Source organism: Loxodonta africana, chromosome 17 (genome assembly GCF_030014295.1).
Source record: "Loxodonta africana isolate mLoxAfr1 chromosome 17, mLoxAfr1.hap2, whole genome shotgun sequence".
Taxonomy (NCBI): Eukaryota; Metazoa; Chordata; class Mammalia; order Proboscidea; family Elephantidae; genus Loxodonta; species Loxodonta africana.
In genome coordinates, this window is record NC_087358.1 from 61061942 (window position 1) to 61134030 (window position 72089).

Here is a 72089-nt window from a genome sequence, read left to right on the forward strand (position 1 = left end):
CATTTTTATACTTATTGTACATTCTGCTGCTCAGGCTTAATTTATGAGCAATGAAACAGAGATGTTGCCCTTTTAGGTGTTTAAAAGGAATTTGAGTGAAAGAATAGCAAAAGGAAGACACTGTTGAGCAATGCGTTTTAACTGCTTTTTTGAGGTTATGGGCCCCAAACCTTGGAGATCTAAATAAAACTCTAACTCCTCTCCCCGGGTGAGAATGCACCTATGCCTATGAGTGCACAATTTTGAGTATAATTTCAGGATTTGAGTGGGGGAATGCTCCTTCTAGAATCCCTACTTTAGAGAATTAATTTATCTCCCCTACTCTGCTAGGGAAATTACAATTTCTCCAGACTCATGCTTACCGTTATTATTTTTTAACTATCTCAGGCAATTTTCCAATTGTCATTGAATTGATTCCAACTTATGGTGACCTCATTTGTGTCTGAGTAAAACTGTGCTCCCTAGGGTTTTCAGTGGCTGTTTTTTCTTGGCAGTAGATCACCAGGCCTTTCTTCCTAGTCTATCTTGGTCTAGGAGCTTCACTGAAACTTGTTCAGCATCATAAAACAAACAAACAAACAAACCAGTTTCAGTCCAGTTGACCCCAATTCATGGTGACCTCATGTGTCTCAGAGTAGTACTGTGCTCCATAGGGTTTTCAAGGCTGTGATCTTTCAGAAGCAGATCACCAGCCCTTGCTTCCATGGCATCTTTGTGTGGCTTTGAACTATCAACGTTTCAGTTAGTAGCCAAGCACTAAACCATTTGCATCCCAGGGAGTCATGTTCACAGCAACACACAAACCTCAACTGACAGATGAGTGGTGGCTGCACTTGAGGGGCACTGGCCAGGAATTGAACCCAGGTCTCCCACATGGAGGGCAAGAATTCTACCACTGCCCTCTTTCAGGCAATAAAAACCCAACACCCCCTACTGGAAATAATCACTAAATAAGCAAACCAGGTGGGGCATGATGGAAACTAGCCAGAGGGTGAGCAACCACACCTTTCTGTCCGTTTATATTTGGCTTTTATGGAAATCTTTTGGGGTGTGGAAGTTCAGTGTTTGTAACTGTCAAATTTCTCATCCTTTGAACCTTGTTATATGTACAGGAGCTGTTGAAAGAGGTGAAGGCCGTGGATAGGGACTTAATCATCCATGCAAATTATATTCCCTGTATATTTTACCAATGCATTTCAGATGTATTTCAAACAAGTAGCTGCCTGCTTGAGATGGCTGGTGAATGTGAGAGTGAACAATGAACCTTCAGGAACCGTGATTCCCATACTATCTGCAAGACTTGAGAAGACCCATGGTGCCATTGACAATCACTGCTCAGAAGTGGTCTGAAAGGGCTATGGTTGGGAAAAGATTTTTTTTCTTAATTCTGTCACCACTGAGAAACTTGTAGTATTAGGTAAATAGCTCATCTAATTGCGCTAGTTAATTTTTTCTCTGGAGAAACTGGTCACCCATACCGTAATGAACACAATAGACTATTTTCCCCATCCATTTATGCATACTAAATTAACAAGCCTTATAATATTGCACTATTTTTTTTTTTTAACAAATGAGAGAGACTAGTTGGTTGTCCATGATCAGAACTTCTAGTTCTTCTTTTCCCCTTTTCTTGCCTGTCCTTAGGGAATAGTACTTTTAGTCAGTGATTTCACTAGAGGGTGAGCTGGAGGCTGGCAGAGAATAAATTTCAATTAATCAGCTTTACTCTTGGCTGGAAACCCTGGTGGTGTAGTGGTTAAATGCTAAGGCTGCTGACCAAAAGGTTGGCAGTTTGAATCCACCAGGCACTCCTTGGAAACCGTATGGGGCAGTTCTACTCTGCCCTATAGGGTTGCTATAAGACACAATCGACTTGACGGCAACAGGTTTTGTTTTGTTTTCTTTTACACTTGGTTAAGAAAATGTGATGGCAGTACTTTGAAAAGGAGACATTTCTTCATCATAGTTGTTGTGGTCATCACCACTACCACCACCACCACCATCATCATCTCCGTCATCATCATCACCATTATCATCACCACCACCACCAACCACCACTACCACCATCATCTCCATCATCACCACCACCACCAACCACCACTACCACCATCATCTCCATCATCACCACCACCATCATCAACACTATTATCACCATCACCATCACCAATCACCACCATCACCAAACACCACTATCACCATCATCTTCACCATCAACATCACCACCACCATCATCACCATTATTACCACCTCCATCATCATCATCACCACCACCACCATCATAATTGCTGACATTTTTAACTATTTGCCATGTGCCAGGAACTGCGCTGGGTGTTTTCTTTGTGCTATTTCAATCAACCTCCTCTTTCATATGAGATAGGGTCTTTACACATGCTAGTTCCTTTGCTTGGGATACTCTTCCCCACCCTTCTTCGGGTAACGCTGACCCGTCTTTCAGACAGCGCCTCAGATGTCACTGTGCAGTAAAGATCCCACTTACTGTGTGACTAAGATGTGCTCCCTTGCCTTCCTCCATCCCTGAACTGCAAGCTCTAGGAGGGCAGGGACCACGTCACTTTTTGCTCACTAGGGTATCAACACTACGTAGCACACTGCCTAGTACATGAGATCTCGTAATTGTTGAGTACGTGTTGCACAGTTGGGGAAACTGAGACCGTGGCCATATAACTAGGAAGTGGCACGGTCAGAATTCCATTCCAATACTTTTCTAGTGCTAGAGAGTTAACCACTGTTGCTCCATTTTCTCCCTTTTCCTCCTCCTCCTCAGCCATCTTGCTCCTGTTCGTCGTCATCACAACAGCATAGTGTAGTGTTAAGAGCGGTGGCTTCAAATTTAGGCTATCTGGGTTTGAATCATTTAGATATTTGTGTACATGTTACAAAATAGAGAAAAATCAACATATCCTAGAAATTGGTGCTATAATTGCGGGTTTAATTTTACCAGTGGTTACATTTCTCATAGTTTCCTGTGTTGGAGTTTATGGCAAGGGAATGAATGACCACAGAATTAGCAAATTATCCCATAATTTAAAAAAATGTGGTCAAATTTGTTTCTGTTAGCATTAAGTTTTCCACTTGCATAAAAACTTACTACACAAAGGAGTTGGGGGAAATGGATCTCTCTTACGTTCTCTAGTGTTAGAAGCTAGTGAAGATAATGATATCATTAAACTCAATATCCTTACCAAAAAGAGAAAAGAGATGGCTGATTTGTATCCCTAAATAGCTACATTAATTAAACCCCACTCTCTCAGAGCACTGAGATTTAGGGAAAATGCAACCTGCTTCTTTATTGAATTTTATTTTTGCAAAATAAAACTCATTAAGATTATGCTAGCCATTCTATTTATTTACAACCCAAAAACCAGAACCAATCCTGTTGCCATGGAGTCCATTCTGACTCATGGTGTCCCCATGTGTTACAGAGTAGAACTGCTCTATAGGGTTTTCTTGGCTGTAATCTTTACAGAAGTAGATCTCCAGGCTTTTCTTTCACAGTACTGCTTGGTGGGTTCAAACTGCCAACCTTTGGGCTAGTAGTCCAGTTCAAGATGTTGGGTGGCTTGAAATAAAAAAAAGTGGATGTCCCCTAGATACATGAGTCTAGCCAACAGTAAGCTTACCTTCCCATATTTATTATGTAAATCTCCTCTCAATTCTAATTCCTCAAGGAAGGAAATCCCAGTCATTTCTTTGTACTTTCCCCTCTGCCAGGTGCAGAGTAGGTACCCCGTTAGAATTTGTTGATGAGGATGAATATATCTAAAAAAAAGAATATATCTACGAGTGTTGAAATTCACCTTCTGGAATACTTTGTGGCTAACTACCTGGGGAGAAATGTAGCTAAGAAGACCTGGATTCACTATCACACAAAACATCCACCCTGCCATTTTGTCTTTCCTGTGTGCCCTGACTTCCTTAAGCAAATGAAGGTGGCAGTGCGGTGTGCTGAAAAACCGGAATATTGAGTGGTTTTCTAGCACTTGATGACATAATCTCTCTGGATCCAGGGCTCCTCATCTAGAGCATGTTGGTCTATGGTACCGTTCAGTGATGGTGTGTGGGTGGTGGTGATCTCTCCCTTTAAGAGAACTCTCGAGGGTGGGCAGTATTTGGATGGAGCAGCTGGGTGCAGGTCTGTGTCTTCTCCCTGCCAGCGTAGGCCAGGAAGAAGAAGGAGAACAAAGGCTTTGAGGAGGGGCAGATCATCCCCATCCAGGGGAGTTTGAGAAGCCAACTAGCTTGAAAGGCAAGAAGCCTGGATTAGAAGTTCGCTTGCTTTAGTGACAAAGGAAGTAGAGACGCTTCACTTCTTTCATTTGTGAACAGGAGGCTCAACCCCTAAAAGTACTGACTTGACCATTATAACCAGTTGGCCTGCTGCAGGGTTACAGAACACAACTAGGTCTTCAAGTTCTGGGGTAATTGACTTGTTTAAACTTGAAAACAATAAAAATAATACACGTGAAGGATGTGCTTCTTAGTTCAATCAAAGATACAAGACCAAATGGGCAGCTCCTGTCCAAAAGCAGGACGAGAAGGCAGGAAGGGACAGGAACTAGTCGAATGGACACAGGAAACCCAGGGCGGAAAGCGGAGAGTGTGCTGTCACATTATGGGGGTTGCAACCAATGTCACAAAACAATATGTGTATAAATTTTTGAATGAGAAATTAACTTGAGCTGTAAACTTTCACCTAAAGCACAATTAATAAAAGCTCCCCCCCAAAAAAGAATAACTCTTTTTTTCCCTGATTGTAAAAGTAATGTATTGTTGTTGCTATTAGTTGCCATCCAGTCCATTCTGACTCCTGTCTACCCTACGTGTGCGCCATAGGATTTTCAAGGATGTGACCTTTTGAAAACAGATTGCCAGGCCTTTCTTCCAAGGTGCATCTGGGTGTGTTTGAACTACAAACCTTTGGGCTAGTAGTCAAGTGTCTAACTGTTTGCACCACCTAGGGACTCCAGAAGGTAATGTATAGTGATCATAAACATTTTGGAGACTACAGAAAAATATAAAGAAGATAAAGATCACTTTGAATCATCCAGAAATAACATACCTAAAACTTTTGGAATATTCCTTTTTTAAAAAATAAATAAATCAATAAATACCTAAAAACAAATGGGATCATAATGTCCGTCCTGTTTATAACCTAATCTCCCCCATCTTAATATATTATGATCACTGCTGCATCTCCTTACGAGACTTTGATATAATTTCATTACTGCTATATAGTTATATTTATCTAAACTATTTTTTGACCATTTAGATAGTTCATAGTTTTGGGTATTATAGTAAAACCTGTGAACACTGGAACCTGTGTAAGGCAGAAACCTGTCAGAGAAGGAAAACTCAAATATTTTCCACTAAAATGAGCAATAGAAAAGTGGAGACGGCACTCCGTCAAAGGTAGAAAACTTGAGAGACCTGGAAAAACAAGGCAGTCTTGTCGAGATCTGGCTCTCATAGCTTTCATTGTGCAAATAATGCAGTGATGGACCTCCTTGGCAACAAAGCTGTATGCACCTTTCTGAATATTGCCTTATGAGACACTTTCTACTGTAATCATGTTTTATATTTATAATCAGACAAAAACGCCCTTTCAAAAACTTTAAAAGAATTTTTTAATGTCATTGACTACACACAGACAGACAGACACACAATAGGAAAGATTCAAGAAATTTCAGAACACTTTAGGACTATTTCAGAAAGTTGAGCGTCAGAATCGTCTACTCTTAACTTCCCTGTATAGTCACCAATGAGTTGTGACTAGATGAGTTAGGAAGAACACTTCATTAAAAAAAAGCATCACCTTGAGGGAGGTTACCCTGGAGAACGGTGAATTCGTGATGTAGTGAGAATAATGGAATAAAGTCCGATTTGATAAAACCTGTTCCTTACTCCACATTCTTTGGCCTTAGGGGAAGAAGGGAGAAGAACAATTTCCAGGCCTGGTTTACTGAGATTTTCCACAGGCCAGTATTATGCTCATTTTCCCACCTACAAGCACTTCTGTCTTTAAATTGGAGCCTTCATTTTTGTTTTCTTGGCCCCTGCCTTTCACTCAGGAGGGAAAAAAAGATCTCAAAATTTGTCCCATGTATCACTTCTACAACGGTTTTGCAAAGATAAGCAAAGAGTTCAGGCAACTGCCAGGTATTAAAACCCACCTACGCCATTACTCCCACCGCCAGCCTGTCAGTTTGTGGCACTGTGATGGCTTGCATGTTGCTATGATGCTGGAAGCAATGCTGCCAGTGTTTCAAATACCAGCAGGGTCACTCATGGTGGACAGGTTCCAGCACAGCTTCTGGAAGCATCTGGAAGGCTAGGAAGAAGGGCCTGGCGATCTACTTCTGAAAAAAATTGGCCAGTGAAAACCTTATGAATAGCGGTAGAACATTGCCTGATACAGTGCTGGAAGATGAGCCCCTCAGCTTGGAAGGCACTCAAAACACACAGTAGCTGCAACAATGGGCTCAAGCTTAACAACAATGGTGAAGATGGTGCAGTGTTTCGTTCTATTGCACATAGGGTGGCTATGAGTCTGAACTGACTCGATGACACCTAACTACAACAACAGCATGCCATTACTCACTTTGCAGCATCGACCAGCCTTTAAAGCTATGAGTAAGGAAACAGATTTTATTTCAGCAACCAGTAAGCCTGCCATGTGCCTTGACCAAACCGCATGGGGAGAGGCTGCCTCATGGGGCTGCTTCCCAAGCCATCCTGTTGTGGCCATGCTGGGGAAGCATGGGGACCTCGCATGATGGCAAGAGGGAGAGGTGGAACAGAAAACAGAAAGCATGAAAGCTCCAAAAGAGTCTCAGTTCTGGGCTAGAATAGTGAGCCCTTAGCCCATCCAGGCTCTGCTAATATCAGCTCTTTACATAAGGCTAAGGAATCCCTGGATGGTGTGAACAATGAACACACTGGTTAATACACTCGTTGGCTAACCAAAAGGTTGAAGGTCCACCCAGAGGCACCTTGGAAGACAGACCTGGTGAACTACTTCCAAAAATTCAGTCATCGAAAACCCTACGGAGCACAGTTCTACTGAGATACACGTGGAGTTGCCAAGTCAGAGTCAACCCCTCAGCAACTGGTTTAGTTTTTTGGCTTAAATAAGGCCAATGTGGGGTGCATCCAAGATGGTGGTGTGTTGGTTGATGTTGAACCTGCTTCTTCCACTTGTTCTGTCCCTTTATTCTACTTTGGTAGCTTAATTTTTTTCACATGTGCACTGTTTTTATATTTCTGCATTAGGAAAATTTGCTCTCCAAAAGGAATCTGATAGGTTTATTCCCCCCACACACTTTAGCAGAAGCCAGAGATTGGTAAGCTGGTGGAGGAGGTGAGGATGGCATGTCTACTTGCCCCTGGAATTTGACCAATCACTGGGGGCTTTTCCTGCAGTAGGGATGACTTTATCTACTGTCACCATCCACGGAGAATGGGTGCTAGTGGGTGAAAATGGGATGGAGGTGTTGCTGTTGTTGGGTGCCATCAAATCCATTCTGACTCAAAGCAACCCCATGTGACAGAGTAGAACTGCTCCACAGGGTTTTCTAGGCTGGGGTCCAGGTGGTGCAGTGGCTAAGCACTTGACTGCTAACCGAAAGGTTGGCAGTTTGAACCCACCAACCGCTCTTGCTCTTTGGAAGAAAGATGTGTCAGTCTGCTTCTGTAAAGATTATAGTCTTGGAAGCCCTATGGGGCAGTTCTACTCTGCCCTATAGGGTTATTATGAGTTGGATTCGACCTGATGGCAACGTTTTTTGTTTTGTTTTTAATCTTTACAGGAGCAGATCACCAGATATTTCTCCACAGAGCCACTGGATGGGTTCGAACTGCCCACCTTTCCGTTACCAGTTGAGCACTTAACCACTGAGACAGTATTTCAAGTCATAAATCATGATACTTAGAAAAATAAAATTCTTGTGCCACATAAAGATCTTCTGTGTACATCTTTTGAAGCCAAGAAGAGGGGTGATATGATAACAATGATTCGAACTGATCGTCAGATACAAATTTTCTCTTCTCTGGTTCTCTTCTTCAGGATGTCCTTGAACTCTGATTCTTTGAGCAGTGATTGTTCATCAGGATTGGCATAAAGACCCACTTTGGAACTCACATTTAACTGTTGCTGTTTGTTTCTTTGATTTTCCAACCTGCTCCTATTTAAGTTATTCCAAGTTATCACTAGAGTGATTCTATAATGTTCAGCATGCACTCTCCATAAGTTAAAAAGCAATGTCCTTGAAACATACATTAACTCACAGGTAATAGAACTATATGTTCAAATTTTTCTAATAGGTTTCACTAGAGTTGGTGAACAGCAGCCAAATAAGCAAGGGGGCTAATAAATCATAACTGATAGGGAAAACTTATTTATTAAATCCCTTAAACCCTGAAATTCTAGATTGGTTGCAAGGATGCTGGGAAGAGAAGCTCAGGAAGAGGAATAAGCTAAAAGTTCAGCGTGTAGCATTGGCAGGTGTCAGGCCCTGGATGCTGGTGGGCACCTGCTTGATCTGTGCAGGTGTGTTCTGTACCCAGGTGGGGGGAGGATACTGGAGTGTGTCCCCTGAAGATGGAGGATGGCCAGATTGGAGACTGGAGGTGAAAATCCCAATGGGTTGGCCTTTCCGATAGGCTTTAATATCATGTCCCAGGAGAATTAGATTTTCATAAACTTATTTCCTAATATTCAAGGTTTTAGATAGTTTCTCTCCACAGCTATGAGAAAAAAGAAAAGAACAAAGAATTAACTGTGAGATGGTGACTCTGTCAGTCTTCCAAGTACTGACATTGAATTTTATGGTCATGTGAGAGGCATTTGTTTCTCCCAGGTCTCTTATGGTCTGCTGTCAGCTGGATGTGGTTTACCTCTGAGTTTGTATTACTCTTGGCAAAGTGTGCGCTGCCTGTTGGGATATTGAATCCCAGCCTGAAGTTCATCTCTATTGATCACCGCATGTTGTTGTTAGCTGCTGTCAAGTTGGCCCTGACTCATAGTGACCGCATGCACAATGGAAGGAAATATGCTGCCTCCTGCACCATCTCCATGATCAATTGTGGATCAGACCATTGTGATCCAGAGGCTTTGCACTGGTTGATTTTCAGAAGTAGATCTCTAGGCCTTTCTTCCTGGTCCGTTTTAGTCTGGAAGCTCTGCTGAAACCTGTTCAGCATCATAGCAACGTGCAAGCTTCCACTGACAAATGGGTAGTGAATGGGCCAAGAATCGAACCCCAATCTCCTGCATTGGAAGGTGAGAATTCTCTCACTGAATCACCACAGCCTCGATCATCTTATACCCCGTTGCCGTTGAGTCAATTCTGACTCACAGCGACCCTATAGGACAGAGTAGAACTGCCCTATAGAGTTTCCAAGGAGCTCCTGGTGGATTTGAACTGCTGACCTTTTGGTTAGCAGCCATTGCACTTAACCACTCCACCACCAGCGTTTCCTCACGTTTTCTCGATCATCTTATAGTGAAGTTAATGATTTCTGAGACTCTAAAGTCAGAATTTCTTGTGAATTCAACTGGGTTCCTTTTAGAATTGTTGAAGAATGGGAGAGTTACTTTTTTTCTGTAGACCACATCCTGACTTCCAAATGCTCTTTAGCAGTATAATCCCTCTGGCCAAACACAATTTTATGCAGAACCCCAATAAAGAAAATAGATAAAAGAGGATGTTTTCTGGTATCCCTGATGTGCAACCATGGAGCTTTACTCCAAGACACGGCCTGTAACCTCCTCAGGGAGAGATACGCTAACTGAAATGGAAAATTCCTTTCCAGATTTGTATGTGAGCAGAACCTGCTTGTGCTAAGTGGTAGCACATGGAAAGAACCTGGCAACATTGAGGGATATGATAGGAAGCAACCCTACGAAACTTATTTTTGTGTCTACAGCAGGGATGTTGTTAAGGATGTGGTTGATGACATCCACAGTGTTTCCTTTATGAAGATCTGCCGAAGACATTCTTCTCTTCCCTCAGGATGAAGGTTAACCACATTTCTCCTGAGCAACTGGGCAGTTTACAGCATGTAGGTACTGTAAATGGTTGCCTATCCCTATACATACCTATAAGGCAGTGTTCTCCAGCCTGGCTTCACACTGGCATCAGATGGGGGAGTTTTGAAAATGCAAATGCCCAGGCCACCCCCAGACTAATTGCATCAGAATCTCTGGGAGGGACCTCAGAACTTTTTCATTTCTCCGGGGAATTCCAATGTACGGTCAAGGTTGAGAACCACTGCTATGGGGCTTTATAGTGGGCATTTTCTCTCTCTATCTAATGGCCCAACTTGTTTAGTCTTTATATGTCTTTGTTAGCCTTGTAAACCTTTTTTTCTGAACGTGAGCAGGTGTGCATACGTACACATTAATTTATGATGATTAAATAAATAAATTAGTAATACTGACTTTCTTTTAGAATAAAACATTTTTTTTTGTCTTAAAACTTTCTCCTGTAGTACATGTGCTGGTCTGGATCATTAGAAGGGCACGTGCCAAGAAGGTGTTAGATGTGTGAGAGATTTACCAGGTCAGCCTGTGGGGATATGGAGAGGGACCTGGGAACCGCCAGGAGAGCTCTCAGGCTAGATGCTGGTTTGACCTTTGTGACGGAGAGAGGGAAGAAATGAAAGGTGAATGATAGAATCTCAGCTTGCTGCACAGTTCTGGACAAGCTTGATAAAAATGATGAGGAGCTCTTGAGCCAAAGATGTCCATCAGACGAGCCTGGAGGCTCCCAAGGACAGCCAGCCATAGATCCTGCTGGGCTCGGTCACCGGCTGGGAGCAGCCCAAGGGAAGGGTGCCCTTGGTGCTAACATGATGGATGTCAACCACAGCAATGATGCAGCTGGAGGTCTGAGAGGACATTGTCATGGCAACCAGAGTAAAACCAAAACCAGTTGCAGTTCAGTCGATTCCAACTCATGGTGGCCCTATGTGTGTCAGAGTAGAACTGTGCTCCGTAGGATTGTCAGTGGGTGACTTTTCAGAAGCAGATCACCAGGCTTTTCTTCTGAGTCACCTCTGAGTGGACTCAAACCTCCAATCTTTCAGTTAGCAGCTGAGTGTGTTAAACGTTTGCATCATCCAGGGACTCTGGCTGCCATAGGACATTGCCTGAATTTCTTTCCCACTCAGATTCTTCCCATTATTTGTGTTTGGAAATAGCAAAGGACTGTGAGGGATGAGAATGTACGAAGGATGAAAGAATGCAGCAAAGCTCAGACAGTGGCCTCTCGGGACATGTGAAGGTGGCTGCAGGGGACTTGACATTAAATAGAGCAGGAGCCCTGCTTCAGCAACAGATCAAAGAGCAAAACGCGAGGTGGGGTCAGGACCAACCACCAGAGGATGGGCGATACTTCCTGGGGGAAAATTTGGACAAGGAGTGGCTAGACTTTGACAGAATTATGGGTGTCATTTGCACATAAGAAATGGGGGCATATTTCAATGTGGGGTGGATCCCTCACACCCATTACTCTAGCAAGGCACATCTTGAGCTTTAATATTAAGAAACAAGCTGTATTTTTTTTAGCATAGTGGTTTTCTACCCTGGGTTCATGTTAGAATCACCCGGGGAGGCTTAAATATACCAATACCTGGTTTCCTCTCTCAGAATAATTAAATCAGAATTTCTGAGGGCAAGTATGAGATCCAAGTAATTTTAAAAAGCACTTCAGGTGATGCTGATGTACGCCAGGGTTTAGCAGGATTAGCAAATGGACCCAGGCTATTAACAGAGCATGTGAAAGATTCATGAAAAAAATGGCCATTTTATTCACTTCAACATCTGAGGATAATTTGGGGGTATGACCATGGCCTGAGGTGCTTCCGAATGCTAAGGTTTCACATTTAAATAATCCATGAAAATTGGATTTTCAACCTGACTCCCTGTGTTTGCATCACACACCATAGTAAAAAACGTTATCTGCTCTGTCACACCAACATTATGGAAAGAACTACTTTCTACTCTCTTCTGGCATTGTTCTTCTGGAGGCAGGAGGAACATGGGGGTTCCATTTCTTAACAAGTCAAAGCAGACATGAAGCAAGGGTGTGTGGCTCCACTGCACAGATGGCAGAACCCAGGGCCTTTTGGAGGATTAATTTCAACAGCTCTAGCATGCATGTCGAAACTCTGGTGGTGTAGTGGTTAAGTGCTACAGCTACTAGACAAAAGGTCAGCAGTTCAGATCTACCAGGTGCTCCTTGGAAACTCCACGGGGCAGTTCTACTCTGTCCTATAGAGTTGCCATCAGTTGGAATTAACTCGACGGCAACAGGTTAGCATGCATGTAAAGTAGTATCAGAATCTCAGACCCACATCCCTGTGAGGAGTCCCTGGGTGGCACAAATGGTTTGCTCTCACCTGCTGACTGAAACGTTGGCGTTTTGAATCCACTGAGTGGCACCACAGAAGAAAGACCTGGTGATATATTTCTAAAAAGTCACAGCCATGAAACCTCTGTGGAGCACAGTTCTACTCGAACACACATACGGGGTCGCTGTGAGTCAAAATTAACTTGACAGCAGCAGGCAATGGGTATCCCTGTGAGGAGGAGTCCCTGGAAGACGCAAACTGTTAAGTGCTTGCCTACTAACCATGAGGCTGGAGGCTCAAACCTACCCAGAGGCACCTCAGAAGAGAGGCCTAGTGATCTCCCTCTGAAAAGTCACAGCCATGAAAACTCTATGGAGCAGTTTTGCTCTGAAACCCATGGAGTTGCCATGAGTCAGAGTGGACGTGATGTCAATGTTTTTTTTTTTATTTCTGTGAGAGACATATTTACCGATTATAGTGCTTGTGTGCAGGGTTTTTTTTTTTTCTTCTTTTTTTGGTATTTAGCCTTACAATATCCAGCCCTAACACTGTTTTCCAAAGTTAGTTAGGTCAGCTGATTTCTTCCCCACTGATTAATTTTTTAACCTTCATTTTTACAACTTTTCTATTACTTCAAAATAAAAGATTATTTGCAATTCTTTGCCATTCAAGTTTCCAACATGAAAACATCACTTTTGAGCAGGAATAGTGCTTTTGATTGTGCACCAACTTTGTCTCAGAGACTAGAATTGGAAACCTGGGGCTCTAACGCTTTGACACTCAAGCGCTTTAGTCCTGGGGAAGCCGTTGACTATTTAAAGTCGTTAAATACATCGTTGTACAGCACTCATCAGTCTTGAATAGCTCTGATAATTCCTGCTGCAGTTGTCTACTCGCAGCCTCCTAAGGTTGCTTGCTGTGTATACATCTCACTCTTCTGCTGGATTACAAACCTCCTGAGGACCCTGAAGGCATTAATTTTTTGCATTCTTTTAGCAGATCACTGTGGCCATAACCAATGCTGAAATAATTTCTCCATCTTTATGATGTATCAAAGTGAGAGGTTATAGACATCGTGTGTGATGGGTTTTGTGCTACTAAAAAACAGGCAATTCCCTTTTCCACCTGGAACACTCTGTCTTGCATGTCCTCCTATTCCCTTCTTGCTTAGTTAACACTTCTGGAAGGTCTAGTCTCACCCGAGGCGCGTATGGTTAAGGGCTACACTACTGAACAAAAGGTTGGAGGATCAAACCCACCCAGAGGTATCTAGGAAGTACGTCCTGGTGATCTATTTCCAAAAGGCCACAGCCTTGAAAATCTTATGGAGCAGTTCTACTCTTCAGTTCGACTTGACAGCAACTAACAACAACAGCAGCAGGCTCACTGGAAGCGCTCTTGCACTTCCTTCTCCCCCTATTGTGGGTAGGGGTCTCAGACTTTCTTCTTTCAATCATTGTGCGCAGACCCTACGGATAAAACAGAGAATGCTGTGGTGTCATTGTTGGTTTTCTTGCCCATCTGCCTCACGAGGTAGTTTTTTGAGTGCAGGGACTGGGTCTTCTTTATCTTAGTATCCCCAAACACATGGTCTGGTAGATAGTACGTGTTCAACAGGTGTTCAATGAACAAGAGGATAAAATTAGTGGCATGAGAAGTAATATTGTAGGTGCCATAATATATGGAGTCTGATGGTTAAGACTGTGTGTCATCTTGGCTGGGCCGTGATTCTCAGTGTTTATATGTTATCGCTCCCATGATGGAATCTGCTGTGAGTAGTCAGTTGAAGGCGAGTTTCCTTGGGGGTGTAAACTGCATCCCAATATAAGCAGATGTTCTGGCTTTTTTGCTCACTCTGGATCCTGCAGCTGCCTTCTGCTCATCTGACCCCTGGGTCTCGGGACTTGAGCTGTCAGTTTGTCTGCCAGTCTTGGGATTTGTGGATCTTCACAGCCTGTGAGCAGGAGCCCTGCTCTCTGACCTCCCGATCTTGGGTTTGCCAGCCCCTGTGGCAAGTGATTTGAGAGAAGCCTCTATTCTGATCCATGGACTTGGGACATTTCAGCCTCTACAATTGCTTGAACTGTTTCCTTGATATAAATCTCTCTGTATATATATTTATACACTTTACTGGTTTTGCTTCTCTAGAGAACCCAGCCTAAGACATGGAGTCACTTGGTCTTGGGAATAGGACAATCTGACCCACAAGGCCAAGTGGGCACTTGAACAAAAACCAAGTGTGAGATTTTCTAACTTGTAGGTGCAGGATTCATTGCAACTGAAAATGATTGGAAAGAGAAATAACATTTATCAAGCACCTATTATGTGCCAGAAAAAGCCCTAGTGGTGCAGTGGTTAAGCACTCAGCTGCTAACTGAAAGGTTGGCGGTTTGGATCCGCCGACCTCTCAACTGGAGGAAGCTGTGGCAGTCTGTTTCCGTAAGGACTGCAGCTTTGGGAACCCTATGGGGCAGTTCCACTCTGTCCTGTAGGGCTGTTATGAGTCAGAATCGACTTGACGGCAACAGGGTTTTGGTATCACATGCCAAAAATTCCCAGATGCTTTACATATGTTAAAACAAAAATCATATTATGCCAATAATAGAAATTGATTGAAGTTTGTTTAATACGCAATTTGCAAATCATGATAACACTTTGAATAGGAGTCAAAAATGTCCTAATGATGGGATAACCTCTAAAGACCCCTACCCCATCTTATTGGTGTTGCCATGGAAAAGGGCCCAAATGGAACTGATAAAAATTGAGGTCCAGAAGGATTTCATACAACGTTGTCTTGAAGAACAATTAAAATAATTACTGATTTATCCTAAAACATAGCTCTAGTCTGATCTTTGGAGCCCTAGTGGTGCAGTGGTTAAGAACCGGGCTACTAACCAGAAGATTGGCAGTTCAAATCCACCAGCCACTCCTTGGAAACCCTGTGGAGCAGTTCTACTCCACCCTTTAGGGTCGCTATGAGTTAGAATCGAATCAACAACAACACGTCAGTCTGTTCTTTGGAGACTCTGTTTCTTGAAACTGACCACACACAGATGATTCTTCACAAGGCCATGGGAAAACATTTTTTTTTTATAAATTAAGCTAGGCTATTGTTGGACTTAAAGGTGACTTTAGTAATCCAGTTTCCTCAAGGCTCAAGGTCCAAAAAGACATCTATAGGTAAACAGCCTGGGTGGGTCGCCCCAACTCCACAAACCCCAGAAGTCTGAATTCCAGGAGAGTTAAAACTACATCTCACACGGGTTGTTGTTCTTGCTGTTGGGTGCCATTGAGTCCATTCCAACTCATAGTGACCCTATGTGACAGAGTAGAGTTTTTTTGGCTGTAATTTTTATGGGAGCAGATTCCTAGGTCTTCCTCCCACAGAGCTGCTTGGTGGATATGAACTGCCAACCAACCTTTCAGTTAGCAGTGGAGTGCTTAATTGTTGCACCACCAGGGCTCCTTTTACATATATCATTTTATGTGGAGGCATTCAACTGTGTGGATCTTAACAAATTATGAATAACATTTTGAAGAATGGGAATTCCAGAACACTTAATTGTGCTTGTGAGGAACCTGTACATAGACCAAGAAGCAGTCCTTCAAACAGAACAAGGGGATATTGCATGGTTTAAGGTCAGGAAAGGTATGAGTCAGGGTTGTATCCTTTCACCATACTTATTCAATTTGTATGCTGAGCAAGTAATCCAAGAAGCTGGACTATATGAAAAAGAACAGGGCATCAGGATTGAAGGAAGACTCATTAACAACCTGCATTCTGCAAATGATACAACCTTGCTTTCTGAAAGTGAAGAGGACTTGAAGCACTTATTGATGAAGACCAAAGACTACAGCGTTCAGTATGGATTACACCTCAACATAAAGAAAACAAAAATCCTCATACAACTGGACCAATAAGCAACATCATGATAAATGGAGACAAGATTGATGTTTTCAAGGATTTCATTTTACTTGGATCCACAATCAACACCTGTGGTAGCAGCGGTCAAGAAATCCACAAACACATTGCATTGGGCTAATCTGCTGCAAAAGACCTCTTTAAAGGGTTAAAAGGCAAAGGTGTCCCTTTGAGGACTAAAGTGCACCTGACCCAAGCCATGGTGTTTTCAATTGCCTTATGTGCACACAAAAGCTGGACAATGGATGATACCTTTGATTTATGGTTTGGTGAAGAATTCTGAATATACCACGGACTACCGAAAGAACAAACAAATCTGTCTTGGAAGAAGTACAGCCAGAATGCTCCTTAGAAGCGAGGATGATGAGACTTCATCTCACATAATTTGGACATGTTGTCAGGAGGGATCAGTCCCTGGAGAAGGACATTATGCTTGGTAAAGTAGAGGGTAAGCGAAAAGGAGGAAGACTCTCAATGAGCTGGATTGAAACAGTGGCTGCCACAGTGGGCTCAAGCATAACAACGATTGTGAGAATGGCACAGGACTGGGCAGTGTTTTGTTCTTTTGTATATAGGGTTGCTACGAGCCAGAACCAACTCGACAGCACCTGATGACAACAACATATCATTTCATCTTTCAGTGATTCAAGTCAGGGGACTTTTTGTCATTGTGTAGAAGAGAAGAATCTAGTGCTGGAGGTGGGTGAGTGATTAGGGTGGTTAATAACTTGTCTGAATTCTCCCAGCTCTTTTGATGATACCACATTTCAATCTACCTCCCTCCTCCTCCAAAGTCAATATGCTTCCTCCTATACTGTGCTCCTCAGAGAGAGAGAAATGCACTGAAGTACTTTGTTAAATTACTATCAATTTAAATCAAAGAGCTCCATTTGTAAAAACATTAAAATTGAATAAAAAGACTTAAAGCCTTGAGGTCAAGTTGCATTTCATTGGAATCCCTGGGCGATGCAAACAGTTAATGCCTCAGCTGCTAACCAAAAAGTCGAGGGTTCAGTCCATCCAGAGGTGTCTCAGAAGAAAGGCCTGCTGATCTATTTCTAAAAATCAGCCACTGAAAACCCCAGGGAGCACAGTTCACTGTCACACACCATGACTTGGAGTCCACTGGGTAGCATTTTTCTTTTTTTTGCATTTCATTAGCAAAATGGTCGGAGGCAAAATTTACCATTATTGTCATTCATACCTTGACAAGTTCCCTACATGGTCACTGAGATCCTTGAACAATTCTGTTCACTTCTAATACAGACTTACAGGATAAAGTTTGAAGATTAAACTTAACAGACATTTGATATCTAATATAACTCAAACCAAACCCTCTGCTGTCGAGTTGATTCTGACCCACAGTGACCCTATAGGACAGAGTAGAACTGCCCTATAGGGTTTCCAAGGATGTGCTGATGGATTCAAACTGCCAGTTAGCAGCCGAGGTCTTAACCACTGTGCTACCAGGACTCTCACATCCAAAACACCCATCAGGAATTGTTTTGTCTAGAATTTTTGACCTAGAATATTCAAGCAACCAAAAGGTTGTGATATCATTGATTTCAGTACAAGAATCCAGCTGGGGAAAGACTTCCCTTTGATTTCCATGGCCTTACTCATTGAACTGGAACAGCTGGATATCAACTGATTAGAATGTTGTACAACTTTTATTGGGTCTAAGCTTGGCTCCCTGAGACTTGGCAGGGAGTGATATGCAGTTATTTTCGGTGCACAACTTTTTTTCAAATAGCTTCTTCTGAGACCACAGTTTTCATTCTGCAAATTGTGGTGATTAGGATGGGGAAATTTGTGCCAGTTCAAGAATTTCTCTAAATATTGTGTTGCAACTAGTTTTGCTTTCCAGCCAATTTTATGTGCTTGGCAAGCAAGTTATCAGCTAGACCATCTTCAAATGAAACACTAATTTTCACTTCCCCATGAGTGACCAGTCTTGCACTTTCGAAGATGCTCATTGCCCTATGAGTTAGACATTCGAGAGGTCAAGCCAATACTTCCCATACAAGATATCCCATCCAATAATGCATCACTCCACTTTTTAGCCTAGCTGATTAAAATGTTTTATTGCATCCTTGTGGCAGACAACTTTCCTACTCACTCAGAGCAAAGAATAATTGGTCTTGAATGAGGAAGTAGCAAATGATTTAATGTATTTACTGAGTGAGGGATGTAAACAGGTTAAAAAAAAGTTAGAAAAACGGGTAGCAGTTATTTTTAAGCCTTTGCTGCAGCCAGTCTACCTAAAGAACCTATGTCTGACCTGATAAATTCAACAATTTTTCTTTAATGAGTTAAAAATAAAACAAAACAAAACCTTCACCTTCCTTTCTACTTTTCTCATGCTTATACAGAAGCATTTTGGATGATTGACTAAATGAAAGACAGGCTAAAAACCTATAGTAATCTAAATGCAGAAGAAAATGATGGAGCTACCTTTTTGTACAAGGAGCCCTGGTGGTGCAGTGGTTAACTGCTCAGGGGCTAACCAAAAGGTTGATGGTTAGAATCCACTAGTTTCTCCCCAGGAAAGTGATGTGGCAGTCTGCTTCCGTAAAGATTACAACCTTGGAAATCCTATGGGGCAGTTCTACTGTGTCTTATAGGGTCACCGTGAGTCAGCATGGACTCGATGACAATGAGGTGAAATTTTTGTACAAGATATGCATGTGAGAAATAAAAAATCCACCCTTTGAGAAGTAATTTTAATAGTTTGTTGAAACTAAAGCCTTACAGCTGTGCTTGGTAAGCTTTTTTTTTTTTTTCCTCATGCAAATAAAACCAAGAAAAACATACAGCCATGCAAACCCCACCTCAGCCGAGTCTGAGAATATACGATTTCTCAGGACTCAGTTGGATTTATGGTCTATCTAGCGCGGACTCTGCTCTTCGAAGATAAATATAAGAAATCATTTCAAAATAATGTCACTTTTGCTTAACGCAAACACAGCTTCCTGGCTCTCCCTTTCTCTTGCCCCGTTCCTAGCCCTAGACTGTGCTATCCTCATTCCTGATTCTTTTTATGTGCTTCAGCTCTAGGCCCTAAGAGGATGCTGGGTACAAGATATGGACTCTAAATTTTATGGCACGAGTATGTATGTGTTCCAGGGGGAATAACAGTCTCCGTGTTGCATATAGGAAACCCTGGTGGCGTAGTGGTTAAGAGCTCTGGCTGCTAGCTGAAAGGTTGGCAGTTTGATTCCACTAGGCAGGTGCTCCTTGGAAACTGTATGGGGGCAGTTCTGCTCTGTCCTATAGGGTCGCTATGAGTGGGAATCGACTCGATGGCAATGAGTTTTGTTGCACACAGGTAAAAGCTGCTTCACCACTGCTCAGCTTTTCTCCTGGCCTGAGCCAGGCCTCTATTGTCAGACATGAACTCTATTCTAGTCAGCCGTGTGTCACTTAAACACTGGAGCAATAATGTACCTACTGTGATGGGCACACTAGAGCCAAATCAGATGCCAGCATGAGAAACTGAGAGCCACCCTCCATTCTCTCCTTAGGAGAGAGCGGGACAGGACACTGGAGGGCTTACCCTTGAACTAGAAAAAAGAATTGCATGGAACACCTTTTCCCCAAGTCTTCTTTCTGTACTCCAGTACAGACACACACGTACAAGTGCGTGGATATCAGTTGTTCACACACATGCTCTGATGGGTGTCCGCCATCTTGGTGTGATCAGTCTTCTTTGCCCATCTTCTGATATTAGAACTTTATGGGTCTTTTAGGAATCGCCTCTCTCTCACTCTCAGATCATGCTGCTTTTGTGTGGCTGACTACACTCTCCAGCCAGGAAAGCGCTAATCACCACCATCCTCACTGTAATAATAATTAGAGTATCTAATTTATGAGTGTGGAGTATGTACCAGATAGTGTTCTAGGCACTTCACATATATTAATTTTTTGATTATTATAATACTAGTACACCAGTTGCCGCAGAGCCAACTCTGACTCATGGCAACACCATGTGTGTCAGAGTAGAACTGTGCTCCACAGGGTTTTTAACGGTAATTTCTCAGAAGTAGATTGCCAGACCTTTCTTCTGAGGTGCCTCTGAGTGGGCTCAGACTTTCAACCTTTCAGTTAGCAGTCGAGTATGTTAACTGTTTTTACCACTCAGGGAATTCCATAGTATTACTTTGTTGTTGTTTTTGTGCATCGTCGAGTTGATTCTGATTCATAGCGACTCTATAGGATAGAGTAGAACTGCCCTACAGGGTTTCCTAGGGTGTAATCTTCATGGGAGCAGATTGCCAGGTCTTTTGCCAGGCTTCAGGTGGAGCCACTGGGTGGGTTCAGATTGCTGACTAAGTGCTTAATGATAGCACCACCAGGGCTCCCTAATAATACTCCTATAATCATTTTCTTGGAAACCCTGGTTGCCTAATGGTTAAGTGCTATAGCTGCTAACCAATGGGTCGGCAGTTTGAATCCAGCAAGGGCTCCTTGGAAACTCTATGGGGTGGTTCTACTCTGTCCTATAGGGTGACTATGAGTCGGAATCAACTCTATGGCACTGGGTTTGGTTTGGTTTTTGGAATCATTTTCTTAAAGATGAAGAAAATGATTCACAGAAAGGGTAACTAACTTCTGGAGGCCTCATGAATAGAGGAGCTGAGATTTGAATCTTGGCCATCTAAATTAAGAGCTCCATGATCTTAATCATATGCTAAAATACTCTGGGCCAGGCCAGTCACTTACTCCTGGCCATGATGATTGGTTAACATGTGGGCATGTGACCCAAGATTGACCAATGAGAGCCTTCCCTAGGAGTTAGGCTGGAGCTATCACAAAAAAGATACATTCTTTTTCTACATTTGCTCAGCTGCTAGGATGTGGGCCTGGAGTTGCTTGTGGCTAACTTACCTCTTATGGAAGTGAGTGTGCCTGTTAATGAAGCCACCACAGATGAAACAAGAGCTTAAAGTTGGAGAGAAAGGCATTACTAAGGGTCTCATTTGAGCATCTGGCTCTATGTATATTTGAAGTTAGACATTGCTTATTTTGCTTAAGCTGGTAGGAATTAGTTTTAATTGATGCACACTAGAGTCTGACCTAATGTATGCTTACATTCTCTCTTTCCCCATGGTGGTCAAGATATTTTCTAAAACTTTTTGCAGTTCTAGTAGTCTACCGGTCAACCATTATTGGGAAGTGCTTTGTTAAATGGAATTCTGTTTCACCGTAAAAGGCACCTGGTTATCCTCTTTCTTCCCCAGGTGCATCTCTAAATAACCCCCAAAATTTTCTAGAGCCAGATAGCAGTTTGGTTAGCATTGGTTGCATCTTTGTCTAAATCACAGAAAATTCAGGTTCTGCCTACTTTTAGTATGATCGGTAACAGGTGGAGCCATCATGGCTCAAACTGGAGATACCACGTAGCAGCCTTAAGTTTGCCTTGGTGGACAGTGTCACAGGGCTTCAGTGGAGTTGTTTGATAGGCAGCGATCGACCCAGGCAGAACCACTGGTTGGGCCAACAGGATCAGACAGACCATAGGTGGCACAGAAACAAGAGTCAAGACCAGATAAGAGGGTGAGGCACATCAGGAAGACAGAAACAAGAGTGGCAAAAACCAAGACCTGGTTGTAAAACAGGCAATGGTATTTGTTCTTGAACACAGGACCCTAAGGGCTATGAAGGCAAAAGGGAATGGCTGAAGTCCAGAAGGGCACTCTGGGGTCAACTTCTGCTGTTTTCACCACCCAGCATCCATTCTTCCCTCTTGTGATTACAGTGCTTCCATTCTATTAAGAGACCCGCTCCTCCCTCACTCTTTGTACATGTGGTTCCAGAGAAGCTGACTCCTCCCTGGGATTCAGGGTGGAGCTTGTACACCAGGCTAAGCCAATCAGTGCATTTGATCCCTCAGCCATTAGGACTGGTTCAGGGATGGGCACAGGGCCCAAATTAAGCCAATCAGGGCCAATGACACTAAATCCTGGAATGATTGTTTGATGAGTTGGGAAAATGGACTCAATCTTTCTGGTTGGACCTGCAACCCAAAAAGGTATAAGGGCTGATTCTGCTGCCATCATCTTATTGCCATGTGTACCCACAGCCTAAAGTCAACACTGAGGAAGGGAGAGTTGTGAATAGAGGGAGAGAGGAAAACCAAATCCTAATGACATTGTTTGGACCCTGAATCCAGCTGAACCTGAAGCCATCAAGCTCAATCCTTAGACTTTTCAGTTATGTGAGTCAGTATACTTTATTTTTATTTAAGTCAATTTGGGTTGACATTTTTTTTTTTATCACTTGCAACCTCGTGTGTTATTTGCTGATGCACAATTGCACATAGTCTCTCTCATTACTGAGACCAAATTTTCTATCCAAGTAGAGCTCTTCTGCCAGGGTGGCTCACTCTCCCTAAAAATGCCTTAGTTGTAATTATGGATTGAATTGTGTCTCCCCAAAAATGTGTCAACTTGGCTAGGCCATGATTCCCAGTATTGTGTGATTGCCCACCATTTTGTCATCTGATGTGATTTTCCTACGTGTTGTAAATCCTACCTCTATGATGTTTATGAGGCAGGACTCGGTCTAAAAGATTAGTTGTATCTTGAGTCAACCTCTTTTGAGATATAAAAGAGAGAAGCAAGCAGAGAAACAGAGGAGCCTCATTACCACCAAGCAAGAAGAGCCGGGAGCATGTGTCCTCTGGACTTGGGGTCTCTGTGCTGAGAAGCTCCTAGACCAGGGGAAGATTGAGGACAAGGACCTTTCTCCAGAACTGACAGAAGAAACGCTTTCCCCTGGAGCTGGCACCATAAGTTCAGACTTCTAGCCTCCTAGACTGTGAGAGAATAAACTTATCTTTGTTAAAGCCATCTACTCGTGGTATTTCTGTTATAGCAGCACTAGATAACTAAGGCAGTCGTATATTTTTTCCTCAAATAAGTACTTAAAAGTCATGCTGTCTGGATGAGAGCACAGGGAGAAGATATAGGTGAAACCAGGAGTAGATGGATGACATGATCAGAAGGACAATACGGGAAGCTTTCAAAAAGCCAAATGCCCTCTACTAATCACGCTTCCTGGGTAGAGAACTATCATGGATAGTTTTCATGTAGGTGGGCCCTGTAGTTCTGCAGGATAGCTCAGCATTCAAAACTCAAGGTAAGACCATGGGCTATCTAAGCAATGACGTGGTTCTTGGATACAAAATCCAAAGGATTATGAAAGCAAAAGGGGCTGGTTGAAGCCTAGAAGGGCCTGTCAAGTAATTCATGAAAACATTGGTTTCCAATGATCGCTGGAAGCTTCTGAGACTCCTGCTTTCCAAGTATCATTATATTCTTTGGCAGTACCACCATGTGGGCTTTTATTGCCCAGATGTGTGCATAGTTTGTGAGCTATACATCAGTGAAATCCTCTGGACGTCCAGGTTTTCTCATAGCCTGGACCTTAGTATTTCCTGATCTGGTTTTTGCTGCTATTGCTGGTTCAGAGCACGTGAAGGATGTGGGCCATTGGCACCCCTGCCCCGTTAGCTGACTAATATGAAAGTTCACCCTGCCTGGGGAAGAAGGCTGCCTTGTCCACAGCTCCTTGAACATGTCAGCTTGGACTAGAAGTAAGCCAAGCTTTGCTGTGTCCCATCACACTTGACTCAGGAACTGGTAGAAAGGAAGCAGGGGTGGGACCCTGCAGCCTCAGTGGGAGGCTCCTGAAAGCTCTATCCATGGGGTATGGGTGGTGACCCTGGTTTGTGTCCATGTCTTCTGCCCTGTTTCACAGACAGCATGGGAACTGCTATCCCGCCATGGAGGACTGGGACAAGGGCACTGTTTTAGCTGTAGTGTCAGTGGGCTGAATCACAGAGCACTGGAAATGAGATAATGCAGGTTGTTGGTATGTCCCTAAACAAGAATCAGGAAGGCAGGAGTAAGGGGGAGGAGATTCACTGGTGGAACTGGAGTGACAAGCTTCATGTCAGATGGAGGCTCCTGACAGGTATGTAGGCTGGGCTCTATACACAAAAATCAAGGTCAGACTGGAACCATTCCCAAAGCCAATCTTCAGACAGGGATTGGACTGGACTATAAGATAGAAAATGATACTGGTGAGGAGTGTGCTTCTTGGCACAAGTAGACACATGAGACTATGTGGGCAGCTCCTCTCTGGAGGGGAGATGAGAAGGCAGAGGGGGACAGAAGTTGGCTGAATGGACACAGAAATACAGGGTGGAGAGAAGGAGTGTGCTGTCTTATTAGGGGGAGAGTAACTAGGAGTATATAGCAAGGTGTATATAAATTTTGGTATGAGAGACTGATTTGATTTGTAAACTATCACTTAAAGCACAATAAAAATTAAAAAAAGAAAAAATGAGAAAAAAAATCAAGGTCAGAGAATTGATAGCATGGACAGACTTGGTCAACAAGGAGAAATCAGGGCTGGAGAAGCAGTAGCAACAGGACCATGACTGGAGACAGAGTCAGGGACCATTCCCAATGACTGACACTTGTCACTTTGCAGGGGCACTGCAGGCAACTGTAAACTTTTATCTTCCCTTAGCCTCCTCCTAGCCTTTCTGTCACTGGGTGGTACAAGTGGATTGTACTTGACTATTATGGTTAAGAGCTGTGGCTGCTAACGAAAAGGTCAGCAGTACAAACTTAACAGCTGCTCCTTGGAAACTTGGTGGGGCAGTTCCACTCTGTCTTATGGGGTTGCTGTGAGTTGGAATTGACTCAACAGCAACAGGTTTTTTTTTTTTTTTTTAATTGACTAATAGTTTGGCGGTTAGAACCACCCACCGGAACCATGGAAGAAAGGCCTGGCTATCTGATTCCATAAAGATTACAGTCAAGAAAACCCTATGGAGCAGTTCTACTCTGTAAAATGTGGGGTCACCATGAGTCAGAATCAACTCAACGGCAATTTTTTTTTTCTTTTTTTTAAAGCATGGTTCCAGGCCTTAAAGTTCCAAGGCCACACTGCTTCCTCTATCCTTTTTCCTCTAGAGCCTTGTGTGCTGTTACGTCTTCTCTAGTGGGCCCCTGGAGGCTCGTGTGGGAAGGTTGGCTTTACTTTGGGAGGCTGGAGTGGGGATGCAGGGCTGGTTCTTCTGAAGCCTGGGATTTCCAGTAGATTAGTCCTCTCTATACCCACTTATCCTTGGAATCTTGGTGTGCATTCAAGCCTCACTGGTCCTGTAAAAGAATCACATTTAGAGTTTTGTTTTTTTGGGATTAGATGTCTTCAAAACCATGAAATTTCTCCATCTCCATTGCTATTATGTCTGTTTTAAGCAACAATATAAGTGTAAAATGCCATAAATTTGTTTAGGATTTATATCGTTCCTACTTACAAATAGGGCTTGGGGTAACTTAAAAAACAAGAATATATACACTGAGGGCTAGTGAAATTGAAAAAGAAAATTAAAATCTACATAGGAAGAAACAAAACCGGTTACATTATCTGATACATCTAAATCAACCCGTTCCTTGGGAGATACTATCTTTTTCCTGGTATTAAAAAGAACATATTGTATATGTTTAAGTCCTAACACAGGGAACATGGACTCACTTCATGGACAGTATCTTCAGCAGCAGTTCCAGAGACAATGGAATAGCGCTCGTGAGTACAAGCTGTAATGGCAGGTTGTGTAGATCTCAATCCCAGCTCTCCCGATTTCTAGCTGTGTGACCCTGGGCTAGTTGCTTACCTTCCTCAGGTCTCAGTTTTCCTATTTGTAAAATGGGGACAAAAATAGAATTCCTTTCATTTCGGTATTGGGGAGATGAGGTGAGTTAATATATAAATAAATTAGGATAGTGACTGGAACATGGTGAATGATCAATAAATGTTACTATTAATATTCTCAAAATTTTTTTTTTTATTCTACTTTAGATGAAGGTTTACAGAGCAAACTAGCTTCTTATTAAACAATTACTACATGTATTGTTTTGTGACATTGGCTGCCAACCCCACGACATGTCAACATTCCCCTTCTTGACCTTGGGTTCCCCATTACCAGCTTTCCTGTCCTTCTCGTCCTTGCCCCTGGGCTTGTGTGCCCATTTAATCTCATTTTATTTTATGCACCTGTCTAATCTTTGGCTGAAGGGTGAACCTCAGGAGTGACTTCACTGTATTCTTGCTATTTTTTATACGAATGCAAAAGAGACTAAGGTCCAAAAAAGCACTAGAGTGGTCCAAGGACTTCTAAAGATGAGCTTAGGCCTGACTCTGGGTCAGTTCTGTCTTAGACTCTTTGCATACTTGTCCTTATCTTCTAACTTTTGTAGGAACTTCCTTTCCAATCTCTGGCATTCTCTTTCTAACAGCCAAGCTCCCAGGCTTTCCTGGCTTTGGCCTCCCAATGGCAGTGTTGGAATCCCTGAGTAATGCAAATGGTTAAGCACTTGGTTAGTGATCAAAAGGTTGATGGTTCAAGTCCACCCTGGCACAAGGCACCTTGGACAAAAGGCCTGGCAATCTACCTCCAAAAATCATCCTTTGAAAACCCTGTGGATCATAGTTCTACTCTGACACACATAGGGTCGCCATGAGCCAGAATCGACCCCACAGCAAACCGGTTTTTGGCAGTATTTGACTTATGCCTCCTGTTGTCAGGTATTCCTGTCTTCTTCTTTTCTTCCTTCTTCTCTGTTGTGCCTAGTCAAAATTAGCCTTTCCCACGTACTGACCCCTCAGGAAACTGACAAATAACTGTGGTAATCTAATTCAAGCCAGGTCTTAGCTTCCTCAGTTCACATCCGAACTTTATCAAGGGCTCATCTCTAAAAAATGAGTAATGTGGGCATTTCCCAATACCATTCAAGAGCCAGTGAGGGTAGAGGGGTACTTCCTAGTGACTCTGAGATCATTTCACAGAGGCAGCAACCTGTTCATAAGTGGGCCCTGAGCTAGCCTATATTTGGATTTATTTCCTCCTCACCTAATGCTCTGCCTCAGACATGTAGAAATGACTTTAGGCCTTGGCACATACCACACGCATTTCTTGTAGTCTGGGTTAACACTTGGAAATCATCTATAAATAAGAACAGTCTTCCTGTAGCTCTGTGCCTCTGCTGTGAGTGTCAGTGTGATATGCTTATTTATAATCATCATAACAGCAAGGTAAACATGAATCATTGTTTCCTTAAGAGTCTGGAAGGAAACAAAATCAAAATTTTCTCTGAAACTTCCTGGAGGAAAGTCAATCTTCTTACCTATTACATTAGGGCAGAAAAATCAATCAGTCTAAAATCAAAGTCTTTTTCTTCTTTAGCTTTTCATGTAGGAGAGTGTCATCAAAAAATTCTCCAGTGTCATAATTGTTCTTACAAGGGTCATACTGTATTCTTTCAGAAATGCTAGAACAATGGTAATGTGTAGGCAAAGTGGACTTTGGAAAAAAAATGAACTCCACCTGGGATATGATTTTGGGTTTTGTAATGCAGACTGTTATTATGGAGATGGTGTTTTCTCTGCATGAAAAAAAAAAAAATTCATTGATAGAACATAGTTAGTATATTTCTTTTTTATTCTTGGTGTTTGATGATCACTTATTCTCATCCATTCTTGTGCACTCACTGGCTCTTCTCTCCAATTTTTGGTCTGACTTGTGATATCATGGATCTCATATGCTGCAAGGAACCAGAGGTTGTGATTCCATACCTTGAAAGAGAAACAGGTGAGGCAGGCAACACTCTCGGTGAGATGGAGGAAGGAAGCCTACAACAGCAGAACAACAGGCAGAGAATTCTACGAAGAGTTCACTGTCTGAGACCATGACACAACTTTTGGGAGAAGGCATAATTGACCTTCTGTGAGTGCTGGTTGAGAGGAACTTTTCTGGGAGCATTTGGGAGGAAGTGAGTGTTGGTTGATGGGGAGGTGAAGGAGGAGCCAAAAGAAAAAGGTATAAAAAGACCAGTGCCTTCAGCCTAATTCTAACAGCACTGTAAGATATTGCCGAGTACCATGGATCCATCACAGAAAGGTGAACTGTTTTATTGGAAATAATATGCTGGAACAATTATAATCGATTGCCCTCAAGTTGATTCCAATTCACGGCGACCCCATGTGTGTCAGAGTAGAACTGTGCTCCATAGAGTTTTCAATGACTGATTTTTCAGATGATTACCAGGCCTTTCTTCCAAGGCACCTCTGGGTGGATTTGACCCTCCAAACTTTTGGTTAGCAGTCGAGTGCATTAAACGTTTGTACCATCCTGGGACCCCAAACCACTTACCATTGTGTCGACTCCTACTCCTGGCAATGCCAAGTGTGTCAGGGTAGAACTGTGCTCCATAGGGTTTTCAATGGCTGATTTTCAGAAGTAGATCACCAGAACTTTTATTTGAGGCAGAGCGCTAATTAGTAAATTTCTTCCTTACCTCTGCACTCAGTAAATCTCCTCACTTGTACCCTGAAGTCCTCCCCTTCCCCAAGCCTGAAAATACATTATTCATTAGCCACCCACTGTGGTAGCAGAAACAAAGGTTACAAACACTGACCTGGTCCTGTGCACCAACAAGCATTTGGATGCAGACAGCCAGGGCAACATTTCCAGCACTCATAGACTTTGTGACAGATGCATGGGGTGAGGAAGGGGAGGGAGGAGGTGCAGAATGCCCTCACCTGTAGCAAGAAGCTTCATTTGCAGGAGCTAGAAGCTCAGTGGCCACTCAGTGACCTTCTTGCTGCTCTCCTGTGTCTAATGCCTCATTCCAGACTCAGTTACTCATAATGTCCTTAGAATGAAGGTGGCCTTCATTCAGGGGGACTGTGATGGGACAAGGTGGGTCTAGACCAGGGTTTCTCAACATCAGCACTATTGACATTTTTGGCTGGATAATTCTTTGCTGTGGGGGGGCCGTCCTGTGCATTGTAGGATGTTTAGCAGCATCTCTGGCTTCTATCCAGTAGATACCACTAGTACCCTTCCCCCAGTTGCAATAACCAAAATGTCTCCAGACATTGTCAAATGTCCCCTGGGTGGCAAAGTTGCCCCTGGTTGACAACCACGTCTAGACTGAACCAGTTTGAACTCCCGCTGACAAGAGAGCACTGAAGACTTTGGTCTATTACAGTAATTATATAGAGATAGAGATATACAGATATATAAACAAAACAAAATAAACCCATTGCTGTCAAGTCAATTCTGACTTATAGCGACCCTATAAGACAGAGTAGAACTGCCCTATAGGGTTTCCAAGGAGCATCTGGTGGATTTGAACTGCTGACTTTTGGTTAGCAGCTGTAGCTCTTAACCACTACACTACCATGTAGATATATAGATACCCATAATCTTCTAACTACACCTCCATTCTGCTCTCTCTTCTCCATCTCCAAAGCTGCAGCCTAAGGGATGATCATTTCTAGCCTGGACAACGGCTGTAGCCCCCTACCTGATCTCCTGTATCTTCTCTTACCCTCCGAAAATCTGTTTTCCATGCTCGTCTTCGTCTGAGGTTCTCTAGAGAAGCAACACCAGTAAAGCATACACAGTGAAACCTCTGGGAGCTGTAACTCGATGAGACTGCCTTATTTTTCCAGGTCTCGCAAGTTTTCTGCCTTTGACAGGGTGCAATCATACAGCTTTTCTATCGCTCTCGATTAGTGGAAAATATTTGACTTTTCCTTCTCTGGCAGGCTTCTGCCTTACATAGGTTCTGGCTTTTGCAGATTTTACTGGATATAGATATAGAGAGAAATTTACTTCAAAGAAATGGCTCACACAATTTTGAGGAAATGGCTCACAGAATTGTGGGGGCTGGCAAGTCCCAAATTTGGGGGTCTGGTGGCAGGCTGGAGACCTCCGCTGGCTCATGGGGCTGTGGGGCCGGTGAATCCAAAATTTGCAGGCCAGGCAGCAAGCAGGAGACTTCTGTAGGCTTAGGTCCCAAGAACCAGAGGTGACGTGACGAGAAGAGTACAGGGTCAAGAGAAAGAGCCCACTTTGCCAGGACATGCATTTAAATATTGGAGCCAGGCCACACCCCCAAGGAAACCCCACCCCTTTCAACTGATTGACTGCTCACATTAGATTACATCATAGAAAGTAATTACATTATATTACATTTTGGAAGCGCACCCAGTGTCTGCCAAACCACTGAGAATCGTAGTAGCTAAGTTGACATATAACGTTAACCATCACAATGCTGAAGCCACAGTGATCTTTTAAAAGTTTCTTGTTCCGCACTTAAAACCCTTCGAGTCTTCTCATTTTCTTCTTCTTTTCTTCAGATGGGCTGTGAGCCACCCCGCCACAGGGCCTTTCACACACTCGGCTCCTTTCTCCCACACATTTTCCTGGTTAAAGCTTAGTTGTTTATCATCTATCAGCTCAAGCATCACTTTCTCAAGGAAGCCTTCTCTGACCTCTCAGAAAGGATCAGCCCCACCTCCCACCCCTGCAAAATGCTCTGGTAACACTATGGAGCGCTCCTTGTAGCCCTCGCCCCAGCTATCCTTTTACACTGTCTGAGTCATTAGGCAACTTATACCTATCTCTTTCTCTAGGTTGTAAAAAGCAAGAGGTCGTCCTGACTGAATTTCCCTCTCCCTCCCTTCTCCCTTCTTTCTTTCCTTTCTTCCTCCTTTTCATGGACACCAGCAGTCAGCTGAGCCCTATCTGTGGCCCCCAGGAGTTCTCTCAAATACTACATGCTTCCTTTCAGTGATTTATCTTTCAGCTAGCCTCCCTTTCTAGCAACCCGCCATTAGCCCTTTCTGTGGGCCAAGAGTCTTTCGAAGGAATGCTGAGTTTCTGGAAGGATGCCATCCAAAGCTCTCTTTTTTGGGACCCCTCCAAGGTGAGGAAAAAGCCCCAGGCTTTTGTTCAATCCAGTAGAGGTCCCGGGTCTTACCAATCACATCTCAGCCACGGCAGTGCTGCCCGGGGCTCTGGCCAGCATTACTGAAGATTTTTAAACATTTTTTCAGACAAACTCTACTTTAGCGAGGCTTTTGGTGGTGGGCAAGAAAAAGTATAGTTAATGGCAATGGCTGATAGCGGTGTTGCTGATGGGTCGTGAACTTCTCTGGCTAATCTGTTTCTGGTTTTTGGTTCTATCCCAAGCCTGTGATGACATATAAAATAATAGACCATTTGTCCTGGTCCTTCCTCCTCATGACAGATTGCATTCCTCTAGACAAGACACGGACTTTACGGGATGTAAACGTGTCAGTACAATTGTGCAGCAATCAATAGATTGCTACTGATTCAAGACCTCACATCTTATTTTTAAATTAAGCCTACTTCCTCTGCACCGTTTCCCTTTAAACATGTGGTGCCCGTTTCCATTTTGTCTTTCTTCCATCTCAGTCCTGTTAGGCTGTTGAAACTCACTTATTAATTTCTAAATGAAATCTTCAAAAAGTGTTCTATACCGAGAAACAGTGAAGCCACGAACTTCCATTGTCTTGACAAGACAGTGCTGAGGATACAAAGTTAATAAGTCATAATGAGAATGAGTCTTTGTGATGGACGTCTACAGGTTAGAAGGCACTTTTCAGATCCACTATTGCATCTCAATGACACTGGTAGGAAGCTAGAGAAAATCCCAGGCCCCAGGCAAAGAAGTAAAAGATGTTCTTCTCCATTGAAAATTCTGTTTCACTAGAGATTTCTATGCTAAGCACCTGGGGCCACATTTCTTGTTTGCTGTATAAACTCAAGGAGAAATGCCCACTAAGAAAATTCACAGTAGAGCTTGATGGGGCGGGGCGGGGGGAACATGTAGCGGCTGTCCCAGTAACTGGTTTAAGCTCCATGGTTGTAGGGACTGTGTCTGTTTTGTTCAATACCATATTCTTAGAGCCTAGCAGAGACTTTGACATCAAATGTTCTCAGTAAGTATTTGCTGATCTTCTATTTGTGTAGCAAGTAGCACAATACAGAAATAGGTGGGAAGCTTCTTGTGTAGATAGGAAGCAAAACAGACAAACAAAAAAGAGTCGCTGACCCCAACTCACGGCAACATGTGTGACAGAGGAGAACTGGGTTTCGCAGGGTTTTCGATGGCTGATTTTTTGGCATTAGATGCCCAGGACATTCTTCCAGAAGGTTCTGGGTGGACTGTAACCGCCCATTTTCTGGCTAGCAGCTGAGCACATTAACCACTTGCAAAACCTAGGAGGCAAGGAAGAGAAAATGGTGCAAAAGTGGCAATAAATAAATAAAAATGAACATATTATTTTAAAATATTTTTTCTTCATTTTATCTTTCTTTGACTGTCTTCATTGATAGATGCTAAGAGCGCCATTAGTTGAATCTATTAGATTCTTTATCTTTTTTAAAAATGTGCTTGCTTCCTTTTTCATCTATCTTAATAAACAAAGTATACCTTAAATAGACTTGTGTCTGTCTAACATTGTTTATCCACAGGACAAAAACTCTGCTACTGAAAACATTAGTGTCTAGTCTAGTGTAATATAGTGTTACTTCAATAGAGAGATTTAAGAAGGGTCAAGAGTCACTCCCTTAAAGGAAGCAGTTGAACCTACCAGAGTGAGCAGTTCTCAGCTTGTGTGTGAACAATTAAAAAACTTTCCATCTGACCTTTCTTGATACTGGAGGCCTTAGTTCTGCTGGAAGAAGTTTCCTGAAGCTTTGGGATGAAAGCTTATCTTTTTTTCCCCTTCTCCAGCAGTGTATGGTAGACACCATGGTAGGAATATGTTATAAAGGCTTCTTTAGAAAGGAGTGTTCATTAAGCACTAATTGGATACCCAGCTATAAAGAATATAAAAAAATTGAACATACACGGTACCTTTCATGGAGCTGAAATCTGGTTGTGAGGCTAAAAATCTACTGTTGTTATTGCCTTCGAGTTGGCTCTGACTCATGGCGATCCTACGTACAGCATAACAAAATGTTGCGCAGTCCTGTGCCATCTTTACCATCATTGGTGTTCTCCAGTCCATTGTTGTGGTCACTGTGTATTTTGAGTGCCTTTCAACCTAGGGGCTTATCTTTCAGTGCTGTATTGGACAGTATTCTGTTGTGACCCATAGGGTTTTCATTTGCTGGTTTTCGGAAGCAGATCTCCAGGTCTTTTTCTTTGTCTATCTTAGTCTGGAAGCTCTGCTGAAACATATCCATCATGAGTGGCCCTGCTGGTATTTGCAATACTGGTGGCATAGCTTCCAGCATCACAGCAACACCTAAGCCACTACAGTAAAACAAGCTGACAGAAGAGTGATAGAAAAATCGAGTTAGGGACAGTATGCTTGCACAATAAAAAGGCTGGAATCTGACTCTCCTTGAAACAGAGGGCCTAAACATCTGCCCCTGCTTCCCACGCTTCTCACGTCTATCACTGCCTGCTTGTATTGCTTCAGCTTCCTTCTCTTTTCCAATTCCTGGGAATTCCATCATGATGCTAAAGGCACAAGCTTATATTCACACAATACACACACACACACACACAAGCATGCCCATGGTCCCTCTTTTTAAATCTCAGCTTCTTCTTTGCATGACCTAATAGTGCCTTTTCACTCTTTGGGGGCCTGGGTTACACTTGCATTGCTAATCTGTAGTGTGGTATCTGTTAGACACAAATCTCTCTGTGTCCATTCTCATTTACAATTTGAGGATGCCCTTGCTTAAGCTACAATATAGGTCTGTTGTTGTTGGGTGCCATCCAATTGATTTCAACTCATAGTGACTCCATGTGACAGAGTAAAACTGTCCATAGGGTTTTCTTGGCTGTAATCTTTATAGGAGCAGATTGCCAGGTCTTTCTCCTGCAGAGCAGCTGGGTGAGTTTGAACTGCCAACCTTTTGGTTAGCAGTCAAGCACTTAACTGTTGTGCCACCAGGGCTCTTTCCAATATAGGTATAGAAGGAGAAACGTAGGAAGATACAAGGAGGACGAAGCAAGTCATGTTTCTAAAATACGCTGTTTTCCCAAAACAAACTCAAATAAATGTACTGTTGCTACCATATTTCATTAAATCAATGTCACCATCGATTGCTAGCTGCAGAAGTATTTTATGCACCACGAGGAAAGAAAAAAAATGCTGCCAATTGAACTATGACATGACGCTTTCTTATCACATCAATTTTAAGATAAATACCTATTTCCAAACCCAAAACCCACTTCCACTGAGCCGATTCCGACTCATAGCAACCCCAGAGGGTTTCCAAGGCTGTAAATCTCCGTGGGAACAGACTGCTACATCTTTCTCCCGCAGAGCCACCGGTGGTCTCAAACTGCCGACCTTTTGCTTAGCAATCAATCACTTTAACCACTCTACCACCAGGGCTCCTAATACCTGTTTCAGAGATGTTAAAATGTGAAAAAAAGAAAAAAACAATTGAAAAAGTGTGCACATTCTACCTATCCTTAGAGAGCTAGTGATGTTAGCATACCAGTCACGGGCTACATTTTTAAAATTATAAAGTAGGCATCGTAAATTATATGAAATAATAATTTTAGAAGCATTGTTTTTAATTATTATATGAATCCTGAAAGAACTGAAAGCATAGAATTCACGACAGCTGTTTTAGGGAGTGGTGGATAGACATGGTTTAATACTCAGCGTTTGACTTTACAATTTTATTCTGCTTCCGTGATTCCCTTTATTTATTTTAAGCCCAACATTCTTTCGATGAGAATTTCTTTTAAAATAATAGTCAGTCTTCGGTGCCGCCCACAAATAACCATCCTTGCACGCTTGCTGCTGACTCAGCACTGGCAGGGAAATGCAGATGGTTTCCCAGGGACTCCCTGGCTCCCCGGCAGGAGGAGGAGCGCTCAGGCCAGGGCAGCAGACGTTTCAAGCCCAACTGACCCCGGTGGTACAGGTTCATCAATCAGGCTTCTGTCAACCTGCATGTCAAAGTGTAGTGAGATTCTTACTTTCTGAAAGAAAAAAATAAATGGATTGCCTTCTTCCTTTTTTCATTTTGTAGTAGGACACTTCGCTCAGCAAAGAATATATACATTCAAAGCTATAAAACGTGAGTTAAGAACCACTGTGCCCACCTTCATAATGCCCTGTGACCAGATCCTGTTGGTATTTTTAGGTTGGTTTGCTTACAGATCCATCAGCCTGACTTTCCGCTGGGAGCAAGGCACGGTTTGTCAGTAGAGGGGGACAGGGATAGAGAACGTCCTATATTCCTTGTCCTTTTGCAGAGCACTTGCTACCATTTTTTGAGTACTTACTATGTATCAAGTAGTTCTTAGCAGTTTCAAAGCCTGAGCCACTTATTCCTCATAACACATACGAGGTTGTTGTTAGGTGCCATCGAGTTGGTTGTGACTCATAGCGACCCTATGTATGACAGAATGAAATCCTGCCCAGTCCTGTGCCATCCCCACAATCATTGCTATGTTTGAGGCCGTTATTGCGGCCACTGGGTCAGTTCGTTTTGATGACGGTCTCCTCTTTTTTACTGACCCTCTACCAAGCATTATGTCCTCCAGGGATTGGTTCCTCCTGACAACAATAAAGCACTGAAAGGTGGTGGTTTGAACCCACCCAGTGGCTCCTCGGGAGAAATATCTGTCAATCTGCTTCCATAAAGATGACAGCCAAGAAAACCCCACAAGGCAGTTCTGCTCTGTCACATGGGGTTGCTATGAGTCATGGGCTGACTTGATGGCATCCGAGAACAACAGATTAGTTAAGCTCCATAGAAATGGAATCAGAAAGCATATACCAGGTAGGTTGTATTACTAGTAAAAAAAAAAAAACTGCCTCAAAAATAAAGATATCAGGGTTATGCTACTTGCCAGGGATCACCCAGGTGATTGGTTACTTAGCTCGCCTGTGAACCTTCATATCCGGACCTGGAACCCGGACTCCACTTAACACCACAGCCTACTTCTCCACAGCCCTGACTGAGCCAGAATGGTATCTTTCCTGGGCCGTGGCCTCCAGAGCATGAAAATGGATGAGACTTGGTGCCCATCAGTGTGGGGTTGTTGCTTCCTATATAATTTTAACATTGCAAAGAAACTGCTGTCTGCCATGTTATATTATTGGTGAAATAGTGATTGCATTATTATTCCCCGGGGCGGGGGGGGGCCAGTTGCTGTGGAGTTGACTCCAACCTATGGCACCCCCATGTGTGTGAGGATAGAACCATGCTTCATAGAGTTTTCATGGCTGATTTTTTAAAAGTAGATCACCAGACCTTTCTTCCTAGTCTGTCCTCATCTGGAAGCCCCACTGAAAACTGTTCAGTACCATAGCAGCACACAAGTCCCCACGGACAGACTGGTGGTGGCTGCCCAAGAAGAATATCCTACTCACTTGTAAAGCCTGGTTCACACCTCATATTCCCCAAAGATGATTCTCCCACCCCTTCAGTTAGAGTTATTTCCCCTCTGACTGAAAGTCACCAGACCTGTTTCACAGTCTGCTTTCTAGCGGAGACAATTATGGCTCTGTTATCCCCATGAGCTCTCGGAAGGTAAGGCCTTGTCTTACTAAGTTATGTGTCCTCTGCATTTAACATGGTCTTCCTCAGACAGTAGGTAATCAGTATGTTTCTGTTGGATTTAATGCAGCCTCCAGGCCACCCTGCAGGGCTTTCATTGGCTAATTTTCAGAAGTAGACCACCTGGCCTTTCTTTCTAGTCTGTCTTAGTCTGGAAGCTCCACTAAAGCCTGTCCAGCACGGGTGGCCCTGCTGGTATTAGAAATACAGGCAGTCCCTGACTTACTTTGGGGTTCTGTTCTGACAACTCTCTTGCAAGTCAGTTCTAACATAAGTTGAACACAGTACCTCATTTTTTTAAGTTTTCCTTATTATTGCGTTTTATTATCAATACCTTTATAAATCATAACATTGAACGTCTGTGAGTAAACATCTGAGAATGATAACAGCAAATTACACACTTCAACATTGTATGTATTACCTGTTACTGATGATGTTGTTAGTTGTTGTTAGGTGCCGTCGAGTCGGTTCCGACTCATAGCAACCCTACGTACAACAGAACGAAACACTGCCCAGTCCTGCGCCATCCTTACAGTCGTTATGCTTGAGCCCATTGTTGCAGCCACTGTGTCAATCCATCTCGTTGAGGGTCTTCCTCTTTTCCGCTGACCCTGTACTCTGCCAAGCATGATGTCCTTCTCCAGGGACTGATCCCTCCTGACAACTTGTCCAAAGTATATAAGACGCAGTCTCACCATTCTTGTCTCTTAGGAGCATTCTGGCCACACGTCTTCCAAGACAGATTTGTTCGTTCTTTTGGCAGTCCATGGTATATTCAATATTCTTCACCAACACCACAATTCAAAAGCGTCAACTCTTCTTCGTTCTTCCTTATTCATTCTCCAGCTTTCACATGCATATGATGCGATTGAAAATACCATGGCTTGGGTCAGGCACGCCTTAGTCTTCAGGGTGACATCTTTGCTCTTCAACACTTTGAAGAGGTCCTTTGCAGCAGATTTGCCCAATGCAATGTGTCTTTTGATTTCTTGACTGCTGCCTCCATGGCTGTTGATTGTGGATCCAAGTAAAATGAAATCCTTGACAACTTCAATCTTTTCTCCGTTACTAATGATAAGATGTAAAAAAACAAAAAGCAAAAAACTGAGGGTCAAAAGAGCATCAGTAATTCAGATATGTCATAAGTTGGGGATTACCTGCACTGGTGACATAGCTTCCAGCATCACAGCAACATGTAAGCCACCACAGTATGACAAACTGAAAGATAGGGTGACAGATAGGTGACAGATAAAAAACAAAAAAGAAACATTGCCATTGCGTCAATTCCTACTCATAGTGACTCTATAGGACAGGGTAGAACTGCTGAATGGGGTTTCCAAGGAGTGGCTGGTGGATTTGAACAGGTGACAGATAGAAGGCCGTCCAGCAAATGCAGTGACACAACAGCTTCAACAATGAGCTCAAACAAACCAGTGAAGATGGCACAGGACTGGATAGCATTTTGTTCTGTTGTACATGGTGTTGCCATGAGTCAGAGCCAACTTGATGGCAACTTAACAACAACAACCACATCACCCCAATGATGGCTACCGAACAGGTTTGAGAAAAGGCATCAGCCTCCAAGGACAAAAAGTGAAAACTAGGAGCCTTGCTCTTAGTTTTCACTTTAAGCAGAGCCAGCTCATAAGGCCAGAGAAACTCTTTCTCGTGCTTTTCTTCGAAGGCCAAGTGTGGGCATATGATCACCAAGTGTGTTTTGTGGTCTCAATTTCATTGTCTACCAGCTTATAAGGTTTTATTTTGTTTCTAGACTTAATGGCTTTGAACTTTGGAAGCTGATATTCCAGTGTACCCTGCCAACAATTCCTTCACCGTAGGTCAGGTAACAAAATGACAACTCAGATGACATGGTGACCCCAAATACAGAAACATATCACATCAAACTGGAAGCTGCATATGGTAGAAATTTATTGCATTTCTCTAGATTGCTTTCTTCTTAAGAAATGTGAAGGTGACACAAAAGATACACCCATCATAACTTATGGGCCTCACTGAGAGTGACTGTCCAATTTAAAACCACTCCTGATCCTTGTACTTGATCTTGATAATAACAACTTCATTAGCTGCGTGATCAAAAACTCACAACTTTTTTCCATGGAATAAGTTCATTTTGAACTAGATGGAAGTTACCCAGCCCCAAATGATAGTAGGGAGTAACTATAGAGTGTGTGGGTCCTGGAGCCATCTGCCTGGGACGAATCGGGGCTCTACTGCTTACTAGATCATACTACTCTAGGGACTATTTAAATTTCTGTGCCTCAGTTTCATTATCTGTAAGATGGGGACGTAGGACTGTTTTAGAGAATGTTAATAATAGCTAAGTTAATGCATACAGTGTGTTGAAAAGTACCCAGAACATAGTAAGTATCGAATTTAACATTGTAATTGATGTTGTTAGCTGCCATTGAGTGGGCCCTCAACTCATGGCTACGCCACAAACAACAGGACAAAACTCTGCCCAGTGCTGCGCCGCGGGGCGAACTGTTGTGATGATCCACAGGGTTTTTATTGGCTGATTTTCAGAAGTAGATTGCCAGGCCTTTCTTCCTAGTCCATCTTAGTCTAGAACCTCCGCTGAAGCATCATAGTAGCATACAAACCTTCGCTGACAGACAAGTGGTGGCTACGTATGAGGTACATTGGCCAGGAATTGAACCCGGGTCTCCCGCATGGAAGGCAAGAATCCTACCACTGAACTACAACTGCCTTGAGTTTAATGTTAACTGTTCCTGTGTCAAAATCCTGTCTGCACTGAAAAAGGAAGAGGCAGAGAATATGATTGGTTTCTGTTGTGGACTCCACCTCCAGCTCTTTTCCCTATGCTTTTTTTTTTTTTCTTTTCAGAAGATGTTGGAAACTGTAAGCAAACATGCCAAGTGATGTATGTATGTTTACTTTCACATACAACCTCAGTGTTATTTCCTGGCATTCTTCCAAGATATCTTACAAGTTATCAATCCACCAGGACACAATGTGTTTTCTGACCACTTCCCCTTTGCAATTAAGGACTGTGACCACTCGCTTACGCACAGACTGAGACCAGCAGCCTTAACCCCAAAGGAGGTCAGAAAACTCCCAGCTCTTCCCACTGAGGGGCTAGCTGAGAACACGATACTGTGTGTTTTAAGGTTGCGGCTAGGCTGTGACCATAGGAACTGGGAACACCCACCAACACCCTGTGTCCCCCCAGCCCCACTTTCTTCACTTCAGTGCCATTAAGGGTGGCTGCAGTATATTTGTGGATGTTTTGAATGGAGTTAAGTTTCTGGAGTTTATTGTCGAATTGTTGGAAGATTTGGAGAGGAAGACAAAGGCAAACAGACAAGCCAAGAAACAGACAGAACACACCCCTAGACAGGACAGCACCATGAGCAGACATCTCAGGACCACCTGGGGCCTGCTGCGCTCCCTGAAGGTCTGGGTTCTCCCCACAGCCCCAGGTTTGGGTCAGTTGCTCTGCAAATACAGCCCGCCCTAGACACACAGCGAGGAGGCTTTATTTGCATAGGAAACCGGCCAGTCTGGCCTCACAGATAGTCAGGGCCCAGTCGGGGTGGTGGTGAGTCTTCCTGTTTACTGTCTACCTTCATGGAAGCATCGAATGTGGGGGCTGAGGGGGTTAGGAGGGGCCATCTTCTCGCCTCTTTCCAGATTCGGTATCTCCATTAAATCCAGCGCTCTGCCTGTTTGATGGCTCTCTGTACCTATTGCCCCTCCTCAGTAACATGTAAAGCATAGAGGAGGAAGACTTCTCTCCTGAGGGGGTGGGAGGAATCGAAAGTGGGGTCGCTTTGTAATGACAGTGGAAAGGCTAGGTTGCATTGTGTTGTCCACAGGCTTTCGCAGCTGGGCAGGAAGGTTTCCCCATCTAACTTGATCTCGGTACCTCTTACACTCACCACACAGACCAGACTCAGCGTGGGTGGGGGCTGTGTCTGTGCTGTTTGCCACTGTCTGCCCAGCATCTACCAGGGTGCCTGGCCATTAGCAGACTCTTAGTACATATTAGTTGAATAAACAAATGTCTATGAATAGACATGAATATGTATCAATTGGGATGGTCTTTAGTGAAAATACTCGGTCCCATCGTCTTCATACATACACTTGTGTTTGCCAGATGCTAGTTTCTGGTTTAGTCAGTATGGTCCCTGTATCTGGTGGTGCAACAGTTTAGGGGTCAGCCGCTAACTAGAAGGTCAGTGGTTTGAAACTACCCAGCCACTCCATAGGAGAAAGACCTGGTAATCTGCTTCTGTAAAGACGAAACCCACTAGAAAACCTATGGGGCAGTTCTACTCTGTCGCATGGGGTCACTATGAGTTAGAATGGACTCAATGGCACCTAACAATAACATCTGTTTTCTATTTTTTTTTACGTTGGAACAGAGATAGCACCCCTTCAAGATCTGGGAGAGGAGCCATAAATGGCATGCATGGGATTTCCTGGGGTAATGGTCTGCAAAGGGTCTTCCATCAGATTTGAAGGGTCTTATAGAATGAAGGAGCTCTGGGGGTACAGTGATTAAGAACTTGGCTGCTAACTGAAAGGTTGGCAGTTTGAATCCACCAGCTGCCCCCTGGAAACTCTATGGGGCAATTCTACTCTGTCCTACAGGGTTGCTGTGAATTGGAATCGACTCTACAGCAACAGATGTTTGGTTTGTAGGATGAAGCCTTGTCCATTCCAGGTAGATTGTAAATTCCTTGGGAACCTGGAATCTTGTTTGTCCTTGGAGAGGAGCTTAAGTTTTAAAGAAACTGAAGTTACTGTATCTGGTGGGGATGAAGTTGAATGGCACACTTAAAGATTATGAAAGGTTATGCTCTTTTGAAGATGACAATGGCTGCAAGAGTGTAAATTATAGCTTAAAATATGCATGAAATGCCTTAAAATTTTACCCTTTCATCGAATAATTTTTCTTCTAGGAATATCGCCCAAGGGCGTCATATGGAAATCAGTGAATGATCCTCACCCAGTGAACTTCATCACATCATTATAAATGAGAGCCCAAAGTTGGAAATCATTTTAATGTCCAACAGTGGGGAATGGCTAAGCAAATTATGGGGTGCAGCCATTGAAGTGGGAAGTAAGACATTTTGTTGTGGCTATTTTGATGCCATGGATGTTTTCTGCCTCTAAAGAACAAACCGCTAAATTCTCAGTTAAAAAAAAAAAAAGAAGTAATGTGCTTAACACTTATTCCATCTCTGAATCCTAATTTCTCCTATCCTCGTCCCTAGCAGGTTTAGAGAATGTATGGATTTCAGAGATGGGGTGAGGCTGTCTGATGTATAGATAATCTGTGATTAAAGATCAAAGTTTGCAGATTTATTTTTAGTGTCACCATGGATGTTAAAATGTACATGAGAACCAAAAAAATAGGGTCAGAACTGTATATACAAAGATGATGCTTATAAAGAGTATTTATTGGTGGGTAGGCATTGATGGTTTACTGGTAGAATTCTCACCTTCCGTGTGGGAGACCCAGGTTCGATTCCTGGCCAAGGCACCTCATGTGCAGCCACTAACCATCTCTCGGTGGAGCTTTATGTGTTGCTACGATGCTGAACAGGTTTCAGCAGAGCTTCCAGACTAAGGTGGACTAGGAAGAGAGGCCTGGCAATCTACTTTTGAAAATGAACCTGTGAGAACCCTGTGGATCACAATGGTCCAGCTGTAACTGATCATGGGCCTGGCACAGAACTGGGCAGCCTTTCATTCTGTTGGGCATGATGTCACCACGGGTTGGGGGCCAGCTTGATGGCAGCAAGCAACAACAACAACAATAGGGCGACACTGAGTGGCGAAAGAAATCATGCAGTTGTGGTGTTTATTAAAATAAAGATAACTCACCTTTTGAGTGAAATTAAAGGCACACCATTGATTTTGTTAATAATTCTGACCATTTTGGGGCAGTGCGTGGAAATGCGTGAGCAGGTATTTTATTCCCATCGATCATGAAAAAACACTGCTTAGACCAGAGTATCTGGGAAAAGTTGCCTTCCATGGCAGCCTGGGTTTTCCAGGGCCAACCGTGGAAAGATTACCCTGAATTCTGGGAACCCCTCAGAGCCTCCCTAGCTTCCCTGGGGAGGTGCTTCATCCCAGAGATGTTTCCTGGGGGTCTCAGACAAACTCATTCTGTGTAATGGGAAAGAGGAGGTGAATCGCTATATCCTGGGTAAAGGTGTTCAGGGGAGGAGAAATAGCTCCAGCCACACAGGTGTGTGCTCTGTTGTTTCTTTTGGCTGTGTGTTGGATGTAGTGAAAGATAATTCCAGGCAAAGAGATCATATCCCTACTGCCTTAGTTTACTGGTGCTGCTGTAAAACAAATACAGGCAGTCCCTGGGTTACGAACATCTGACTTATGTACAACTCATAGTTACAAACTAACCCCGGTTAAGCCTACCATAGTAAAAATTCGAGGTACATACAGTGGTTCGTGATAAGAAATGGGTGCTACTTTGTGACACGCGCCCAAAACATTATTATTGTTATTAATGTATTATTATATTAAAGATGCTTTAGTGTATCTGGAAGTGTTTCTTTAATTTTTTTATGCATAGAAAGGTACACTATATACTATATACTAAGACAAACATTTGACTGAGTTAGATATGAACTGTGCCTACCTGTTCTGATTTATTTTGGGAGGACACAATTCAACCCATAACACTTACTAACAAGTCTGTGGACCTATAGAGATGGAGCTGAATGAAGCCTATTCATTTCTATGATAAACTCTGACATAAGGATATTCCCCAAACTTTAGTTTCTGTAGGTCTGGGGACTTCAACCTTTTCTACCAGAAGGAGTGGGATAGAGAAAATCAAACGGCACACATTTTGTACAAGACATGACTTTTATAGTAGATACTAAATAAGCCACTACTCAATTCCAGCCTGGACTGGACCCGCTCTCCTTCTGAGTGGAGCAGTCGAAGAAAGAACAAAGTTCTATGGTAGATCCCAAACAGTCAAAAAGTAACCAGCTTTGGCTGTGTGGTGGAGCCCATTAATTATAGTGTGTCTTGATCATGTTTATTTGTCTAAACTCTTACTGGTCTTGCAAAATGGACCGTCTTGGACACTGTCACTGTTGTTAGACGCCATCAAGTCAGACCCCAACTCTTGTTGACCCCATGCACAAGTAATGAAATGCTGCCCAGTCTTGTGCCATCTGTACCATCCTCATGATCATCATGGCTGGGACGGTTGTAATCGGTAGAGTTTTCACTGGCTGACTTTCAGAAGTAAATCACCGGGCATTTCTTCTTAGTCCATCTTTAGCCTGGAAGCTCCAGTGAAATCTGTCCTGCTTCACAGTAACATGCAAGCTTTTACTGACAGACCAGTGGTGGCTGTGCCTGAGGCACACTGGCTGGGAATTGAACCCAGGTCTCCGGTATAGAAGGTGAGAATTCTACCACCAAACCATGAAAGCCAATGCAACTGGGTTCATCTTGCTATCCCTACGGCTGCAGGACCACGGTGGGGAAGCTCAGGCAAGTGCACAGAAAGATATAGACAAAGACGTGTTACACCTCACTGGGCATGGGGCTCTACATGAGGTGGGGTCACCAGGGTCCTGTGGAGAAAGGCTTTCCTGAACACAGTTGTGAGGCAACTGAAGAGGTCTGCAGGACCCGCTGCCATCTCGCTCATTATCAGCCAAATGCTTTGCAGGTTAAACTGATGGACTGGGAGGGAGGGGGTTGGGTGATGAGGACAGGGAGACACTCACAAGTCCTTTCCTAAATGTCTTTTGTTCCTGCCCTAGACTGTGGTAAAATAGAGCGGGGACCGGCTGGCCAGTCTTGTTTGTTTAAGCTATTGACTAATCTCTGAGTTCTTGTGCTGAGCTGGTTCATGAAGTTCTTGAGCTTTTATTATCCTTGGAATCCTGGCACAGTGAGAATAAAATGAGAAACTCGTATTGACTTTAAAAGAAGCTGAGGTGATTTAGTGAATTAAATGTTTCAGTTTCAATTAAGAGATTCAAGACATTGAAAGATATTTGAACAATATCCATTGAGCGCTACTCTGTGCCAGGCCCCCGTGCTAGGCTCAGGGATCTGAATGAAAATGGAATTCTCTCAGTTCTACCAGAAACTCTCTCAGGCTGCCTCCAGTATCATTGGAGAAGAAAACTCAGTTTCTGTGAAATATAATGTTTTAAATGCAAAATACTAAGAAGCAGATATAAATCAGGAATAAAGAAAACTGAATACAGATCTGTGCTCTTCAATATGGTAGCCACTAGCCTCAGTAGCTAGTGAGCAACTGAGAAAATTCAGTTCCTCAGTAGCACAAGACACATTTCAAGCACTTCGTAGCCACATAGCCACATGGCTCATGGCTACCATATTGGACACCACCGATAGGGAACATTTCTATCATCATAGACTGTCCAATTGAACAGTGCTGATGTAGATAATGAATAAATACATATCAGTTCACAAGGAATATATTTGATTGTTGTGGTAAATATATATGTAACAAAACCCTTGCAATTCTAACATTTTTTACATGTACAATTCAGTGACATTAGTTGTGTTCATCATGTTGAGCAACCATTAGCCCTAGCCATTTCCAAATATTTCCATCACACTTAACAGAAGCTCAGTGTCCCCTAAGTAATGGGTCCCCTCGTTCCCCTCCCTCCCATCTCTGGTAACCACTAATAAACTTAGGTCTGTATACACTTGCCTATTCTAGATATTTCATATAAGTGAGATCATTTGTGTCTGACTTATTTTTCACTCAGTATAATGTGTTCAAGGTTCATCCGTGTTGTAGATATGTCAGGACTTTGTTTCTCCTTACGGCAGAGTAATATTCCATTGTATACGTGTACCAGATTTTTTTTTTATAATTTTTATTGAGCTTCAAGCGAATGTTTACAAATCAAGTCAGTCTGCCACATATAAGCTTATATACACCTTACTCCATACTCCCACTTTCTCTCCCCTTAATGAGTCAGCCCTTCCACTCTCTCCTTTCACGACAATTTTGCCAGCTTCCAACCCTCTCTACCCTCCCATCCCCCCTCCAGACAGGAGATGCCAGCACAGTCTCAAGTGTCCACCTGATACAAATAGCTCACTCTTCATCAGCATCTCTCTCCTACCCACTGTCCAGTCCCTTCCATGTCTGATGAGTTGTCTTCAGGAATGGTTCCTGTCCTGGGCCAACAGAAGGTCTGGGGACCATGACTGCCGGGATTCCTCTAGTCTCAGTCAGACCATTAAGTCTGGTCTTATTATGAGAATTTGGGGTCTGCATCCCACTGATCTCCTGCTCCCTCAGGGGTTCTCTGTTGTGCTCCCTCTCAGGGCAGTCATCGGTTATGGCCGGGCACCAACTGGTTCTTCTGGTCTCAGGATGATGTAGGTCTCTGGTTCATGTGGCCCTTTCTGTCTCTTGGGCTCTTAGTTATCGTGTGACCTCGGTGTTCTTCATTCTCCTTTGATCCAGGTGGGTTGAGACCAATTGATGCATCTTAGATGGCCGCTTGTTAGCATTTAAGACCCCAGATGCCACATTTCAAAGTGGGATGCAGCATGTTTTCATAATAGAATTATTTTGCCAATTGACTTTGAAGTCCCCTTAAACCATGGTCCCCAAACCCCCGCCCTTGCTCCGCTGACCTTTGAGGCATTTGGTTTATCCCAGAAACTTCTTTGCTTTTGGTTCAGTTCAGTTGAGCTGACCTTCCGTGTATTGAGTATTGTCCTTCCCTTCACCTAAAGTAGTTCTTATCTACTAACTAATCAGTAGAAAACCCTCTCCCACTCTCCCTCCCTCCCCTCCTCATAACCACAAAAGTATGTGTTCTTCTCAGTTTATGCTATTTCTCAAGATCTTATAATAGTGGTCTTATACAATATTTGTCCTTTTGCCTCTGACTAATTTCGCTCAGCATAATGCCTTCCAGGTTCCTCCATGTTATGAAATGTTTCACAGATTCGTCACTGTTCTTTATCGATGCGTAGTATTCCATTGTGTGAATATACCACAATTTATTTAACCATTCATCCATTGATGGACACCTTGGTTGCTTCCAGCTTTCTGCTATTGTAAACAGAGCTGCAATAAACATGGGTGTGCATATATCTGTTCGTGTGAAGGCTCTTATTTCTCTAGGGTATATTCCGAGGAGTGGGATTTCTGGGTTGTATGGTAGTTCTATTTCTAACTGTTTAAGATAATGCCAGATGGATTTCCAAAGTGGTTGTACCATTTTACATTCCCACCAGCAGTGTATAAGAGTTCCAATCTCTCCGCAGCCTCTCCAACATTTATTATTTTGTGTTTTTTGGATTAATGCCAGCCTTGTTGGAGTGAGATGGAATCTCATCGTTGTTTTAATTTGCATTTCTCTAATGGCTAATGATCGAGAGCATTTTCTCATGTATCTGTTAGCTGCCTGAATATCTTCTTCAGTGAAGTGCGTGTTCATATCCTTTGCCCACTTCTTGATTGGGTTGTTTGTCTTTTTGTGTTTGAGTTTTGACAGAATCATATAGATTTTAGAGCTCAGGTGCTGGTCGGAGATGTCATAGCTGAAAATTCTTTCCCAGTCTGTAGGTGGTCTTTTTACTCTTTTGGTGAAGTCTTTGGATGAGCATAGGTGTTTGATTTTTAGAAGCTCCCAGTTATCGGGTTTCTCTTCTTCATTTTTGGTAATGTTTTGTATTCTGTTTATGCCTTGTATTAGGGCTCCTAAGGTTGTCCTTATTTTTTCTTCCACGATCTTTATCGTTTTAGTCTTTATGTTTAGGTCTTTGATCCACTTGGAGTTAGTTTTTGTGCATGGTGTGAGGTATGGGTCCTGTTTCATTTTTTTGCAAATGGATATCCAGTTATGCCAGCATCATTTGTTAAAAAGACTATCTTTTCCCCAATTAACTGACACTGGGCCTTTGTCAAATATCAGCTGCTCATATGTGGATGGATTTATATCTGGGTTCTCAATTCTCTTCCATTGGTCTATGTGCCTGTTGTTGTACCAGTACCAGGCTGTTTTGATTACTGTGGCTGTATGATAGGTTCTGAAATCAGGTAGAGTGAGGCCTCCCACTTCTTCTTCTTTTTCAGTAATGCTTTACTTATCTGAGGCTTCTTTCCCTTCCATATGAAGTTGGTGATTTGTTTCTCCATCGCATTAAAAAATGACATTGGAATTTGGATTGGAAGTGCATTGTATATATAGATGGCTTTTGGTAGAATAGACATTTTTACTATGTTGAGTCTTCCTATCCATGAGCAAGGTATGTTTTTCCACTTAAGTAGGTCCTTTTTAGTTTCTTGTAGTAGTACTTTGTAGTTTCCTTTGTATAGGTCTTTTACATCTTTGGTAAGATTTATTCCTAAGTATTTTATCTTCTTGGGGGCTACTGTGAATGGTATTGATTTGGTGATTTCCTCTTCGATGTTGTTTTTGTTAATGTAGAGGAATCCAAGTGATTTTTGTATGTTTGTCTTATAACCTGAGACTCTGCCAAACTCTTCTATTAGTTTCAGTAGTTTTCTGGAGGATTATGTATCAGATTTTGTTGACCCGTTTTTATTTCAAACCATTTTGCAAACTGTAACAAGCGACAACTGCAAGTGCCAGTTAAGATTGCTAGTTGGTGTTTCAGAACTGGACACGACCTTAAAGATGACCCAGATTAACTACTCATCTGATAATTAACCCACTTCACAGCATCTCCTCCAGGCCTCTGTGTTGGGTGTGATATTTCCAACAATAGTGATCTACCTTCCAAGGCAGGGGATTTTATCAATGAACCCCCACCCCAACCAGTCCTAAATACTTGGTATAATTTAGTACACCCAGTTACCCCACCCCAGTGCCATCATAATTTAGTACAAGGCTCTTGGAAATGCTAATTTATCATTGAAAATGTTAAGGAATTTTATATTCTTTCAAATGCCTTTGCAGATGAGTCCTACAATTTCCATGAAAATTGTGTGTAGGGGGACTTAATGTCAAGCGTGAATGCAAATGTCAGAAATAAAATGATGTTACACAGTCACCTGCCCACCTGTCCTGTGCTGTCCTCAGGTATGCTTGTGATTAAAAAAAAAAATGGCTTGGACGTATTGACACAGCCAAAGGAATGACTTATTACTAATAATGATCTTAAATATTTCTCAATGACTTCCTTTCTCACAAACCTCTCCCCAGTTGAAAATGAACAAATTTTCCAGATATAAAATTAAGCCTACCTCTTAAAACACCCACATTTTGAGAATTATACTCAATCATGAAAGAACTACGTCCAGAGAACGCCTCTGTTTAAGTAAGCAGAGTACACTGGCAGAGTCGAGCGTTTCCTCAAGGTTGTGTCATTGTCAACACTGTGTCACTGAGCTGGGCTGTGCCACAACTGAGGGGCAACACACTGCTTGGTCCTGCAGCCCCCATTGTGGGGTCCTTACTTCTTTTGGTAATTCTCTTCCCTCCTCTGCTGCTCTCACCTGTTATTGCCAGGTGGTCCTTCACTATAAGGAAGATCTCATTGCTTCAACAGTTCTACCTCTTTTCACACACATTGGGTTGATTTACAGAGCTAAGAACCTGAAATGACTATTCTACTAAGGTTTCAAATGACTGACACTAAGTGAAGTGCATAGACCTAGAGACAGCTCTTTTCCTCAGCGCCTTCCTCATACTGGCAGGTGTTGACAGACACCTGGCTGTCCATAAGTGATGCTGCATAATAGTCATAGAACTCAATCGTAATCATAATGGTAACAACAATAACAGGCATTTATGGGACACTCTTCCTAGGGTTTTGCATGTGTTGGCTATGTTATACTCACAGTAGCTCTATGAGCTAGATACGCATTTCAAGTAAGGAAAGCAAGTATCTTAGATATGTAGTGCTGCTATAACAGAAATTTCACAAGTGGATGGCTTTAACAAACAAATTTATTCTCTTACAGTCTAGGAGGCTAGAAGTCCAATTTCAGGGTGCCAGCTCCAGGGGAAGGCTTTTTGTCTCTCTGTCAGTTCTGGGGGAATGTCCTCGTCATCAATCTTTCCCTGGTCTAGGAGTTTCTCAGTGCAGGAATTCTGAGTTCAAAGGACATGCTTCACTCCCTGTGCTTCTTTCTTGGTATGAGGTCCTGTTCTTCTCTGCTCAATTCTCTCTTCTATATTTCAAAAGAGATTGACTCACAATACAACCTAATCCTGTAGACTGAGTCCTACCTCATTAACATAACTGCTTCTAATCCTGCCTCATTAACGTCACAGAGGTTAGGATTTACAACACATGGGATAATTACATCAAATCACAAAATGGTAGACGACCACACAATCCTGAGAATCATGGCTTAACCAAGTTGACACACATTTTCCAGGTACACAGTTCAATCCATAACAGTAAGGCACAGAAATGCAGGATGTCCAGCACCTAGTAAGTGGCAGAGTCTGGATTTAATCACGGGGCATGTGGTCACAGATTCTCTGCTTATAGCCACTTTGTTTTAGGGTAGATTTCCAGAGTTTTTACTCTGTAATAGAGCATGAGCACATGCATGTTTAAAATAATCATTTCTTTACAACCTCTGGTTTTCATGGAGACCTTTGGTAAATAAAGCCCACGTGTAGTTTTGTGAGATGCAGCTGGTATTATAACAGAAAGAATATAAATCTGTAGCCAGACAGAGCTGGTATGACATTTGTTCAGTGCCTGGCATATAACAGACATTCAATACATATTAGTCTGAACAAAGTTCTATTTGAAGATCTGAAGTTCTGTCTTTTTCTTCTATCTTTTCTAGAAGGTTAAAACACCTTGTGTAGATGAGTGTACTATACACGTGTTGTTATTATGATGATGTCTGCTATACTGGTTATTTCTGAAGTATGTTTGAAAACATCTTCTTATGCATATTTTTGCATCAGTATTGCTGCTTCAGTATTTTAAGATTGAGGGGAACCCATTTTATTCAACAACACTAAGTGTCTATTGTGCCAGGCATTTTGTGTAGGAGATGAAGGCACAATAATGAATAGTAGATTCCATGTCCTCAAGACTCTTAACGTCTACTGGTGAAGAAACCAAACCAAACAAAACTCATCATAGTGACCCTATGGGATGGAGTAGAGTTGCCCCATAGGGTTTCCAGGGCTGTAATCTTTACGGAAGCAGACTGCCACATCTTTCTCCTGCGGAGCAGCTGGTGGGTACAAACTGCTGACCTTTCAGTTAGCAGCCAAACACTCAAGTGGGGAAGACGTGCGCATAAATAAATAAATAAAGCCACTGTAATGATGAAAGTGAGAGGATAAAGGTGGATGAGGGAAGAGAGAGCAAGGGCTCTTGGAAAAATCTAGGGATTTGGGAAAAGCCGGGAGGATATACTACCTGGGCTGAGACTTGAAGAGAGTAAGTCAACCAAAAACAGAAACCTGTGGGGCATCTTCAACTCCTTCCTCTCTCTCCCCTTCCCACAACAAGCCAGTCACTGAACCTGACTGATTTCAGTTCCAAAATAGCTCTGGGACCCATCACTCCTCACCACCACTCCCAATACCACCATGATCATCTGTTACCTTGATTCCACATTGGTATTGTAACGTCTCTCTGCCTACTGGCTTGCTCTATCTCCCCCCAAATCATTCTCCACATTGTGCAATTTCCCTGAGAAAAACAACCTTCAGTGTTTCTGTATTGCTCCTAGAATAGAATCCAAACTTTTATCATGACTAACAAGGACTTGGTGACTTGATCCCCGCTTATTTTTCTAGTCTCATCTTTCTCCACTCCTTTACACTGTCTGATCAAGTAATCCTAAAATTCTTTCAGTTCTTTGAATACATCCTGTTTTGCTTCTGGGCTTTTACATATATGTTTTCCCACTTTTCTTGTATAACTGTTATTCATCCTACAAGTCTTATTATAAACATGGCCTCCTCCAAAAAGTATTTTCTGAACTCCCAAATCTGGATTAAGAACTTCTCTTACGTGTTCTCACAACACGTTTTACTTGTCACAATATATGGTAAGTGGCTGTTGGCTGGTGTCACAGCATGTTAAAGTGAAAACAGAATACTAGGTGCCCCAAATGCCTATATTTTAAAGAAAGATGCCAGGCTATCTCTGCAATACTTGCAGAGAAGGAGTCTAGAAACCAGATTAAAGATACAAAATGATTGAGGTTGAAGAGGCAGAGAGATAAGTTGTTCAGAAAATCTATGAGAAGGGTTTTGAGATGACCATTTGGAGGGTGTGGTATGTGTTCTGAAGTTTGAGGGGGCGAAGGGACTGATATTTGTTCCATGCATAAGAAGTTTAAAAGCATATGGCTTTGGCTGGAGCTGCCGGTCTGATGGTAGAGCTAAGAGAAAGCTGTACTGGGCAGGAACTATGCTTCCCTGACAGCAGGATAGAGCTGGGTACCATGGACAAGATGTGGACAACCAGGAAGGGAGACAGCCTAACGATAATTTTTTTTTATATATAATTTTTATTGTGCTTTAAGTGAAAGTTTACAAATCAAGTCAGTCTCTCACAAAAACTTACATACACCTTGCTCATACTCCCAATTATTCTCCCCCAATGAGACAGCCTGCTCTCTCCCTCTACTTTCTCTTTTCGTGTGCATTTTGTCAGCTTCTAACCCCCTCTACCCTCTCATCTTCCCTCCAGGCAGGAGATGCCAACATAGTCTCAAGTGTCCACCTGATGCAAGAAGCTCACTCCTCATCAGCATCCCTCTCCAACCCATTGTCCAGTCCAACCCATGTCTGAAGAGTTGGCTTTGGGCATGGTTCCTGTCCTGGGCCAACAGAAGGTCTGGGGGCCATGACCACCATCGTCTTTCTAGTCTCAGTCAGACCATCAATTTTGGTCTTTTTACGAGAATTTGGGGTCTGCATCCCACTACTCTCCTGCTCCCTTAGGGGTTTTCTGTTGTGTTCCCTGTCAGGGCAGTCATTGGTTGTAGCCGAGCACCATCTAGTTCTTCTGGTCTCAGGATGATGTAGTCTCTGATTCCTGTGGCCCTTTCTGTCTCTTGGGCTTGTAATCACCTTGTGTCTTTCATTCTCCTTTGATCCAGGTGGGTTGAGACCAATTGATGCATCTTAGATGGCTGCTTGCTAGCATTTAAGACCCCAGATGCTACTCTCCAAAGTGGGATGAAGAACGTTTTCTTAATAGATTTTATTATGCCAATGTCCCCCGAAACCAGGTCCCCAAGCCCGTGCCCCTGCTACACTGGCCTTTGAAGCATTCAGTTTATTCAGGAAACTTCTTTGCTTTTGGTTTAGTCCAATTGTGCCGACCTCCCCTGTATTGTGTGCTGTCTTTCCCTTCACCTAAAGTAGTTCTTATCTACTATCTAATTAGTGAATACCCCTCTCCCACTCTCCCTCCCTCCCCCCTCTCATAACCACAAAAGAATGTTTTCTTCTCAGTTTAAACTATTTCTCAAGTTCTTATAATAGTGGTCTTATACAATATTTGTCCTTTTGCAACTGACTATTTTCACTCAGCATAATGCCTTCCAGATTCCTCCATGTTATGAAATGTTTCACAGATTCCTCACTGTTCTTAGTATTCCATTGTGTGAATATACCATAATTTATTTATCCCTTCATCTGTTGATGAGCACCTTGGTTGCTTCCATCTTTTTGCTATTGGAAACAGTGCTGCAATAAACATAAGTGTGCATACATCCATTCGTGTAAAGGCTCTTATTTCTCTAGGATATATTCCAAGGAGTGGGATTGCTGGATTGTATGGTAGTTCTATTTCTAGCTTTTTAAGGAAGTGCCAAATCCATTTCCAATGTGGTTGTACCATTTGACATTCCCACCAGCAGTGTATAAGTGTTCCAGTCTCTCCACAGCCTCTCTAATATTTATTATTTTGTGTTTTTTGGATTACTGCCAGCCTTGTTGGAGTGAGATGAAATCTCATTGTAGTTTTGATCTGTATTTCTCTAATGGCTAATGACCTTGAACATTTCCTCATGTATCTGTTAGCTACGTGAATGTCTTCTTTAGTGAAGGGTCTATTTATATCTTTTGCCCATTTTTTAATTGGGTTATTTTTGTAGTCGAGTTTTTGCAGTATCATGTAGAGATCAGGTGCTGATCAGAAATGTCATAGCTAAAAACTTTTTCCCAGTCTGTAGGTAATCTTTTTACTCTTTTGGTGAAGTCTTTGGATGAGCATAGGTGTTTGATTTTTAGGAGCTCCCAGTTATCTAGTTTTTCTTCTGCATTGTTAGCAATGTTTTGTATACTGTTTATGCCATGTATTAGAGCTGCTAACGTTGTCCCTATTTTTTCTTCCATGATCTGTATCGTTTTAGATTTTATGTTTAGGTCTTTGATCCATTTGAGCTCGTTTTTGTGCATGGAGTGAGGTATGGGTCTTGTTTGTTTTTTTTTTTTTGCCGGTGGATATCCAGTTATGCCAGACCATTTGTTAAAAAGACTGTCTTTTCCCCATTTAACTGTTCTGGGGCCTTTGTCAAATATCAACTGTTCATATGCGGATGGATTTATGTCTGGATTCTCAATTCTGTTCCATCGGTCCATGTATGTGTTGTTGTATCAGTACCAGGCTGTTTTGACTACTGTGACAGTATAACAGGTTCTAAAATCAGGTAAAGTAAGGCCTACCACTTTGTTCTTCTTTTTCAGTAATGCCTTATTTATCCGGGGCCTCTTTCCCTTTCATATGAAGTTGGTGATTTATTTCTCTATCTCATTAAAGAATGTTGTTGGGATTGGGATTGGAATTGCATTAAATGTATACATCACTTTTGGTAGAATAGACTTTTTTACAATGTTAAGTCTTCCTATCCATGAGTAAGGTACGTTTTTCCACTTAACGTAAGTCTCTTGGTTTCTTGCAGAAGTGTACTGTAGTTTTCTTTGTATAAGTCTTTTACATCTCTGGTAAGGTTTATTCCTAAGTCTTTTATCTTCTTGAGGGCTGCTATAAATGGTATTGATTTGGTGATTTCCTCTTCGATGTTCTTTTTGTTGGTTAGAGGAATCCAAATGATTTTTGTATGTTTATCATGTATCCCGATACTCTGCTGAACTCTTCTATTAGTTTCAGTAGTTTTCTTGAGGATTCCTTAGGGTTTTCTGTGTATAAGATTATATCATCTGCAAATAGAGATACTTTTACTTCTTCCTTGCCAATCTGGATGCCCTTTATTTCTTTATCTAGCCTAATTGCTCTGGCTAGGACCTCCAACACAATGTTGAATAAGAGTGGTGATAAAGGGCATCCTTGTTTGGTTCCTGATCTCAAGGGGAATGCTTTCAGGCTCTCTCCACTTAGGGTGATGTTGGCTGTTGGCTTTGTACAAATGCCCTTTATTACGTTAAGGATTTTTCCTTCTATTCCTATTTTGCTGAGAGTTTTTATCATGAATGGGTGTTGAACTTTGTCACATGCCTTTTCTGTATCAACTGATAAAATCATGTGATTCTTGTCTTTTGTTTTATTTTTGTGGTGGATTACATTAATTGTTTTTCTAATGTTGAACCATGCCTGCATACCTAGTATGAATCCCACTTGGTCATGGTGAATTATTTTTTTGATATGTTGTTAAATTCTATTGGCTAGAATTTTGTTGAGGATTTTTGCATCTACATTCATGAGGGATATAGGCCTATAATTTTCTTTTCTTGTGGTGTCTTTACCTGGTTTTGGTATCAGGGATATGGTTTTACATGTATATAAATATGCTCTCTTTGCAGTAGAGTCAACAAATATTTAATCATCTTAATTCAGTGATGTCAAAAGTATTATTTCTTGGTGAGTTTTATGCAGCACTTTTCCACAAATAAGTGTAGCATTGCTTAAACATTGTGTATTAACACCAGTTCTTTGTTATTGCGTTCAGTGTTACATTTTGCCCTATCTGGAAATTATGATTTTCAATCTGTCAGTAAATAAAATGGCCTTTAACTTCAATACTGATACTCCACTACTAGACAATTTTAACAAAATACTTTGTAACTTTTTGGGATCATTGACCTCATAAATTTGTCATTTCTACAAAATTGCATTGGAACTCACTACCAAAGGCATTGAATCTCTCTCATTTGTTCCTTTAATAAGCTCTTTAAATAGTCAGTTCTTACCCTCAGTGATTCAAAAGTACCAGGCTCCAGGGAAAACTAGATAGGAGAAATGGGAAAATACCTTGGTCAAGTATGAAGGAAGTGGACCTCTCCACAGCTGTCTCTCTCTTCTGAGCACAATGGTGAAAATATTTACAGTAATTTTATCTATAGCTTTCAGGAAGCAACTCTGTCTGAAAGGTTTTCACTTAATTAGTATTATTCTAGCCCAGAGGCACCTCAGAAGAAAGTCCTGGCAATCTACTTCCGAAAAATCAGCCACTGAAAGCCCTACAGAGCACAGTTCTACTCTGACATACATGGTGTTGCCATGCATCAGAGTCGACTTGATGACAACTGGTTTGGTTATTTATTTATTTTTTTTACTTGTTTCTAAAATACAGTTATTTGAATTATTAATTTAAATAAACATTTGGGAAAAGCAGAAATCATTCAGAGAGATTTATAGTTGTTTTGGAAACATAATAAAAAGATATTTAAAAAGTCTTATTGTATTCCTGTCCTAAATGTTCCCTGATTCTGTCCCTTTTCAGTTTTGTCTAGGAAATTTTTTAAATTATTTCTTCATTCTCATCTCTTCCTTTGCTTCCTTCTAAAACTCCTAATCTCGGCATATTGGATCCTAGCTCTATCTTCCATAATCCTTATTATTTCACTTGTAATTTCCATTTATTTCTATTTTTGTTTTTTTAATCATAAATACATTTCCTAATTTGATCTTCTAGATATTTATTTCATTTTTCAGCAGCTTCTATTACTTAGGTCATCAGTCAGATTTTTCAATTAAGGAATAAATTTTATTTCAAGAAATCTATTTTGTTCTCCAACTGATCTTCTCCAGTATCTTCCTGGAGCTGATTAAGAATTCTCCTTACAATCATTTTAAAATTTCATGTCTGCTTCTTTATTAAACTGGCCTCTGTAGAGAAACTATTCTATTTCTTTGGATTGGGTTTGTCTTTTAAGTTCCTGAGACCCTTTAAATGACATACGACCTTTCTTTTTCCACCAATGTCCACTAGTGTGAGTCCCCATAGTGCCCGTGCATGCCAGGCTACTGGAGGTGTCTTGGACAATGGCTGACACTCATGGAGTGAGGGGTCAAGAAGGTGCTTTCTCAACAGGAGGATCAGCAGGATTCTCTGAGAACTAGGAATTTCAAGTAGATTCCATATAGCCCTCAAGATACATAGAGATCACCTGATCACAGCCTCTCCGTAAGCTATGGAATTGTTTCTCTTTTCAGATTTTTCAGAGTCTATTATTTTTTTATTAAGACTAGGGTATTCTCATTACTAGAAGTAATTCAGCCTAGAGCTTGCCTTATGCTCTTCTATTCCCATGCTGCCTCCTCAGAACCTGATACTATTGTGTTTTACTGTTTGAAATGGGAGTGAGAGGGTACCAGAGTTTGCTTACGCTTCCATCTTCCCAGAATGCTTGCTCCCTCCTGTCTGTCTCTAAATCAGGCTCTCATTGTTTCCTGCCTGTAGTACTAAAATGGCTTCCATATTGTCCTCTTAACCACCAAACTTCTCCTACAGAAACCCATCTTCCAGAATGATCTATGGAAATCCTTCAGTGGCCTATTAATACTTAAGATAAAGTCCAAGTAGCTCTTTAAAATTCCTCCTTGAACTTGCTCCATCTACCTCTTTAGCCTCATCTTTCACCACTCCCCGCCTTGCACTCCAAGTTCTAGTTTTAGAACATAAAGAATAACTTGTAATTTCCCCTATACATTTTGCAATTTATTTGAAACCTCTGTCTTTACTCATGCACACGTTTTTTCTAAAAATCATTTACTGAGCACCAACTCTGAGTCTGGCACTGTGGTAGGCATAGGAGGTATAATGCTGAAGAAGGTACAGTTGACACTCATTATTCATGGATTCTGTATTTGGGAATTTCCCTACTCGCTACAACTTATTTGTAACTCCAAAGTCAGTACTCGTTGTGCTGTCATAGTCATTTACAGACATGTGCAGAGTGATGAAAAATTTGGGTTTACCAACATATGCATTCCCTGCTGAGATCCAATAAGACCATGCTTCTCGTTCTTGTTTCAGCTCTCATACTGTAAACAAGTGTCCTTTTTGTGGTCTAGTTAGTGCCACACTTTTTGCATTTTTACACTTTTTTTGGTCATTTTATTATTTAAAATGGAGCCCAAGCATAGTTCTTGGGTGCTGTCTAGAGTTCCTAAACACAATAAAGCTGTGATGTGCCTTGTGGAGAAAATATGCGTATTAGATGAGCTTGGTTCAAGCATGAGTTACAGACAGGGCTGTTCCAGTTAGAACCCCTGCTGAGAATTCACATTTCTAATAAGTTTCCAAAGGGCCCTGGTGGCTCAGTGGTTAAAAGCGCTCAGGTACTAACCAAAAGTTTGGCAGTTCGAACCCACCAGCCGATCCATGGGAAAAAGATGTGGCAGTCTGCTTCTGTAAAGATTTGTAACCTTGGAAACCCTATGGGAAAGTTTTACTCTGTCCTTTTTTTGGTGTAGGGTCCTTGGAAACCCTGGTGGTGTAGTGGTTAAGTGCTACGGCTGCTAACCAAAGGGTTGGCAGTTCAAATCCACTAGGTGCTCCTTGGAAACTCTATAGGGCAGTCGTACTCTGTCCTATAGGGTCGCTATGAGTCGGAATATACTCGATGGCACTAGGTTTGGTTTTTCATAGCGTACTCATGAGTTGAAATCAACTCGACAGCAGCGGGTTTTTCGGTTTTTAACAAGCTCCCAGGTGATGCTAATTTATGTATACTAAATTTTGAGAACCACTAGTAAAGCAGTGGTTCTCAAAATTTATTATACATAAGAATCACTTGTGGATCTTGTTAAAATGTAGATTCTAATTTAGTACATCTGGGGTGGAAATGCAAGTTCCCAGCAGGGATTCAAACCAGAATGAACCAGCCCTGGTTACAGAGCTGTTGGCTGTGAGTTCAATGTTAATGAATCAACAATACAGTGCATCCTGGACAAGACAGAGGAAATTCATTGATCTGCATGTGAAGTCACTCCAGAAAGTGCTAAAGTAACATCTATAGTGTGTGATGAAGCTATGGAAAAGACGGAAAAGCAGCTAAATTTATGGATTCATGAGATGACAACTGAGAAGTTCTCAGCATTCCATTGCTCTTATCATAACAAATAGACAAAACCAAATAAACTTAAAAACAGGAAAGGATATATTTTTAAATGGCATCAATGAGCTGATGATGCAAATAAACCTAAAGGAACGGAATTCTATGAGAAAGCCTTTCCTAGGGAAGGAAGGATCAACAACCACTTTCCTCCTTAGGGGCATTTGCCAAGCCTGGACACCAGCAGGTAGAAGATCAACCTTGCCACAGGCAGAGAGACTCTACTGGGGAAGGCATGACTGATTAGAATCTGGAGAAAATCCAAATACATAGCTAGTTTTCTCCAGCTACTGATTTTTCTTTCCCAGGATTTTTAGCGAGGGCTTGGCAGCTAAGAAACTGGGGAACTAGCTTGAAAACTAAAGAGAGATCTCACAGTGTATAGGAGAGAGCCCTGACAGAGAGAGCGATCTTCAATAATTACAAAACAGACACAGCATCCAAGATACTTGAAGTGAGAGTTGCACTGAAATGCACTAAAGCTCCAACCCAGTTCAGCTTCTGGTGAGACTGAACTAATGACTTCTTTACCTTAGCTGAAAAGTAACATCTACATTGTTTTGTTGTTGTTGTTGCTGTTGAGAATATACACAACAAAACATACCCTAAGTACACAGTTTCTACATGTACAATTCAATGACATTGATTACATTCTTTGAGTTGTGCAACCACTCTCAACCTCCTTTTTTGAGTTGTTCCTCCGCCATTAACATAAACTCGCTACCCCATAAGATTCCTATCTAATCTTTCAAGTTGCTATTGTCAGTTTGATCCCATATAGATAGTTCTTGGAGCCTTGGTGGTGCAGTGGTTAAGAGCTTGGCTACTACCCAAAAGGTTGGTAGTTCAAATTCACCAGCCGCTATAGGGCAGTTCTACTCTGTCCTGTAGCATCGCTGTGAGTCAGAATCAACTCAACGACAAAGGGTTAAATAGTTCTTAAAAGAGCATAATGCTCAAGATAGACATTTTTTTTACTAGTTAAGCTAAACTATTGTTCAGTTTAAGAAGACTTCAGGGGATATTTTTGGTTTAAGGTTCTTTTGTACACAATAGCTAGTATACAATAAAAAAAAAATTACATGACATGATAAGAGCTGAAACATGTGATTCATAATCAAGAGGAAAACATACTCAGTAAAAGCAGACCAGCAGATGACTCAAATGTTGGAATTAGTAGGCAAGGACTTTAAAATAATGATTTAAGTATATTAAAGAAAATAGAAGACAGATAGCCAAAATGAATAAAAGATGGAGAATTTCAACAGAGAAAATATTTTAGAAGTAAATGTACATTCAAGAACAGAAAAATAAAATATCTGAAATTAAGAATTCATTGGATGAGCTTAAAAGCAGACTGAACACAAAAAAAGGAGCAGTAAATTGGAAGGTAGTTCAACATAAATTGTCCAAACTGGGGGGGGGGACCCAGAATATAACCTGAGAAATATGTGGGACACTTAGTCTAACATATAGGTAATTGGAGTTCTGGAAGAAGGAAAAGAAGCAATATATAACAAGATTATGGTGATACTTTTCCAAACTGATTAAATACATCAACTCACGGATTCAAAAAGTCAGAGAATCTCAAACAGCAAAAAAAGAAAGAAAGAAATCCATACCTAGGCATGCCATAATCAAACAGCTGAAATCCAAAGATAAAATCTTAAAGTCACTCAGTAGTTCATATTTTTCCTTTCCCTTTAGATGGAAATCTCAGATAGCTCTCATAATTTCTTTGTGTTGTTGCGTGCCATTGAGTCAATTCCAACTCCTAGCAACCCTGTAGGACAGAGTAGAACTGCCCCATAGGGTTTCCAAGGCTATAATCTTTACAGAAGCAGACTGCCACATCTTTCTCCCGAAGAAAAGCTGGTGTGTTCGAATTGCCAACCTTTTGGTTAGCAGTCGAGCGCTTAACCACTGCACCAGCAGGACTCCACTTTCCAGTACAGTCTGCTCCTAGCTGGAAGTCCACTTGAAAGGGGTTCCTTCAAAAATTATCCTCAGTGAAATAAAGAAATTCATAGAATCCAATGAGAGTGAAAACACTTCCTATCAGAACCTTTGGGACCCAGCAAAAGCCATGCTCAGAGGCCAATTTATATCAATAAATGCACACATACAAATAGAAGAAAGGGCCAAAATCAAAGAATTATCCTTACAACTTGAACGAATAGAAAGAGAACAACAAAAGAAACTCTCAGGCAACAGAAGAAAACAAATAATAAAAATAAGAGCTGAACTAAATGAAATAGAAAACAGAAAAACAACTGAAAGAATTAACAAGACCAAAAGCTAGTTCTTTGAAAAAAATCATCAAAATTGATAAACCATTGGCCAAACTGACAAAAGAAAAACAGGGGAGGAAGCAAATAACCTGAATGAGAAATGAAATGGGCGATATTACAACAGACCCAACTGAAATTAAAAGAATCATATCAGATTACTATGAAAAATTGTACTCTAACAAATTTGAAAACCTGGAAGAAACGGATGAATTCCTAGAAACACACTACCTACCTAAACTAACACAAACAGAGGTAGAACAACTAAATAGACCCATAACAAAAGAAGAGATTGAAAAGATCATCAAAAAACTCCCAACAAAAAAAGCCCTGGCCCAGATGGCTTCACGGCAGAGTTCTACCAAACTTTCAGAGAAGAGTTAACTCCTCTACTACTAAAGGTATTTCAGAGCATAGAAAAAGACGGAATACTACCAAACTCATTCTATGAAGCCACCATCTCCCTGATACCAAAACCAGGTAAAGACACCACAAAAAAAAAAAAAAAAAAGACAGACCAATATCCCTCATGAACTTAGATGCAAAAATCCTCAACGAAATTCTAGCCAGTAAAATTCAATAACATATCAAAAAAATAATTCACCATGACCAAGTGGGACTTATACAAAGTATGCAGGGATAGTTCAACATTAGAAAAACAATTAATGTAATCCACCACATAAATAAAACAAAAGACAAGAATCACGTGATTTTATCAATTGATGCAGAAAAGAAAGGCATGTGACAAAGTTCAACACCCATTCATGATAAAAACTCTCAGCAAAAGAGGAATAGAAGGAAAATTCCTGAACATAATAAAGTGCACTTATACAAAGCCAACAGCCAACATCACCCTAAGTGGAGAGAGCCTGAAAGCATTCCCCTTGAGATCAGGAACCAGACGAGGATGCCGTTTATCACCACTCTTATTCAACATTGTGCTGGAGGTCCTAGCCAGAGCAGTTAGGCTAGATAAAGAAATAAACGGCATCTAGATTGGCAAGAAAGAAGTGAAATTATCTGTATTTGCAGATGACATGATCTTACACACAGAAAACCCTAAGGAATCCTCAAGAAAACTACTGAAACTAATAGAAGAGTTCAGCAGAGTATCAGATTACAAGATAAGGATACAACAATCAGTTGGATTCCTCTACACCAACAAAAAGAACATCGAAGAGGAAATCACCAAATCAATACCATTTACGGTAGCCCCCAAGAAGATAAAAGACTTAGGAATAAACCTTACCAGAGATGTAAAAGACAAAGAAAACTACAATACACTTCTGCAGAAACCAAAAGAGACCTACAAAAGTGGAAAAACACACCTCGCTCACGGACAGGAAGAGTTGACATTATAAAAATGCTTATCCTACCAAAAGCGATCTATACATCTAATGCAATTCCAATCCAAATTCCAATGACATTCTTTAACAAGATGGAGAAACAAATCACCAGCTTCATACGGAAGGGAAAGAGGCCCCGGATAAGTAAAGCATTACTGAAAAAGAACAAAGTGGGAGGCCTTACTCTACCTGATTTTAGAACCTATTATACTGCCACGGTAGTCAAAACAGCCTGGTACTGGTACAACAACAGATACATGGACCAATGGAACAAAATTGAGAATCCAGGCGTAAATCCATCCACATATGAGCAGTTAATATTTGACAAAGGCCCCAAAACACTTAAATGGGGAAAAGACAGTCTTTTTAACAAATGGTGCTGGCATAACTGGATATCCATCTGCAAAAAAATGAAACAAGACCCATGCCTCACTCCATGCACAAAAACTAACTCAAAATGATCAAAGACCTAAATATAAAATCTAAAACGATAAGATCATGGAAGAAAAACTAGGGACAACATTAGGAGCCTTAATACATGGCATAAACAGTATTCAAAACATTACTAACAATGCATAAGAAAAACTAGGTAATTGGGAGCTCCTAAAAATCAAACACCTATGCTCATCCAAAGACTTCACCAAAAGAGTAAAAAGATTACCTACAGACTGGGAAAAAATTTTTAGCTATGGCATTCCTGATCAGCACCTGATCTCTAAAATCTACATGATACTGCAAAATCTCAACTGCAAAAAGACAAATAACCCAATTAAAAAATGGGCAAAAGATATGAATAGATACTAAACTAGACATTCAGGCAGCTAACAGATATATGAGGAAATGTTCACGAGCATTAGCCATTAGAGAAATGCAAATCAAAACTACAATGAGATTCCATCTCACTCCAACAAGGCTGGCATTAATCCAAAAAACACAAAACAATAAATGTTGGAGAGGCTGTGGAGAGATTGGAACACTTATACACTGCTGGTGGGAATGTCAAATGGTACAGGCACTTTGGAAATCAATTTGGCACTTCCTTAGAAAGCTAGAAATAGAACTACCATACAATCCAGCAATCCTACTCTTTGGAATATATCCTGGAGAAATAAGAGCCTTTACATGAATAGATATATGCACACCCATGTTCATTGCAGCACTGTTTCCAATAGCCAAAAGATGGAAGCAACCAAGGTGCCCATTAATGGATGAATGGATAAATAAATTATGGTATACTCACACAATGGAATACTATGCATAGATAAAGAGCAGGGAGGAATCTGTGAAACATTTCATAACATGCAGGAATCTGGAAGGCATTATGCTGAGTGAAATTAGTCAAAACAACAAATATTGTATAAGACCACTATTATAAGAACTCAAGAAATAGTTTTAACAGAAAAGAAAATATTCTTAGATGGTTACAAGAGCGGGGAGGGAGAGAGGGGGAAGAGAAGTATTCACTAACTAGACAGTGGATAAGAACTGCTTTAGGTGACGCGAAAGACAACACGCCATACAGGCGAGGTCAGCACAACTGGACTAAACCAAAAGCAAAGAAGTTTCCAGAATAAACTGAAAGCTTTGAAGGCCAGCGTAGCAGGGGCAGGGGTTTGGGGACCATGGTTTCAGGGGACATCTAAGTCAATTGGCACAATAAAATCTATTATGAAAACATTCTGCATCTCACCTTGGAGAGAAGCGTCTGAGGTCTTAAATGTCAGCAAGCAGCCATCTAAGATGCATCAATTGGTCTCAACCCACCTGGATCAAAGGAGAATGAAGGATATCACGGACACAAGGTGATTACGAGCCCAAGAGACAGAAAGAGCCACATAAACCAGAGACTACATTAGCCTGAGACCATACGAGCTAGATGGTGCTCGGCTACAACCAATGACTGCCCTGACAGGGAACACAACAGAAAACCCCTAAGGGAGCAGGAGAATTGTGGGATGCAGGCCCCCAAATTCTCATAAAAACACCAGACTTAATGGTCTGACTGAGACTAGAGGGACCACAGTGGTCATGGCCCCCAGACCTTCTGTTGGCCCAGGACAGGAACCATTCCCAAAGCCAACTCTTCAGATAGAGATTGGACTGGACAATGGGTTGGAGAGGGATGCTGGTGAGGAGCGAGCTTCTAGGATCAGGTGGACGCTTGAGACTATGTTGGCATCTCCTCTCTGTAGGGGAGATGAGAGGGTGGAGGGGGTTAGAAGCTGGTGAAATGGACACGAAAAGAGAGAGTGGAGGGAGGGAGCGGGCTGTCTCATCAGGGGGAGAGCAATAGGGAGTGTGTAGCAAGGTGTGTATAAGTTTTTGTGTGAGAGACTGCCTTGATTTGTAAACTTTCAGTTAAAGCCCAATAAAAATTAAAAAAAACCATATGGAACACAGTTCTACTTTGACACACATGGGTTTGCCATGAGTCAGGGTTGGCTTGAAAGCAACTGATTTTTGAACGGGTCTCTGAGACCTCCAGAATTATTGAAGACCACATTTTAGAACTCCTAACGGAGCACCTAGTGACAAAGGTCTACATAGTGTAGCCTAGTTCTATTAGACATAGTGAATACTCAGTCCAAAGGTATTCTTGGAGTCACTAAAATCTGGGCATCATGAAGCAAAGAAGGGAGTCCCATGGCCCAGAGAAAGAAAATAGGCCAAGGGGCAAGAGTTGAAAAACACTGAGCATTGAGCCCCCTCCAGAGACCCTTTTCTATGCTGAGTTTCATATTCTTGAGCAACCAGTTGTCTCTCTGGGATTGCTTCTCACCTGACTAGTTGATACAGGGACTGGTGGTCTGGCTCACTTAAGCACATCTCATGCTGCTTTAAATCTCCACCTAAGAACTCCTTCTAGAATCATCAGACCCTTGCAAGGACAGAGGTTACTGTTCACATCCCAGCTCCAATCTGACCCATCCAAATTTAAATCTTTTATATATCATGCTTTCTGTTAAGCTTTCCACTGGGAGAAAAACCTCTGTGGCCAAAATCAACAAGCACTCAAGCAAGCAAACTATTTCCAGCAATAACAGAAGTAAAAACAAGTTTAAAATAGGAAGCCACTGTTGCATTTTAAGTGTGGAAGTGGTAGTGGATGGGCAATTTAAATTATCACTCTGGGCCCTGAGGTGAGGTTGGTTTGAGAGGTGACTGACTGGAGACAGGCAGACCTGTTAGAAGGATGTATAGGAATCTAGGTGAGGGATGGTGAGTTAGTGAGGGCAGAGAGGGAAGGCCTAATCCTGGGCTGACTGGAGCCGGAGGCCTCAGGAGAGCCCTCAGTAGAGTGTGGCACTAGGGAAACTGACTAGAGCCTGTCTATCTGGGTTCAAAGCACAGCTCTGCCACTGGCTATCCATGCAGCCACGGGCAGTTTATTTATTTTTTAGTTCTTTTTTGTGTGCGTATGGTATTTCTTTCTTTTTTTTTTTTTTTTGTACTTTAAATGACGGTTTACAGAACAAACTAGTTTCTCATCAAACAGTTAGTACACGTATTGTTTTATGACATTGGTTAACAATCCCATGACATGCCAACACTCTCCCTTCTCAACCCTGGGTTCCTTATTACCAGCTTTCCTGTCCCCTCCTGGCTTCTAGTCCCTGCCTCAGGGCTGGTGCATCCCTTTTGTCTTGTTTTGTCCTGTGGGCCTGTTCAATCTTTGGCTGAAGGGTGAACCTCAGGAGTAGCCTCATTACTGAGCTGAAGGGGGCCATACTCTCAGGGCTTCTCCGGTCTCTGTCAGGCCAGCAAGTCTGATCTTTCTGTTTGTGGGCAGTTTATTTAAACTCTCTGCACTCTCATTTATAAAATAGGGATGATAGTAGGAGTAGCTACCATCACAGAGTTATGATGAGGACTAAAGAAATGAATATAGATCAAGTGCTTTAGAATCATGCCAAGCGGAGAGTGGGCACTGTATGAGTGATCCTTATTTTAAAAAATATTTAAGAGATAAAATAAGCAGAACTTGACTGTACAGGAGAGGTGGCCAAGGAGAGGGTTGACATTCAGATCTTTGGTTTGCATGACTGAGTGAATGATAGTGCCGTGAATTGAGGATTTGGTAGTGGTACAGAGGACAAAGTCATTGTGCATCAAAGACCACACTTTACTTACATTTCAATGCTGCTTTAGTTGTAGTAGTCTATACAAGCCATTTATCTCCCTGTCGCCATATTTTTCCTCATTTTTATGTAAGTTTTATATCTTCCTTCTATTTATTGCATTTCTTTAATATATGTATACCCATATGTATACATATGCTGTGTCCTAAAGGTTCTGATAGGAAATGTTTTCATTCTCATTGGATTCTATGAATATCTTTATTCCATCCTTAATATCTTCTATAATCCAGTCTTTTTTGAGCAGGGTATTGTTCAGTTTCCAAGTGTTTGATTTCTTTTGCCTGCTTTTTCTGTTATTGATTTCTACTTTTATGGCCTTATGGTCAGAAAAGGTGCTTTGTAATATTTCAATATTTTGGATTCTCCTAAGGCTTGCTTTATGACCTAATGTGTGGTCTCTTCTAGAGAATGTTCCATGTGCACTAGAAAAGAAAGTATACTTGGTTGCTGCTGGGTGGAGTGTTCTGTATATGTCTATGAGGTCAAGTTGGTTGCTTGTGGCATTTAGATCTTCCGTGTCTTTATTGAGCTTCTTTCTGGGTATCCTGTCCTTCACCAAAAGTGGTGTGTTGAAGTCTCCTACTATTATTGTGGAGCTGTCTATCTCACTTTTCAGTGCCAATAGAGTTTGTTTTATGTATCTTGTAGCCCTGTCATTGGGTGCATAAATATTTAATATGGCTATATCTTCTTGGTATATTGTCCCTTTAATCATTATATAGTGTCCTTCCTTGTCCTTTATGATGGATTTAACTTTAAAGTCTATTTTGTCAGAAATTAATATTGCCACTTCTGCTCTTTTTTGATGGTTCTTTGCTTGTTATATTTTTTCCATCCTTTGAGTTTTAGTTTGTTTGTGTCTCTAAGTCTATGGTGTGTCTCTTGTAGGCCGCATATAGACGGATCATGTTTTTTAATCCATTCTACCACTCTCTGTCTCTTTATTGGTGCATTTACTCCATTTATATTCAGCGTAATTATGGATAGGTATGAATTCAATGCTATCATTTTGATGTCTTTTTTGGTGTGTTGTTGACAGTTTCTTTTTCCCACTTAATTTTATGTGCTGAGGGGATTATCTTTATATATTGTCCTTTCCTTATATTTGTTGTTGTTGATTTTGTTTCTGCTGAGTGTCTATTTTTCTTCTTATATTTTACTTTGATGAGTAGGGCAGTTTGTCTCCTTTGTGGTTACCTTATTATTTACCCCGATTTTTCTAAATTTAAACCTAACTGTTATTTCTTTGTATCACCATATCTTCCTCTCCATATAGGAAACCTATGAATACATTTCTTAGTCCCTCTTTATTATTTTAACATTGTCTTCTTTTATGTAATTACATCGCTGTTACCCTGTTTTGAGCTTTTTTTTTTTTTTAATCTTGCTTTGTTTTTTTGATTTCCCTGTCTGGGTTGACTTCTGGTTGCTCTGCCCAGTGTTCTAGTCTTGGGTTGTTACCTGATATTATTGATTTTCTAACCAAAGAACTCCCTTTAGTATTTCGTGTAATTTTGGTTTGGTTTTTATGAATTCCTTAAACTGCTGTTTATCTGGAAATGCCTGAATTTCACCTTCATATTTAAGAGACAGTTTTGATGGATATATGATTCTTGGCTGGCAATTTTTTTCCTTCAATTTTTTAAATATGTCATCCCATTGCCTTCTTGCCTGCATGGTTTCTGCTGAGTAGTCTGAGATTATTCTTATTTGCTCTCCTTTGTAGGTGACTTTTCGTTTATCCCTAGCTGCTCTTGAAATTCTTCATCTTTGGTTTTGGCAAGTTTGATTATATGTCTTGGTGACTTTCTTTTAACATCTATCTACCTTATGTGGAGTTTGATGAGCATCCAGGATAGGTATCTTCTCATCTTTCACGATATCAGGGAAGTTTTTTGCCAACAAATCTTCAACTATTCTCTCTGTATTTTCTGTTATCCCTCCCTGTTCTGGTACTCCAATCACTAGTAGGTTATTTCTCTCGATAGAGTCCCACAAGATTCTTAGGGTTTCTTCTTTTTTTTTAATTCTTTTATCTGATTTTTCTTCAAATATATTAGTGCCAAGTGATTTATCTTCAAATTCAGAAATTCCGGCTTCTACTTGCTCAATTCTGCTCCTCTTTCTATTGAGTTGTGTACTTCTGTAATTTTATTGTTAATCTTCTGAATTTCTGATTGTTGTCTATGGAGTTTTTCAGCTTATTAAATTTTTCATTATGTTCCTGAATAATCTAATTTCTTCAGTTGCTTTATCTGTGCGTTCCTTGGCTTGTTTTGTGTATTGCTTCATTTCCTTCCTGATGTCTTGAAGGGTTCTGTATATTAACCTTTTGTATTCTGCATCTGGTAATCCCAGGAATGCACTTTCTTCTAGAATATCCCTGGATTCTTTGTTTTGAGAACTTGTTGAAATGATCATAGTCTGTTTGTTTATGTGACTTGATATTGACTGTTGTCTCCAAGCCATCTATAAGTTGTTGTATTAGTTTATACTTGCTTACTGTCATAGCGTCTTGCTTTGTTTTGTTTTGATATGCCCAAATGGGTTGCTTGAGTGAGCTAGCTTGATTATTTCACCTTTGGAACTCTGACATCCTACCCCCAGATGGCTGGAGCTGTTATCAGGTATATCAGTGTAGGATTCCATTCACTTTTCTTGTATGAATTCAGCTTAGGTGTCCAGGTAGCTGATCATCACGTGTGTGGTACAGGCTCTGCCTACAGTCTTAGAGGGGCAGGGTTGATTGGTATATGTACCGGTACCTGATTGCAGCATGGGGTCATGCTCTGAACAAGGCAGAGGGCTGAGAACAGACCCCCAAGTGTCTCTGAGGAAAGTGTGTCTCTCTTCCCTAGAGCATGCTCGTGGGTGGGTTCTGCAGATGGATCATGGGCACCCAATGTTTTTGGTTGTAAGGACTGGGAGGTAGCAGGTATCCTTGGACCCCTGTCATGGGTGGCTGGGTGACCTGAGTGGAGCTACCAGTCCTTAGGCCACTGATGTGGGTAGATGAGGACCCTGTTAAATAGGCAAAGCAATGTCAAACATCAAACACCCACCTCTGCACCACACAGCTGAATCGGCTGGAGTCTGCCAACAAAGGCCTATTCTCCTGAAATAGGCTCACACAGGTCCATGCAGAGGGGAAGGGTGCTCAAAGTCCATTGACCATTTATGCCTGGACAGGAGCTGCTTCTGTCCTGAGCTCCCCTGGTTAGTGGAGCTGGCAAATAATCTTTTCACCCAGTTGCAAATTTTTTCCTTCTCCAGGGCAGGAAGGAATGCTCTAGGCGCTCGACAGTGCCTATCTCAGGCCCAGGGAATTCAGCCACTGAAGCCGGCTTGTGGGTGCAGGGGGCACGGTAAAATATACACAAATACCTAGCTTTTGCCGAGAGAGCCGTTCTTCTCTGGTTCCAGAGGTGTGAGTAGGCTGTGTGGCTGGCTGCTTCTCCCTGAGGAAACTGCAGCCGAACGCTAGTACCAGTCTGCAGCCGCTGCTCTGGGAATGGTGCCTGAGGGCTCCCTGCAATTCATGTCTGGTAACTCCTCTCCACTTCTAAACTGTCTCTTCCACCCCCTGCCCCTCTGTTCATTTTCTAATCTTGCCTTTGATGCTCAGGGCTCCTAGCTTGCCATAAATATACCCGTTTCACTTGTTTTTTCAGGTCTTTGTTGTAAAGAGGGCTCGCCAGAAGCATCTGTCTATCCTGCCATCTTGGCTCCGCCTCTGCTCCATAAGGCTTTTTATGGCTGATTTTCAGATGCAGATCACCAGGCCTTTGTTCCAAGGTGCCTCAGAGTTGACTCGAACCACCAATCCGTTGGCTAATAGCCTATCACATTAACAGAAAATAACAAATCATCTGTCTTAGTTATCTAGTTCTGCTATACCAGAAATACCATAAGTGGATGGCTTTAACAAACAGAAGTTTGTTTTCTCAGAGTTTAAAAGGCTAGAATTCTAAATTTAGGACACCAGCTCACAGGGAAGGCTTTCTCTGTCGGTTTTGGGGGAAGGTCCTTGTTATCAATCTTCCCCTGGTCTAGGAGCTTCTCAGCGCAGGGACCCCGGGTCTGAAGGACATGACCTACTCCTGGCACTTCTGTTTTGGTGATATGAGGTCCCTCTCCTCTCTATTCAAGTCTCCCTTTTATGTCTTAAAAGAGACTGACTCAAGACAAAACTTAGTCCTATAGAATGTGTCCTGCGGCATTAACATAACTGCCTCTAATCCTGCCTCATGAACAGCATGCATAGTGGTTAGGATTTACAAAACTTAGGATAATCACATCAGATCACAAAATGGTGGACAATCACCCAATACTAGGAATCATGGTCTAGCCAAGTTAATACACATTTTGGGGGGACACAATTCAATCCATAACATTCCAACCTTTTCTCCCAAAAATTCCTGTCCTTGCCACGTGTAAAATACAATACCCCCTCACCACATTAAGGAGTTTGAAAGTAATTTGATGGGCCAGTGGAGTTTAAGGGGCTCCAGGAAGGCCCAGCAAGGGCTGTGAACTGCAAGTCCATGGAATTTTTTTTTTTTTTTCGCCAGCATAATGCTTAGAATGGAATTTGAATGCTTTTGTCCAATTTCCCAGTCCTCAACATTTTCCATAGTCTTGTCTATTGTTCTTCTTCTTCCTGCCCTTTTTCAGTCCTTTTATGACTCCCTGGCCACTAACTATTTTACCAACACTTTGGCCATTTTTGTTTACTGCCCACTCATGTCCTATAAGTCTCTCTCATTTGCTTTTTACCAATTCTTGTTCCTAGAACCCTTAACATGTGATGAAAAAAAAGGATTTTTAAAAATTTGGAAAATTCTGTATACTAAAACCATTTTTTTGAAATTTACAACATACCTTTGCACAGAAATGCCACTGAGAAGTTGTTGCTCTTGTTAGGTGCTGTTGAGTTTGTTCCGACTTAGCCACCCTATGTACAACAGAATGAAACACTGTCCAGTCCTGCTCCATCCTCACAATTGTTGCTACATTTGAGCCCGCTGTTGCACCACTGTGTCAATGCATCTCGTTGAGGGCCTTCCTCTTTTTCACTGACACTCTACTTTACCAGATGTGATGTCCTTCTCTGGGGACTGGTCCTTCCTGATAACATGTCCAAAGTTGTGAGACAAAGTCTCACCATCCTCATTTCTAAGGAGCATTCTGGGTGTACTTTTTCCAAGACAGATTTTTTTTCATTCTTCTGGGAGTCCATGGTATATTTAGTATTCTTTACCAACACCGTAATTCAAAGGCA